The 70,150-nt window shown below is 50.3% G+C and overlaps 3 protein-coding genes across 5 annotated transcripts in view; all 3 read left to right on the top strand.

Annotated features, from left to right (window-relative positions):
- Window positions 1-223, top strand: part of GPR157 (G protein-coupled receptor 157) — a 19,860-nt gene extending 19,637 nt beyond the window's left edge. For all 3 annotated transcript variants that reach the window (XM_089901845.1, XM_089901844.1, XM_022598642.3), the window contains one exon: window positions 1-223. This exon is cut by the window's left edge. The gene's annotated coding sequence lies outside the window, so the exon portion shown is untranslated.
- A 24,857-nt stretch (window positions 224-25,080) lies between these two features.
- SLC2A5 (solute carrier family 2 member 5) lies at window positions 25,081-41,653 on the top strand. The gene is made up of 10 exons (XM_022598639.2): window positions 25,081-25,241; window positions 30,736-30,860; window positions 35,738-35,890; window positions 38,601-38,726; window positions 38,838-39,025; window positions 39,144-39,254; window positions 39,723-39,824; window positions 40,113-40,188; window positions 40,640-40,767; window positions 40,860-41,653. The coding sequence occupies exons 1-10, from the start codon at window positions 25,084-25,086 to the stop codon at window positions 41,061-41,063; spliced, it is 1,371 nt and encodes a 456-aa protein (XP_022454347.2). The 5' UTR covers window positions 25,081-25,083; the 3' UTR covers window positions 41,064-41,653.
- Window positions 41,654-49,537: 7,884 nt separating this feature from the next.
- SLC2A7 (solute carrier family 2 member 7) lies at window positions 49,538-68,775 on the top strand (the record flags this gene model as incomplete). The annotated part of the gene is given in 14 exon segments (XM_022598366.2): window positions 49,538-49,627; window positions 53,028-53,188; window positions 55,533-55,654; window positions 56,466-56,618; window positions 58,133-58,255; window positions 58,735-58,818; window positions 58,821-58,921; window positions 59,562-59,676; window positions 61,953-62,029; window positions 65,978-66,012; window positions 66,014-66,042; window positions 67,824-67,871; window positions 67,874-67,947; window positions 68,553-68,775. Coding segments are annotated over 14 exon segments (1,434 nt in total), but the record flags the coding sequence as incomplete, so codon positions are not given.
- Window positions 68,776-70,150: the final 1,375 nt, after the last annotated feature.

A 70,150-nucleotide genomic window follows, 5' to 3' on the forward strand; every position in this document is an offset into this window, starting at 1 on the left:
TTTTTTAATAAAGATTATGATTTGGCCCAGGGTTAAGGGTGCAGACAGAGCTCTGCCTGTGTCCACAGCAAGAAAAGAACATTTTTGCAGGCTTCCCGTCTCGGCATAATGGCATCGCGGGAGGTTTTGTGCACGTGCAAAATTGTAATGCAAACCCTGACCGTCTGGGTCAAGGCCAAAGTCTTGCTATTTTAAATTAAATAAACTATATTTCTTTTGTGTATTTGGTAAACCGACTGCCGTTGATGTGGGTGCGGGTCGGCAGTGCAGCTCAGACGGGCCTGTGCTGTGGGGCAGGTCCAGAGCTTTCCACACGGTTGGGCCCTGGAGACCACGTCTGTGTCCTTCTCTGTGGGCAAATGCAGTCGGGTAGGTGGCCACCTGGTTGGTATAGCCAGCTTCTCCTGAGTTTGCCTGATAGAATCCCTGGTCTGGGTTGGGGAGCAGGGGTGGTGGTGTTTAGAATACAGATTCCAAGACCCCGTCCCATATGAGAATCAACAGAGCCAAGTTCCAAGGACCCACAGCTTAGGGCTAAACTCTCACGAGTGAGACACTCCAGATACTGGGCCACCAACCATGTCCCCCTTCTTGCATGATTCTATCCCGACACCTGGTGACCCTCTGCAGTGGCAACTAAGGCTCCCAGGTGGCCGGGAACTGCTGGGGCACAAGGGCTCTTCTCTGAAGGAAGCAGCCTTCCAAAACCAGCCATCGGAGCCAGCTGCCTCGTTCGGTGCAGACCTTCGCAGCCCTGCAGCCCTGCCGTCAAGTCTTTTTTTTTTTTTTTTAACTGCTACATCTTGGGAACTTTGCTCCCAGAAGCATTCCTTGTTTATTTGTTCTACTTTCTGGATTTTGTAAAGCTAAAAATACATCAACTGTCAAGAGGATGAGAGGACAAGCCACAGACTGGAAGGAAATATTTGCAAAAGACACATCTGTGTATCTATACAAGATGATGGATGCTAACCTAGTGTCATCATTTCACAGTGTATGTGAATTGCCTTCACACTGTACACCTTGAACTTATACAGTGAGGTGTGTCAGTTATTTTTCAGTGAAACTGGGGATTGGGGAGGGAGTACACATCTGATAAAGGACTGTTACCAAAATATACAGCGGACTCTTTGTTTTTTTCAAATTTTTATTTATTTTTATTTATTTATTTTTGGCTGCGTTGGGTCTTCGTTGCTGCACGAGGGCTTTCTCTCGTTGTGGCGAGTGGGAGCCACTCTTTGTTGCAGGGCACAGGCTTCTCATTCCAGTGGCCTCTCTTGTTGCAGAGCACGGGCTCTAGGCATGCAGGCTTCAGTAGTTGTGGCACGTGGGCTCAGTAGTTGTGGCTCACGGGCTCCAGAGCGCAGGCTTAGTAGTTGTGGCGCACGGGCTTAGCTGCTCCGCGGCATGCGGGATCTTCCCGGACAGGGGCACGAACCCATGTCCCCTGCATCGTCAGGCAGACTCTCAACCACTGTGCCACCAGGGAAGCCCGGCAGGCGGATTCTTAACCACTGCGCCACCAGTGAAGCCCTACAGTGGACTTTTAACACTCAGCAATAAGAAAACAAACAACCCGATTAAGAAATGGACCAAAGACCTTAACAGCCGCCTCACCAAATAAGATACACAGATAGCAAATAAGCATGTGAAAAGATGCTCCACATCATGTGCCACCAGTTAACACAAGTTAAAACAGCGAGATACCACTACCCACCTATCAGAGTGGCCGCGATCCAGGACATCGACAACACCAAATGCTGGCGAGGATGTGGAGGAGCAGGAACTCTCACTCATTGCTGGTGGGAACGCAAAATGGTGCAGCCACTTTGGAAGACAGTTGCGCAGTTTCTCGCAAAACGAAACATACTCTTACCAGCAGTCACGCCCCTTGGTATTTACCGAAGTGAGTGGAAAACTTATGTCCACACCAAAACCTACACACAGATGTTCATAGCAGCTTTATCCATAAGTGCCCAAAACTTGGAAGTAGTTAAGATGTCCTTCAGCAGATGAATGGATAAACAAACTGTGCTGCCTCCAGACAATGGAATATTATTCAGCACTAAAGAGAAAGGAGCCTTGAAGCCATGAAAAGACATGGAGGAAACATAAATGCATTACTGAGTGAAAGGATTCGATCTGAAAAGGCTGCATGCTGTACGATTCCAACTATAGGACATTCTGGAAAAGGCAGAACTATGGAGACAGTAAAAAGATCAGTGGTTGCCAGGGGTTGGGGTGAGGGAGGTGGAGCACAGGGGATTTTTAAGGCAGTGAAACCATTCTGTATGACCCTATGATGATGGATACTTGTCAATACACATTTGTCCAAACACACCATGTCCAACACCAAGAGTGAGCCCTAATGTAAACTCTGGACTCTGGGTGATAATGACGTGTCTGTGCAGGTTCATCCCAGGTGACAAGGGTACCACCTGGGTGGGAGGTGTTGATGCTGGGGAGGGCTGTGCAGGTGTAGGAGCTGGGGGCATATGGGAAATCTGTATCTTCCCTTCAATTTTGCTATAAACCTAAAACTGCTCTACGAAAATAAAGTCTTAATATAATTAATTAATTTAAAAATACATTGACCAGCCCCTAGAAGTGCCTTGCATCTTTTTTATATTAATTTTGTTATTAAGATGCAACTTGGCGGGGAGGGATAGATTGGGAGTCTGGGATTGACATGCACACACTGCTGTATTTAAAACAGATAACCAACAAGCATCTACTATAGAGCAGGGAACTCTGCTCAATACTGTCTAATAACCTGAATGGGAAAGAATTTGAAAAAGAATAGATACATGTATATGTATAACTGAATCACTTTGCTGTACACCTGAAACTAACACAACATTGTTAATCAATTATGCTCCAGTATAAAATAAAAATTAAAAAGAAATTAAAAAAATAAAAACAATAAAATTATTACACTCAAAAAGATACAGCATGCACAAACTTAAACAATACAAAATTAGAAGTGTCCTGTCCTGTTTCTTCCGGACAACCACTTGGGAGGGTGTTTTAGCTACTCTCTCTTGCCTTGGTCTCCATACCTTGAACCAGATTCTACGTGCTTACCTGTGAGAAAATGGAAGAAGCCTTTCCCGGCCGGTGCTGAGAGACCTTCCTGAGACCCTCCACTCCTCATTAGGTGCTGTGTGCCTCTCCCCATCCACCCCATCTCCCCTCGGTGACCCTTCATCACCTCTTCCCCGGCCTTCCCACCAGCCCCCTCGTCCTGCGTAGGGAGGCTCTGAGCACCACCCAAGGCACAGTCTGGCCAGGCGACCTGGCCTGAGGGACTCCAGGGGATGCAGCGAACGGTCCAAGCTCTCAGGCCTCCTCTGACCTGTACCTGTCCCCCTCTCTGGAGTCGCCTCCGCCTTCCTCACCCCAGCAAACAGCACACCCTTCCATGCTGGTGATGCCTGTGGCTTTTCCCAACCCCAGCAAACAGCACACCCTTCCATGCTGGTGATGCCTGTGGCTTTTCCCAGCCCCAGCAAACAGCACACCCTTCCATGCTGGTGATGCCTGTGGCTTTTCCCAGCCCCAGCAAGCGATCATCTGACACCAGCTGTAGGACCAGCCGGGTGTCCTGCAGTTCAGTTCTGACACCGTCTACCTGGAGACAGCATCACACCCTCAGGCGAAGCTCTCAGTCCTAAAGACTGTCTCCCCACTTCAGATACCAGCTGAAAGGCCAGGTTGTCACCTGTGCTTCTGACCAACCACCTGTAGACTGGAGATTCCCACTGGAGGCCCCCTCTTTGGGTTCGATTAATTTGCTAGATTAACTCACGAAAGTCAGAGAAACATTTTATTTACTAGACCACTGGTTATTACCATGGACATAATTCAAGAACAGCCCGATGGCAGAGATGCACAGGACAAGGTATGGGGAAGGGACACGGAACTTCCATGTCCTCCAAGTCCTACTCTCGCCAAACCTCTGTGTTTTCCTGTCCTTTTGGGTTTTTATGGAGGCTTCATTATATGATTGATTAAATCATTGGCTACTGGCGGTTTCTTCAACCTCCAGCCCCTCTCTCCTCCCAGGAGGCTGGTGGCGTAGGACTGAAATTTCCAACTCCCTAATCACAGGGTTGGTTCCCCTGGCAACCAGCCCCATCCTTTGCTTACCTAGGGGCCTTTCCAAAAGTCGCCTCACTGACATAACAAAGACACTCTCAATGCTGAGGAGATTCCAAGATTTTAGGATCTATGTGCCAGGATGGGATGAAGACCAAATATATATTTCTGATGATAAATCACAATATCACGGTGCTGTTCCATACTGTCCCATGCTGTTCCCTCTCCCTGGAAAGCCCTTCTCTTCCCTTCTTGCTTGGCTCCCTGCTTCTGCCCTTAGCCAGCAGACACCCTGAAGACCACCTCCCTCTGCTCCATGGCCTTCTAAGCAGACCTCTGAGATGCCGCGGTGTCCATAAAGACCAGAAGTTCCAGGGACCACTCTACCTGGCCGGTTCCCCCAGAGCCTGCCCGGTTCTGGGCACAGAGTGAGACGCTAGGGCCAGCCCAGCATGCACGTGGGGCTTAAGTCTTTCACATCCAAAAAGTTAGAAGTTTGGGAGGAAGAGGTAAATGACTTCTTTTTTTTAAAATATATTTATTTGTTTGTTTGTTTGTTTGTTTTTGGCTGCGTTGGGTCTTGTTGCTGCGCACAGGCTTTTCTCCAGTTGTGGCGAGTGGGGGCTACTCTTCGTTGCTGTGCGCGGGCTTCTTATTGCGGTGGCTTCTCTTGTTGTGGAGCACAGGCTCTAGGCATGCAGGCTCAGTAGTTGTGGCTCACGGGGCTCAGTTGCTCCACGGCATGTGGGATCTTCCCAGACCAGGGCTTGAACCCATCTCCCCTGCATTGGCAGGAGGATTCTTAACCTCTGCGCCACCAGGGAAGTCCCTAAATGACTTTCTGAATGAAGCATGTGGGTTCCCCCACCAAAAAAAACCCCAAAACTCAGAATCACTTATTGGAGCAGAATCCAGGCTCCATGAAGGAAAGGTTTGCCTGGTGTTATGGGGTCAGGACATTGATAGTAGCTGACAGCTAATGTTTACTGAGCTCTTATTACATTTGGGGCCAAATGAGGTTACCCTTCTCAGCAGAGACCCTAGTGACCACACAGGTTGCAGGCCTCCCATAGAGTCGGCCCAGCCTGTTGATAAGGCAAAGCCGTGCATTGCTTGCAGGAGAAGGAAAAGCACTCCCAACAGGGCCTTAATAGGGTCTCAGAGTGGGGGGGACATTTAGTGGGATATTTAGTGAATTTTTTTTTTTTTTTTTTTTTACCGCACAGCACAGCTTGCAGGATCTTAGTTCCCCAGCCAGGGATCAAACCTGTACCCCCTGCGATGGAAGCATGGACCCCTAACCCCTGGACCACCAGGGAATTCCCTTTAGCGGCATTTTTGAAGTGTGGTTTAAGGTGGGCCTTTTAATGTGCTGGGGATTGGGCGAGGGTCATGACATCCCAGTTTTGCATCAGTGGGCATAGTGGGGTAAGCATCTGGAGGTGAAGAATTTAAAGAGTTTTGGGTGTAAACTGTCACGATCCTTTCTGTTAAAGAATGCATCGTTTCTTAAAAGTTCTTGGAGGGAAGTAGAAGTTACTTGTGGAAACAAAAAAATGTTGCCCACAATTCCAGTTCTACAAGGATGAAGTAATTAGCCCCTGACCTATAGCAAACCCTGAAAGGAATTCAGGATGAAGTACTCTGTGTTTGGGGCACATGGGGCCCAAGACAGTTAAGACACATGTCTAAGAAAGAATTTTGATGACCCCAGATTCTATGCACCTTCCCATGCATAGCAAAGCACTAAAATCATTAACTGGAGATATCTGTTTTCTGTGATTAGCATTAATCTTTTAACAAGATGTCGGCTTGGCTACATGTATTTCCCAGTCAAAAAATTTCATATATATGCTCCTCCAATACCTCTTTCGGAGCAGTTTCTCAGAGCTCTCTGAGAGGCTGTATGCTGGGCCATAGTCATCAGTAAGATACTGAATAAAACTCAACTCACAGCCCTTACGTTGAGCTTTTATTTTTTTCCAGATGACACTTGCGACTTATATCTTTCTGGGCCAGTCTCCTGGGAGTAGTAAAGTGATGCTATGAGGGCAGCCGCGTCTTTACCCAGCCATGTCTTGGCAGACAAACCATGGTCCAAGAAAGGGGGTCAGGAGAGACAGGTGTGTGAACAACGAGGCTCTGGAAGGAGAGAAACCGGGTCAACCAGGCCTCTGCCATTCCTAAGGGTGTCACTCTGGGCAAAGAATTGTGACCTCTCTGAGTCTCGATTTCATCTAAAAAGGAGATAATAATGAAACTAACATGAGACCCAGTGCTTAGTACAAGGACTGAGCCAGAGGAAAGCTCTACGAGACGCAGCTGTCATTATTCTCGGTTAGCTTTTCTTGTGTTACCTAAGAGCCCCTGAATGGTCTACTACTTCCTGCCCCTTCCCCACAGCTGAATCCTCCCCTCTGTTTCCAGTGCCCCAGGCCCAGTTCCAGACGGAACAATCTCACACCTGCTCTTGTTGGGCAGTACCTATTTAACAAGCATCTGGGGAATTTCCCATGACCATTATGTCAGAGATGGGAGCAGACTCTCCCTTTCGCTAACATTTTCTGTAGCTTCTCTTCTCCCTGACACCCAGCGAATCGCTGGATTTGCCTGGACCTGTTGCATCTGGGAGAGCTTCTCTCAAATACCAGCAGACAGCGTTTGTCTCTTCCCTGTCTCGGCACCACCACCCCAGGAGGAAAAGCAGACGGGGAGCGTCGGGCGTCGGAGGGCAGGTGCCGTCTGAAGTTACCCAACCAGCGCCATGATGAGTGACATGAGTGACGAGGAGAGCACTGCGGACACTGTGTCAGCCCTGGGGGTGAGTCCGCCCTGGCTGGGCACAGATCCGGGAGACCTCGGGGCTGGGTGTCCACGGAGAGTCGCCGATGCTACGTTCAGGAAAAGCATGGAGCAGTGCTTCTGACTTTCTTGAGAGCCGGGACCCCCGGGGTTCTGGTTAAAATGCAGATTCTGATTGAGCGGGTCTGGGGTGGAGTCTGTGAGTCTGTATTTTTCACAAGCTCCCGGGTAAGGCGGCTGCTGCAGACCTAAAGGAACTCTGGTTCCGGGGGCTTCAAAAGCGTGGGCGGATGCTTGCAGGGCTTGGCTTCAAGGAGAACTTGGGTGGCCCAGCAGTACCCACTGGGCTTCTAGATTCCGTAATATGCTCCTTAAGGCCTCAGGCTGGACACGTAAAATGTATTCTCTGGTCCTGGGGCGTCACGTAGCACTAGATTCTGTGGGACGCTGTAACCGTTCAACAACGGACCAGCTGGAGGCGGGGGTGGCGTTGATTTACAGCCTGTGCTGATATCTGTGATGCTCCTCCCACCGAGGTTCTTTTCAACTGACTGTAGGGAAGAGTGTGAGCTTCAGGGGAAAGTCGCGCATAGTTTACAGCATGCTTCCCGCTGGCACAGCCCTCTGCCCTTGTACTACCTTTGAGCTTACAATTCTGCAAGTTGTAGGTAACTGATGCTGGAACTCACACAACTCAACATCAAAAAGCCCCAAACAACCCAATTTTAAAATGGGCAGAGGATCCGAATAGACATTTTTCCAAAGACATACAGATGGACAACAGGCACATGAAAAGATGCTCAGTATCACTAATTATCAGGGCAATGCGATGAGATATCCCCTCACATCTTTCAGAGCGGCTGCTATCAAAGAGACAAAAAGTAAGTATTGATGAGGATGTGGGGAAAAGGGGACCCTCGCACTGCTGGTGGAAATGTAAACTGGCCCAGCCACTATGGAAAACAGTATGGAGGTTCCTTAAAAAATTAAAAATAGCACTACCATATGACCCAGCAATTCCACTCCTGGGTATTTATCCAAAGAAAATGAAAACACTAATTTGAAAAGATATATGAACCCCTACGTTCACTGCAGCATTATTTACAATAGCCAAGATATGGAAGCAACCCGTGTCCATTGAAATATGAATAAAGAAGAGGTGGTGGGAATTCCCTGGCGGTCCAGTGGTTAAGACTCTGCACTTTCACTGCCAAGGGCGGGGGTTCAATTCCTGGTCAGAGAACTATGATTCTGCAAGCTGGGAGACACAGCCAAGAAGAAGAGGTGGTACACACACACACACACACACACACACACACACACAGAGTGGAATACTACTCAGCCATAAAAAAGAATGAAATCTTGCCAGTGGAACTAGAGGGTATTATGCTAAGTGAAACAGGTCAGACAGAGAAAAACAAATACTCTACGATTTCACTTATATGTGGAATCTAAAAGACAAAACAAATGAACAAACATAACAAAAGAGATTCAGAGTCATAGTTACAGAGAACAAACAGGGAGTTGCCAGAGGGGAGGGAGGTGGGAGGAGGAGAGAAATAGATGAGGGAGAGTAAGAGTACAAACTTCTAGTTACAAAATAAATGAGTCACAGGCATGAAATGTACAGCGTGGGGAATATAGTCAATAACTACGGAGTATCTTTGTATGGTGACCTATTTCATGCAACTAGACTTATCGTGGTGATCACTTTGAAAAGGATAGAAATATAGAATAACTGTGTTGTGCACCAGGAACTAACATAGCCCTGTAGGCCAATTATACTCCAAAAACAACAAACAAACTCACAGAAAAAGAGGTCAGATTAGTGGCTGCCAGAGGCAGGGGGAAGGGAATTGGAGGCAGGTGGTCCAAAGGTACAAACTTCCAGTTATAAGATAAATAAGTGTTAGGGATGTAAAGTACCACATGATAAATATAATTAATATCGCTGTATGTTATATATCAGTGGTCCCCAACCTTTGTGGCACGAGGGACCGGTTTGGTGGAAGACAATTTTTCCACGGACGGGGCGGGGGGGCAGGTGGGGATGGTTCAGGTGGTAATGCCAGCGACGGGGAGTGACAGGTGCAGGTGAAGCTTCACTCTCTCGCCCGCCGCTCACCTCCTGCTGTGCGGCCCGGTTCCTAACAGGCCTGGACTGGTACCGGTACTGGGGGTTGGGGAACCCTGTTATATATGAAAGTTAAGAGAGTAAATCCTAAGCATTCTTATCACAAGGAAAATATTTTTTTTTCTTTTTCTTTTATTTTGTATCTATAGGAGATGATGGATGTTCACTAAATCATTTCGTGATGCACGAGAGTCAAACCATTATGCTGTACACCTTAAATTCAAACAGTGCTGTCAATTACATCTCAATAAAACTGGAAGGAAAAATGTCATAATTTTTACCTTTTTTCTTGAAAATTATCCTTTAACACGATTAATGTAAGGTCACTAACCCCAGAGTCAGAAAGACATGGGCAAAGTAGCATACTATTCTAGAGTATTCCAGCATTTATTCCCTTGCTTTTACTAAGGAGAAATTCACATAAAATTAACCTTTTTAAAGCGTACAGTTCGGTGGCATTTAGTACCTTCACAGTGTTATATAATCACCACTCTATCTAGTTCCAGAATATCCGCATCACCTGCAAAGGAAACCCCACAGCCATTAAGTAGTCACTCCCCATTCCCCTCTCCCCGCAGCCCCTGGCAACCACCAATTTGCTTTCTGTCTCTATGGATTTACCTTTTCTGGATTTCTCATATAAATAGAATCATACCATATGTGACCTTTTTGTGCCTGGCTTCTTTCACCTAGCATAATATTTTCGAGGTTCATGTAGCTTGTGTCAGGACCTCATTTCTTTTTATAGCTGCATGATCTCTTGTGTGTATATATCACAATTCGTTTATCCAATCATCCATTGGTGGACGTGTGGGCTGTTTCCCCTTTTTGGCTATTGTGAATAGCGTTGTTATGAATATGCATATACATATATTTGCTTGAGTGCCAGCTTCTGTTTTTACTCTTTTGGAATTAAAATATATCTAGGAGTAGAATTACCGAGTCATATGGTGATTCTGTTTAACTTAAGGAATCACCAAACTGCTTTCCACAGCAGTCGCACCATTTTACATTCCCACTGGCAACATACAATGGTTCCAGTTTCTCCACATCCTTGCTCATGACATGGATGGACCTTGATGACGTTATGCTAAGTGAAATAAGACAGTCAAAAGGACAAATACTCTACGATCCCACTTATATGAAACAACTAAAGTAGTCAGGTTCATAGAAACGAAAAGTAAAACAGAGGTTGCCAGAGCTGGGGGGAATTATTGTTTAATGGATACAGAGCCTTAGTTTAGCACGATGAGAAAGTTCTGGAGACTGGTTGTACAACAGTGAGTATACTTAGCACTACTGAACTGTACACCTAAAAAAGCAAATTTTTGTTATAAGTTTTTTACCACAGTTTGAAAAAAAGAGTTGTCTACCCAAGGTAATGTGTAACCAACAAAGCCACTTGGGTCCCTGAGAAGCTTCCTGAGCCCCTGGCTTTCATGCATTCTGTCCATGATTCCCAAAGGTCACTCTTTAGTGCATGCGCACTCTGATACGTGAGGTCAAATTCTATTCTTGGAAAGAAAACTTAGGAACCTTGTATCATCTCTGAAGTTTACTCACCGGGTGTGTCAGCATGATCCACAGCCTTTCTGCCTTGGGGGCATCTGATAAAATCTTGGCCTGTGGAGCAAGAAGGTTTGGACCAGGCATGTTTTCTCCCTCTTCCTTCCACCCACGTTGCAGAGTTGGGTTCCGATGGCCAGAATCCAGGCAGGCCTGGGTGAGGTGTAGCTGGCCCCACTGGGCACTGAGCTTGGGAAGTCTTGTGTCATCCTACCAGGCCCCCTGCAGCAGGAGCGCTGCCTGTGTAGATAGCTGGATGCATGCCGGTACCTGCTAATTACTTCTTCCTTATCTACACCTGGAATGGGGATGACCCAGAGCTGTTTCCTGCCTTCCCACCCCTCCCTCCAATCAAGCAATCCACACACACTCTGCACCTTGGTAGCAGCCTCTCATTTTGTGCCCTCCGAGGCACGTGCAGGCACTTCTGCTCTAATGCGATGCACATGTTCCTAAAGAATCCCACTTTCTATCATATGGCACATAAATAAATAACAGGATTTAAGGGGAAAATAGGGTTGGGGCAGACCACCATGCAATTTTTAAATCTGAACACAAACAAAAACAAATACAGTCATAATGAAAACAGCAGCCTGGGTAAATCTCCACTGACATTTGCACCCAGCAGCTAGGGGGTTCTCACTTCCTCCTTTAAAATGAGTGTTCTTAGGCCATTCGCTTCCAGTTGAGAGCCATGTCATCACATTTTAAAACCTGATTTAGGCTGTAGTCAAAACAAACAAATACATATATATATAGAGAGAGAGAGAGAGAGAGACATGTCTTCACAGCTTCTTCAAGGGTAAGAGTCCCATCTTCTGTCCTAACAGACTTTCAGGCAAATGTTTGATGGTTATATCAGTAAGAAATGGGTTTGGCTGCAAGTGACAGAAAATGAAAAAGAGGAGTGTTTTTCTTTCATGGAAAGTCCAGGCAGTGGTCTGGGCAGGAGCAGCACTTCGAAGGGGAAGGGACCCAAGCTCCTTCCATCTCCTTGCTCTGTCCTGTGTGGCCTCAACCTTGTGGCCCAAGGTGGTGGCACCCATATTCCAGGCAGCAGGATGGCAAAAGGAACAAAGAAGAGAGAAAGGTTCTTACAAGCCAGTACGTGACACCTTCACATATGTTGCTTTAGACAGAACTTGTCGTATGTCCCTGCCAACCGCAAGGGTGATGAGAAACCTAGTCTTTCCTTTGGGCAGCCTCAGGTCCTGCCCCAAATTCTATTACTAGAAGGACTGGGCAAATGGATTTGGGGATGGGTTGGGGGAGCTGCAGCAGTCTGTACAATAGAGGCCCACGACAAAACTTTAAAATTCCAGAACATTCCTAGTAGAGATGAGACCAAGAGTGACTTAAAGTCCTGGTATCATCTGGTCTCAGAATGATGCCGGAAACTCGGTATCTGTGTGCCAGTGCCAAATCTCGGAGAGTTTTGGATGAAGTAGAAAAGAATGGCTTTATTGCTTTGCCAGGCAAAGGGGGACACAGTGGGCTCGTGCCCCTCACAAACTATATGTCCCAACCCAGGAGGTTTTGGTGAGGAGTTTTATAGCTATAGTTCAAGGATGGGGCTGCTGATAAGATTAGGGTGTGCGCAGGGCCTGCACTCCTTTAATCTGGTCTCAGGTAATCTGATGAGTTTCTGTGGTTCCTTTAATCTGGCCTCACGTGGTCTTCTTGAAAAGCTTCTCTGGAATGAAGAATGCTGACATTTTCCTTTTGTTGGGGGTTTTAGTTCCATAAAGAGCTTAAAGATATTGTCATGTGCATCCCTTGAGGCAGAACCAGGACCTGCCCCAAGGCTGCACTATTGTTTCTTGGGTGTTCCTCCCTTGTCTCTGCATCCCCTCCCGTCCCTGATTGGCAGCTGTTCAAATCTGCCCTTTGGAACTGAGGGACGGTCATGGAGGCTGGAGTCTGTTCCCTACAAACAAGAAAGGGGGGGGGGGAACAGAAAGGCTTCCGTGCCCAAGAGCACCACAGGGTCCTGCTCGGTTTCAAGAACAGCCCAGGGATTTGCCGACCTGCTTTGTGATGCTAATTCAACAGCTTACATCCTGGTTAAATTTTCCTATACAAACTTTTTTTTTTTAATTCTGAAAAGCTTCATTTTCAGATAGACCATTTTTATTTTTTGTTTTATTTTAACAGTAATACAAAAATCCTCTTAATTCCCCTTGGTGTCAATCACCTAGTTTTGTCAATTTTACAACCTAAATATCTCTCAGATGCATTTGCTTCTCTAATCTCTGCCACCACGCGGGTCCAAGCCACTGGCATATTTCACTTGCTCTGCAGCAAAGCGCACCCCCCTCTCCTCTTCCCCAAATCCACTGGCCTCTTGTCCCCTCATCAGTTCTCCTCTAGGCAGCCACAGTAAACTTTTCAAAACACAAATCTGGTCACCCTCCACCCTCTAATGCCTTCTTTCTGCTCCTAGGACAAAAATGAAGCTCCTTCACATGGTCTATAAGTGCTAAATATAGTCTGGCCCTGCCTACCTCCCCAGCCTCCTTCTCCATCCAGCCTCCCTTTCTCCTTTGTGCTCTTCAGCTACACTGATTGCAATTTCTCTTGTACCACAGGACCTTGGCACATACTATTCCCTATCTGGAAGGCTCTCTCCACCACCCCGTCCCCACCCCACCCCCCTTTGCTTAGGTAAGCGCTATTCATCCTTCCTTCCCATCTCAGCTCAAGCTCACTTTTTTTTTGTTTTGTTTTGTTTTTTTTGTGGTACGCGGGCCTCTCACTGTTGTGGCCTCTCCCATTGCAGATCACAGGCTCCGGACGCGCAGGCTCAGTGGCCATGGCTCACGGTCCTAGCCGCTCCGCGGCATGTGGGATCTTCCCGGACTGGGGCACGAACCCGTGTCCCCTGCATCAGCAGGCGGACTCTCAACCACTGCGCCAGCAGGGAAGCCCCAAGCTCACTTTTTTAGGAAAGCCTTCCCTGACCAGCCCCCCAACCCCCTTCTTTAGAGTTCTCTTATAGTTATAAATTCATCAGTGTATTTATCTGACTGAATTCTGCTTTCTTAACTGGAGTCTAAGCTGCTTGAGGACAAGGCTTTTTTTTCTTTTTTGCACCCTGTTGTATCCCCCCTCTAGGACAGTAGTAGGCTCAGTACATATAAATGTAAACATAGGCTAGGATTGAAACCATTCCTAATCTCACATCCCAGAATAACCACTGTTTTCAGATTCTGATAAGTCTTCTAAAATCCTGTGCTAACATATTTACATTTTATGTTAATAATAACGTTTAATAGTAATAATATATGTTAATAATAATGATTTGGGAATTGAGATCTGGGACCCAAATCTTCACGTCAGAATCCTTGACAAGCAAGGATCTTAGCAAGCACTTTCCCCACTGTGACAGGTTAGGGTGGACCTAACACACAGCCCTCTAAGAAAGAGGAAAAGTAGCTTTGGGTCCTTTTCTCCCTCAACGATAAAATCCTAATATAATTTCCCTGTAATGAATCAAACTGTATGGAAGATGGGAAAGAGAAAGTCAGGAAGGCCCTGGCAGAACGCGGGTCTGGTCACTTTCCTTTGACTTTAAAAGTGATTCTTTGGCTCTCAACAGAGGTAGTTTCAAGCACAGGTTCGTTTCTTGGAAACATTGGTACGTGTTCCTGTGACACACCTTGGCCTGCTATGTGCAATTAACCAAAATATCCTTGGGTTAATCAGTGTTGTTTATTATTGTCATTTTAAACCCCAAGGCAAAAATAGGTTTCAACTGGCAGGTCCCCTTCCTAGTGCAGGCAGGATAGAGACAAGGGCAGGGTGGGGAGGGCGAGGGCCAGAGATGGGACACTCTCTTCCTCCCCGCCCCCGTTTTCAGCTCCCGCGGGTAAGAAGTAAACGTGGAAAGTTCACAAAACCAAAAAGACACTTGCGGTGGGCGAGCCCGGCCCACACACCTCAGGTCGCCCTGACGCTAGGGTCCTGCAAGACCCCAGCAGGGACAGTCCCCGCCTCGGACCAGTGGGCCACTCCCTATTCTGAGCCCCCAGATCCCTGGGCGCCCAAAGGACCCCCTTCCCCCAAGGGCCTAAAGGCGGCCTGAGACCCCGAGGCTGCTGTGCCCGGGTCCCGGGACCAGGAAGGACCGGGCAGGGGACACAGAGGACTTGGGTGGGGACAGTCCCCGAGCTCTGGGCCCACTCCCGACCGTTCCCGGCCCTCCGGGGCCCCCAGGTGCCCTCCCTCGGTGTCTACTGGCCGCCGCGGGGCTCGAGGGTCCCGGGCTGAGGAGGCCGCGGGCAGGGCTGAGGTGAACCCGGGGCAGGGGCGAGGGGACAGCGCCCCACGGCCCAGCATCCCGGCGGCCTCCCCGCCGCGTTTCTCTCCGCTCGCGCTGCGCTCCCGCCGCTGAGGCGTTGGTGACTCCGAGGCTGTACCTGCGCTGCCCCGGGGCCGCCGAGCCAGGTACTGCGGCTCCCCTCCCCTCCCTCCCCCTCCCCTCCCCCCCCCCTCCCCTCCCCCCTCCCCCTCCCCTCCCTCCCCCTCCCCTCCCCTCCCTCCCCCCTCCCCTCCCCTCCTCCCCCCTCCCCTCCCTCCCCTCCCCTCCCCTCCCTCCCCTCCCCTCCCCCTCCTCCCCTCCCCCCCCTCCCCTTCCCCCCCCCCCTCCCCGGGACAGGAGAGCCCCCTCCGGCCCAGGCCGGGCCACCGGCTCCTCCCACCACCTCCACTCCAGGTGGGAGGTCGAGGCCGGGGGAGGGGAGGTCTGCATCGGCCTACACCAACCCCATCTCTCAGCTTTCAGCTCCCCAGGGAGCGAAGTGGAAGCTCTGGGCCTAGAAGTGGTTCTCTTGATTTCCTCTGGACCTGGCAATGACCCATGGTGGCAAACTTCTGACAGCTCTTTTTGCTTTCCCAACCTGTCCCCTTCCCTTCACCCCCCCCACCCCTCTCCCGTCCGCCGCCCCGCAACTAAAGTGCATTTTCTTTGGAGAATTTTTCAAAACTCTTTGAAATAATTGGGAACCTCTGGTCTTGCCAAACCTCAGTGGGAAATCATGGTATTAGGGCTGTGACCCAGGAGAAAAAGGACAGGAGATGAAGTTAGAGAAAGGAAATGGTCAGTCCCGCCCCCCACTGCTCCCATCACCTCCCTATCCCCCCAAACCCCCCACGTGAATGGGGAAGCAGGGACCAACACACACACACACACACACACGCGCGCGCGCGTGCGTGCTGTCACCTTCCTCAGCCTCCCACACAGAGGGACCTGATGACAATTCCCGAGTTTGCCACTGATGCCAAGACCAGTGCCCGACACACAGTGGACCCCCAGTTAACAGTCATTTGAAGGTGAACAGGGGAAGATGTGACTACATTAACTGGATTTGCGCCACAGCAAATAAAACAGGGAACATGCCCTGTAAGGATGAAAGCCCATCGGCTTTGCAAGCCTGCTCTGGATTTGGGCCACTTGACCTGGTGTGGTGGCCGCATGGCAGCCAAACACGTGCTGAGCACAGGGGGCCGACAGGGGCCTGGCCATGCATGGAGGACCCAGACAAGCAGCTGTGACTCACTTTCCCTGCCCTGCAGATAAAGGGATTTGAAATATTTACTGCTTTTGCAATAGTGATGATTGCACAGAAAATCTCATCTCTAGGCGACTCTGAGTTCCTTAAAAAGGAAAATAAACTTTCTGAGGAAAGTGTTGCGTGGTAGTTGGGGCAAAAGCCGACTTCCTAGTGGAGAGATTTGGCTGCAGGCTTCCTGCCAGGGACCACTCCTGAGAAGCCTCTAATGACCCCATCTCCTGCCCCCATGTTACCTGCTGTGTTGTAGGGTCACTGGAACCTGCTGCTTTCCATGTGTTTGTGACGGAAATAACCCTTCCAGTCACTCACCACGAGCCTGACTTTCGCAGTAAGGAAATACCGCAGACTGTCCCAATCGGGAAGGCACTGCGCCTGCAGTCCCTGGGGGGTGCCCACTTGCTGAGTTAGACCCCAGACATCTCCCTTAAAAGAAGAAGCGAAAACGAGACAAACCTCTGGGTTCCCGAAAGGGTTATTCTGCCTTAGCCCGCCTATAAAAATGCTATTGGCTGTTACCTGGCTTGGCCAAAGTACAGACAGAATGTCTTCTCTCGCCATTCAGTGCATTTGTTATTTTGGCTGAAAGAAAATAAGCAGGACCCTGCGCTTCCAGAGCAAAGATGGAGCAACAGGACGCAGTCAGGAGGGAAGGGGTAAGTTTGCTGTCGAGACAGCAAGCAGCAGCCCCACGGCAGGGCCTGTTCGGCGTTGCTGGGGATGCTCTTCGGAGCTCTGTGCACGGCGAGGACCACTGGGGCACCTGCCCCTCAGAGCTCACCCAGCAGCTGGACTTTTACAGGGACTAGAGAGAGGAGACATTTAGACACATTGAGATTTAGAGGTTCTTTGGGCTGGGACCGAAATGATGAGACTCAAAGGATGAGTTTGTCACAACTTCCCTCACTGTAAGAACTTGAGGTGAAGGGCTTCGGAAACCGGCAACAAAATCCTTACACATGGCCTGTGAGAGTTTTTTGATTTGTTTTGATTTTCGCTTCAGGGCATTTTCACTAACCTTTTCAGCAGGTGAAGAGCTAAGCCAGCACGAAAAGAAGATAGAGAAGATGTTGCAAGATTTGAATTGAACTCAGATCTGTAGCAGAGGTTCCCTCCCTTTTAGATAATCAGAATCCTTTTCTTTTAGAGACGAAAGATTTTTCTGAACCTCTTCCCACCCACCCTTGGCCTCCATATAATTGTCGTTGTACTTTTAGAGCCTTTTTTTTAATAAATTTTTTTAATTTTTATTTTTTTGCTGCGTTGGATCTTCACTGCTGCACACGGGCTTTCTCTAGTTGCGGCGAGCGGGGGCTACTCTTCGTTGCGGTGCGCGGGCTTCTCATTGCGGTAGCTTCTCTTGTTGCAGAGCACGGGCTCTAGGCGCGCGGGCTTCAGTAGTTGCAGCATGCAGGCTCAGTAGTTGTGGCACACGGGCTTAGTTGCTCCGCGGCATGTGGGATCTTCCCGGACCAGGGCTCGAACCCGTGTCCCCTGCATTGGCAGGCGGATTCTTAACCACTGCGCCACCAGGGAAGTCCTAGAGTCTTTTGATTGAGGAAAATGCATAAGGACAGAAAGGTAACATAAATTTATTAACACTTTTAAGAAATTTGCATTTTATTCATCACAACAGCATCTGCTTATATTGATGGGGGAGGTACTTATATGTGCAAATTATTATTTATTCAGTCGTGGACAAGAGAGCCTTGCCATAGACAGGTTGGGTCCATGCTCTGTAGCTCACAGATTAAGGACAGGTCTGAGAGGTAGAAGTACCTGGGATTCATTCCTGCTCCATCCTATTCTAGCTGTGGGAACTTGGGCAAGTTATTTAACTGCTCTGTGCCTTGGTTTTCTCACCTGTAAAATGGGAATAATAACCATACCACCTCAGAGGGATGCTGGAACAAGTAAGTGAGATCACGTGTGTAAATTACCTAGCACAGAGTGGATCCCCCATAAGTGTTATTATTGTGTGACCATCCTTTAGAGCAGAGCACTACTGACTTTGGGGGCCGGATAGTTCTTTGCCATGGGGGGCTGGCCTGGGTGTTGTAGAATGTTGAGCAGCATCCCTGGTGTCTGCTCACTAGATGCCAGTAGCACTCTCGCCCACGAGATTGCCTGCTTTAGAGATTACTACGTCACTCCACAGGGATTGTCTTGTGGACTTCATGACAACAAGAACGTGTTAGGTCAAATGTTACCGCCTCTATTTTATAGAAAACGAGCTGTGAGGTAATAAGAACTCAGGAATTTGGGGGTCGGGGGGCCCTGGTCTGGTCTGTGCCGTCTCTTCAAAAGAAGTGCACCGCCCAGCTGTGTCCTCAGGTGGGGCTGCAAAAGAACAGAAACACCCTGCGTGGTGGTCCCTGAAAACGCACGATACATTTTGAAAGGAGATGATTAAACGGTCACATGCAAAAGATATGGGCTGATCACAGCCACCTGCTCCTGCAGTCCCCCAAGGAAGGGGGCCTCCTCCAGGGATCCATCCAGGGGGATGCAGGCTGCCCCTTCCCAGGTGACTGAGGGCAGACCTGGCCCTTTGGGTGAATATATGCCGGGTGTCCCAGGAGACGTCAAAACAGAACTATTCCAGTGGTGACTGTAAAAGAACCTTCAAATCACAAAGTGAAGCCAAGGAGGGATTTAGGAGCTGAGTGGAAGTGGGGGTGCCAGCTCAGGCCACAGAGGCTGGGCTGCCAGGGGCCGCTCAGGGCTGGTGGGGAGGGCCTGGCTGGCTGTCCCCTGGTGGCTGTGTGACCACGGCCTCACTGGACTTTGGGTTCCTCATATGTAAAGAGAAAAGACATGAATCTGGTGTGCATCAAGGACTTTCCGCCGGGAAAAAGGACTCTTGGCCTGAAAGAAACAAATAAGATGATTAGAAAAAAATGCCAAAATGCTTTGGAAAGTGAAAACAGAATTTTTTGTGGAGTGTCTCCACCACCAACTAGTTTAGTGTCGTTGAGCTACTAACTTCCCCTCTGGGTTCTCATTGTTAATAATTAATATTGATAGCAAACCGTGATATAATGTGTAATGCTTGGAGTGTGTACCACCACGAGCCAGCTGCGGGCCTGTTTCACATATATGAACTCACTTATTCCCCATATCAGTCCTGTGAGGAAGGCAGTATCATTGTCCCCATTGTACAGATGAAGGAGCCAAGACACAGAGAGGTTTAGTAGCTGGCCCTAGGCCACACAGTCAGCAGCAGGAGAGGCAGGATTCAACCCCTTGTTCTTGGGCTGCAGTGGCCACGCTGTAAACCCCCCGCAGCAACAACACTTGGCCCCTCCAGCTCTAAAATGTTATGACGTTTGTCTCTCCTCTCTCCCCTTGTCACTCGAACCTCAAGGAATGTTTGTGAAAATTTGGGTTCATTCCGTAGTGTGATACAGTGACTTATAGTGTTAATAATTCATAGGGACTCACTTTTCCAGGCATATTTGCATTCTGACTGGAGACGCCTGACAAGGAAAAGTCTGAGACTGAGAGTGTCTCTCTGGTGGTAGAAAGAGAAATTGGAGACAAATCCCTAAGAGAGAAATGGTTTGGGTGGGGCTTTCTCCCCAGAGCTTGAATCACACCCTGTCAGAGGGCTAGCCCTGAAGGTGGTTGCTTCACTGAGGCCTCAGAATGTTCTCAGCACTTTGAAAAACAGGAAGCCAGTTTACCTTGGGCATGAGGGATTTGGTTCCTAGTCTTTCTCAAAAGCACAGTTCATAGTCCCGGCTTCCCCTGGCCTCTGAGGAGGGTCCCCTCTCATGTCTTGAGGACACTGAGCCATTTGTCATTTTCAATAAGATGGTCGGAGACCTGGACATCCTCCCTCATGCCCTAATCCTGCCCAGTACCAAATTCTTTTTTTTCCCCTCTTGGAAAGGAAAGAAAAGGAAAAGAGAAAGGAAAAGAAAGCTTAAGCCCTGAATTTCTCTTACATGCCTTTTTTATATAGTAACTTTATTGAGAATATAACTCCCAGACCATACAATTCACCCCTTTAAAGTATATAATTCAATATATATTCACAGAGTCGTGTATCCATCACCACGATCAATTTTAGAACATTTTCATCACCCCTAAAAGAAACCCCCTACCCACTGACAGTCACTCCGCATTTCCCCCCATCTCCTTCTCTTCTCCCCCAGCCCTGGGCAATCACTGATTTATCTCTGTCTCTGTGGACCTGCCTATTCTGGACATTTCACATCGATGGAACCAGGTGGTCTTCTGTGACTGGCTTCTTTCACGTAGCTTGTGTTCAAGGTTCATCCACTTTGTAGCGAGTATCACTGCTTCATTCCTTTTCGTGGCCAAATAATATTCCATTGCATGAATATCCCACATTTTGCTTATCAGTTCATCAGCTCATAGACATTTGGGTTGTTTCCACTTCTTGGTTACGATGAAAATGCTGCTATGAACATTTGTGATCAAGTTTGCATGAATATGTGTTTTCATTCTCTTGGGTATATACCTAGGAGTGGAATTGCTGGGTCATATGTTTACTCTGTGTTTAACTTTTTGAGGAACTGCCGGACTCTTTTCCGAAGTGGCTGCACCATTTTACAATCCCATAAGCAATGTGAGAGGGTTCCAATTTTCTCAACATCCTCATAAACACATTTACCTGTCTTGTTGGTTTTAACCATCCTAACGAGTGAGAAGTGGTATCACGTTGTGGTTTTGATTTCCATTTTTCTCAAGGGGTACCGCATCCCTTGATTTTACTTCCTGAATAGTCCTCAAAGCGGTACCTCTTGCTCCCCTGCCTCAGCCACTCCCCTACCCGGGCCCCCATCCTCTCTCAGTCACTTTCCTGACTCCCCTCTTTAACCACTTCTGTGGATTTTCTTCATAAAACTTACTCCAGTTCTAGTTTCATTATTAAATTATTATGAAGTTTTAAAAAAATGTCTGTCTTTCCCATTGGACCACAGTCTTCCTGAGGACAGCTGTTTTGCTCACTGGACTACAGCATGGTACACAGATCATAGACAGCTGTCAATAAATATGCAATGCAATGTTTATTGCATCGTCCATGAAAAAAAATTAATCAACGGTCAATCTAAGAAAGAAATGAAATTTTTATTCGACCCAACCTGAGGATTATAACCTGGCAGCCAGTCTTTCAGAAAGCTCTGAGGGGGCTTCCCTGGTGGCACAGTGGTTGAGAGTCCGCCTGCCGATGCAGGGGACACGGGTTCGTGCCCCGGTCCGGGAAGATCCCACATGCCGTGGAGCGGCTGGGCCCGTGAGCCATGGCCGCTGAGCCTGCGCGTCCGAAGCCTCTGCTCCGCGGCGGGAGAGGCCCCAACAGTGAGAGGCCCCAACAGTGAGAGGCCCGCGTACCACACACACACAAAAAAGAAAGCTCTGAGGACTGTTCTTCCTGTGAGAAGTCAGAGCACAGTTATATAATTTTTGAGACGAAGTGTTATACATCAAAGTAACATATGACAGTTTACATAGTCTAACGAGGTGTGACCCCTTACAGGATTGGGAAAGGAATGTTATCTCCTAAGGATTTAGCTTGCTGGTGCCAGAGGGGCATTGTTTGTTGTCGTTGTTTTTCTTCCTTTCTGTGAGTAGGCAATCCTGTGTCCTCTAAGGGGATCTAGTTAATGTGTAACGCATATGCTTAATGCACACTAAAGGGGAGGGGATAGTAGCTCAAATGGCAGAGAAAATTTTATGTTAACTTTTTCTTTTCCTGCCTTAAAAATAATTTTGTTTCATAAGAATGAAGGCATTTGGACCAGCAAGGTCGGTGAGAACTTGAGAACTTACCCAGAATGTCTTTGCTATTTCCACAAAGGTGAACCCTGATTCCTACGGGTCCTTAGAATGTGCCTATGGCTTGAATTCAAGGAGGAAGCCAAGGAATAGAAGTTGAATTATGTGCTCTAGGCTTAGACACTCTACAGCGTGAGGTCTCTGATAATTTTTGCTAGAATCCCATAAAAGCAGTCAGAGAGCTGGCTATCCACGTACCTGGCAGGATCCCCCCAGTCTGGGGCATGAGCCCCGGGACACCAGCCAGCTCCCGCACTGAGCTTGGCTGAGGACTTCAAACCTTAGGACCCATCAAAGTGGAATGTTGGAGTTGCATCTGCAGTATGAATGAAACCTGGTGCATTTACAGTTTGTCATTTACTGGGAAGGGAATTAGAAGAGGAGAAATTTTAATCAACATTTTTTTTCCTTCCTCGCCTCCTTCCCTCCCCTCCTTCCTTCCTCCCTTCCGCCAAATCAAGCAATAGGACAGCTATAGGGCAGGGCTCTTTGTTTTCTTCTCCACTATATCCCTAGTAGCTAGAACCTAGAACCATGGCTGGCTCACAGTGGGTGCTCAATGTGTGAATGAATGAATGAGTGAATGAATGAATACCTAGAGCACTTCAGGAGGTGAAGTGTAACATGGTTGGCCCTATGCTACCTCCTGGGTGGGGTTTTGGGGGTGGGGTGGGTATGCCTACTTGCGTACCCCCTGCCTTTAGAAAACACGGTGTAGCAACAGCCCTGGAACCCGCCTCCCCTCCGGGGCACCATCCCCTGCTCCCCCCACTTCTGTCACCTGCTGCCCCCCTGGCCCGAGGGGGTGGTGGGGCCTGAGGAGAGACTGGAAACCAGAGCCCGCTGCTCCTTGATAGGCTGCCTTGTCTGTGGCTCTTATCATCTTTACCAGAAACTTCCTGTGAATTAAGCATTTGTTAATTATTTGGTAGAAGAGGTGAGACGGGCAAAGTTTCACTTGCGGTTCTGCTCTTGACCAGGACTCCTGTGGGTCCTGCACCTGCTCTGTGGGGTCAGGGAGGGGGTCGCTAGCTCAGCGGTCCACCCCGGGCATGAGGCGAGGCCCAGGTGCCCACTGTTTCTCTGCCTGTCCTGCTCCTACTTGCCTCTCTCAAGAGGTTCCCCCTTAGATTCGGAGGGATGCTGCCCAGGGGAGACATGAGGACCTCAGCTCACCACCAGAGGGGCTGAGTCTCATGTGATGGGGACCTCGGTTGTAGTACAGGATGAAGGGCGTCAATGGTGGGTCCAGAGAGCCCAGGCCCACCCCAGTCAGTGGATTCACCTCCACAGCTAGACGCTTCCATAATGAATCCTTGCAATAACTCCGAGAGGTGTTATTATCCTAACGCTAAAGATGAGGAAACTGAAGATCACAGAAATTAAGCCAGAAAGTGGCAGTGGGCAAATTCAAACTGAGATCCATAGATTCTAAGAGCAAAGCTCTTTCCACTTTTATTTTTCTCCCAATTTTCATTCTTTTATTAATGAATTCCCACGTGTCATTAAAGATTGTCTTAAATGAGTGTTCAGTTACCCAGGTGTCAAAGGGGATATCGTCACAGAATGTGTGTGTTTAAGAGTCCCCAGAAATCTTTAAATTTAAATATTTCTTTCACCATGCCTTCTGCCTCTTAGAGCAACAGTCCAGAGGCTAAAGGAAGTTAATCAGTGGCCCTAAAAAATTAAAAATTTTCACACTTTCTCTCTGAGTTTTGGGGGGGGGGGTGTGTTTGAGGCAGTGCCTGAGTGCATTTGCTGCAATCAGCAGAGGCAGTCCCCCGCAGGAACGTCACAGGAGCAGCTCAGACATTAGGTGGCGTGTTGGAGGGGGTGACCCTTCGGTTTTGTTGAGACCCAGTGGTTCTCAACCAGGGGCGATTCCCCACCTGCCCCCAGGGACATTTAGCAACGTCTGGAGACATTTAGGTTGTCCCAGATGGGGTGAGGGGTGTCTCTACAGTGCACACAGGACAGCCTCCCACAACAAAGGATTATCCAGGAGGATTATCCAGGCTTAAGTGCTACGGTTAAAGAAACCTGCTCCACCCAAGGTGCGTGGAGGGTAGGTTTCCAGGCATGGAGTGGTTGAAAGACCACGGGTCTTCGGATCCCATTACATCCATCTTTCTGCGAGACTCTGAGTAAATCAGGAGCTCCCCGGAGCCCCGGGTTGCTTCCTTACCTAAAGCCGTGATCTCTCCTCCTGCAGAAGCTGATACCAGTGCTTGCTCTGGCGACGCTGATAGCTGCCTTTGGGTCATCCTTCCAGTATGGGTACAACGTGGCTGCTATTAACTCCCCTGCCAAGGTAGGTCGCTATGGTGGGCGAGACGCAGCCCCCCGGGAACAGGGAGGTGGGTTTGGAGCAGCCGGTTCCCCAGGTGGCCACTAGGGTGGGACTGTACAGACACTGAGGGCACACAGTGGGACCTCAAGTGAAGGGTGGGGGAAACCCATGAAATAAACAGCGCAAGCCCAAGGGACTTGCAGGCACAGGGTCATGGGGACACACCAGGTTCTCGTGGAGAGCCAGGCCTGGCTGGACACATGGTGGGCTGGCCTCCAGGGGTGGGGGGTCGGTTTGGGGGCACTCTGATCTTCCACAGCCTCGTAATCCACAGCAGAGTCTGGAGGGGCCAGGCTCATCCAGCATTGATTCCGTGATTGGGAGCCTGGAGTCATTCCTTTCTGGGGTTAGAAACATCCTGGGCAGGGACCTCCCCGGCGGTCCAGTGGTTAAGACTCCAAGCGTCCACTGCAGGGGGCGCGGGTTCGATCCCTTGTCGGGGGACTAAGATCCCACACGCTGCGGGGCGTAGCCAAATAAATAAATAAATAATAAAGAGAACCAATCAAATTCTTTAAAGAAAAAAAAAAGAAACATCCCCGGCAGCTTGCCCATCAGAGGCCTCCCAGCCACCCGCCCCGCGTGGGTACCCCCTGCTAATTGCTGTTAATCTTCATTCCTCTCCTCCACTTAATCGTGTTGATGTTCCAACATGCCCAGCTCATCCCATCGGGTGGCCCAACAACTTAAACTGTTCTTTCTGCAAACCCAGCTCAGATTATTTTGGTGCTCTGTTTTGCTTTGCTCTCCAGCTCATGAAAGCATTTTATAACGAGACCTACTATGACAGAATCGGTGAATACATAAGCGAATTTTCCTTGACCCTGCTGTGGTCGGTTTCTGTGTCCATGTTTCCCTTTGGAGGCTTCCTCGGCTCCCTCATGGTCGGCCCCTTGGTGAATAAATTAGGCAGGTAAGGCAAGGTGAATGTTCAACTCCCTGAAACTCATAGACCCCATCAGAGTTTAAAACCTGGGCCTAAAGCAGAAATCAGTATCATAAAACCAGGTTATGATTGCTGCGATGATCTTTGTTTCCTGGGCTTCCCTGGTGGTTGTTTCCTAATGCGGTTAAGAAGATCAGACAGTGACCAAGTGTTTGGGGACTTAGGCAATGAAGGTCTCAGGGCTGGAGGTGGGTGGGGGCGATGGGTCTCAGGGCTGGAGTTGGGTGGGGGCGATGGGTCTCAGGGCTGGAGGTGGGTGGGGGCGATGGGTCTCAGGGCTGGAGGTGGGTGGGGGCGATGGGTCTCAGGGTCTGGAGGTGGGTGGGGGCGATGGGTCTCAGGGCTGGAGTTGGGTGGGGGCGATGGGTCTCAGGGCTGGAGGTGGGTGGGGGCGATGGGTCTCAGGGCTGGAGGTGGGTGGGGGCGATGGGTCTCAGGGCTGGAGGTGGGTGGGGGCGATGGGTCTCAGGGCTGGAGGTGGGTGGGGGCGATGGGTCTCAGGGCTGGAGTTGGGTGGGGGCGATGGGTCTGGGGTGGGTGGGGGCGATGGGTCTCAGGGCTGGAGGTGGGTGGGGGCGATGGGTCTCAGGGCTGGAGTTGGGTGGGGGCGATGGGTCTCAGGGCTGGAGGTGGGTGGGGGCGATGGGTCTCAGGGCTGGAGTTGGGTGGGGGCGATGGGTCTCAGGGCTGGAGGTGGGTGGGGGCGATGGGTCTCAGGGCTGGAGTTGGGTGGGGGCGATGGGTCTCAGGGCTGGAGGTGGGTGGGGGCGATGGGTCTCAGGGCTGGAGGTGGGTGGGGGCGATGGGTCTCAGGGCTGGAGGTGGGTGGGGGCGATGGGTCTCAGGGTCTGGGGTGGGTGGGGGCGATGGGTCTCAGGGTCTGGGGTGGGTGGGGGCGATGGGTCTCAGGGTCTGGGGTGGGTGGGGGCGATGGGTCTCAGGGCTGGAGGTGGGCATGGAAAGAGCAGAGAGTGCTTCAGAGATCAGGACCCACTCCCGCTCTTACCCTCTCTTGCCTTGAAATCGTCCTTTCCAAAACTTCCTTTTGGCCTTTAGAAGAGTCAAATGCCAGATGGCATGGCCAAGACATCAGGCCCAATGCAGACCATAGACTGATGCTCCTGAACTCTGCTTCCTAAATGAACACAAGCTAACTGCTCTGTTCTTTTACCTTCGAATCCAGTTACATGCAAAATGTAGCCCAAATTAAATTCCTGTAAAACTCTGAAGTGGCTGAGATTAATGTCAAGCCCTTCAGTGTGAGACCGTGTGGTCCCAGGGCGACCCTCACTGTGAGCGTCATCAGTGGCAAGAGCAGAGCTTAAATCTTTGCCCCTAATTCTAGAAGCATCAGAGATTCTGTATTTGACTCCAAGAAAGGTCCTTAAGCCCTCCCACCCCCCTGGTAAATTCCATGGGCGTGAGAGAGCAAGCAGCCTTGTTATGAACAGTATTTAAGAGTTCTTCCCCTCCAGGCCCCTCCCTTCGAGGATGGGCACACGGAGGCGGGTTGAGGTAAAGTGCCCGTTCTCAGCCACAGATCTAGTGAGCTCAAGGCCAGACCCCAGACCTTGGTTCCTTCTCCAGTCTTTTTCAAAAAGAATCTGAGAATAGAAACATACAAGCTGTGATTCAGGATCTAAGGTCCTGAAGTCTTGCTGGGAGGTTGGTGTTGAACGCACAGTTCTCCCTGTGGACCACCGGTGGGCAGAGCATCAGTCAAGTCACAGACCTGCAGGATGCTTCTCCTGAGTGAAGGACTAGCCGTCTGGTCTGAAGATGGAGCTGACAGTTGCTAGTCCAATTGAAAATGTGATAAATGCTATTCAGTTGTTTGTGGTTTTCTTAAAGATTTATCTGTGTTCTTTAACTATCAGTAGCAGCTAACAATTAATTGATGGGTTCCTACTTGCCGGCCTCTATCCTAAGTGCTTTTAGGGGATATTAATTGCACTAATCCTTACAAAAGCCCCATCCCCTTTTCACACATGGGAAAAGGAGGCACAGAGGGTGCTGGGAGGAAATTTCACTTCTGAGCACATCGTGCAAGTAACATCCACACTGTACTCTGTTGTATCCGGCACACGTCTTCTCAATCCGTTGCCTTATTTATTTATTTTATTTATTTATTTGGTTTTTTGGGTCTTCATTGCTGCACGCGGGCTTTCTCTAGTTGCGGCGAGTGGGGGCTACTCTTGTTGCGGTGCGCGGGCTTCTCATTGCTGTGACTTCTCTTGTTGTGGAGCATGGGCTCTAGTCACATGAGCTCAGTAGTTGTGGCACGCGGGCTCGGTAGTTGTGGCCTGCAGGCTCTAGAGTGCAGGCTCAGTAGTTGTGGCGCATGGGCTTAGTTGCTCCGCGGCATGTGGGATCTTCCCGGACTAGGGATTGAACCCGTGACCCCTGCATTGGCAGGCGGATTCTTAACCACTGCGCCACCAGGGAAGCCCTGTTGCTTTATTTTTAATTGTACATGTAGTATCTTTTTGATACAAAATCTTTAAATGTTCAAGTGGTCACATTTAACTCATCTATGATTTTTGCTTTTTGTGTCTTAAGACAGTCTTCCCTACCAGGCGTCATAAGGATAATCTTCTATAATTAAAAAAATGATTTTACAATTTTGTCTTTCCCAGATAGATCTGGGATAATTTTATTTTGTATGTAGTAGGTGAATGGAGAGGGAAGGCCAATTTTATTTTAATTTTTTTCCATGTAAAAAATCACTTACTCTCAAATTTATCTTAGTTATTCATGTTCCTTTAGTCTTCTGTGTTAATTTTAAAATCAGCTTATCGAGGGCTTCCCTGGTGGCGCAGTGGTTGAGAGTCCACCTGCCGATGCAGAGGACACTGGTTCATGCCCCTGTCCGGGAGGATCCCACATGCCACGGAGCGGCAGGTCCCGTGAGCCATGGCCGCTGAGCCTGCGCGTCCGGAGCCTGCGCTCCGCAACGGGAGAGGCCACAACAGTGAGAAGCCTGCGTACCGCAAAAAAAAAAAAAAAAAAATCAGCTTATCGAAATCCCTGAAAAAGAATTCTGCTTGGAATCGATTTGGATTTATCATTTAATTGAAGGAAAACTAAACATCCTTACACTGTTGAATCTTCCCTTTCATGAGTAAGCTATGGCTGATTTATTTATCCCAGAACTCATGGCAGTTCCTTGTTTGAGGTTTCATGTCTTTGTCATCAGTTCTGGAAAGTTTTCAGCCATCATTTCTACCGATCTTTTCTCTCCTCCATTTTCTATATTCTTCTGGAAGTTCCTCCGTGCTTTTGTCATTGTTGTTGTTGTCTGTAAAGAGACTTGTTTAAAAAACTATTTTTCAAAAATTGTGGTGGGAATTCCCTGGCAGTCCAGTGGTTAGGACTCCACGCTTTCACTGCCAGGGCCCGGGTTTGATCCCTGGTCAGGGAACTAAGATCCCACAAGTGGCACGGTGCAGCAAAAAGAAAAAAAGTGTGGTAAATATACATAACATAAAATTTACCATTTTAACCAACTTTTAAGTGTACACGTTGGTTTTTTTTTCTAATTTTAATTAATTAGTTTGGCTGTATTGGGTCTTCGTTGCTGCGTGCAGGCTTTTCTCTAGTTGTGGTGAGCGGGGGCTATTCTTGGCTGTGGTGCGCGGGCTTCTCATTGCAGTGGCTTCTCTTGCTGCAGAGCGCAGGCTCTAGGCACATGGGCTTCAGTAGTTGTGGCATGTGGGCTCAGTAGTTGTGGCTCGCAGGCTCTAGAGTGCAGGCTCAGAAGTTGTGACGCAGGGGCTTAGCTGCTCCGCGGCATGTGGGATCTTCCCTGACCAGGGCTCGAACCCGTGTCCCCTGCATTGGCAGGTGGCTTCTTAACCACTGCGCCACCAGGGAAGTCCAGTGTACAGGTTTTTGGCATTAAGTACACTCACACTGTTCTGCAACCATCACCACCACCCACATCTCTATAACTTTTCATCTTACAAAAACGGACACCATGTACCCATTAAACAATAACTCCCCTTTCTTGTCTTCCCCTAAGTCACCAATCAACTTTCTGTCTCTGTGCATTTGACTACTCTAAGGACCTTATATGAATGAATCCTACAAGATTTGTCCTTTTGTGACTGGGTTATTTCACTTAGCCTAATGCCCTCAAGGTGCATTCATATTGTAGCACGTGTCAGAATTTCTTTCCTTTTTAAGGCTGAATAATACTCTGTTGTATGAATATACTACATTTAGTTTATCCATTCATCTGTCGATGGACATCTGGGTTGCTTCCACCTTCTGGCTACTGTGACTAGTGATATTATAATCCTCCCTATCTTAATATGTCATACTTCCCATCTTCTCTCTCTCTCTGTTGCTTTCTATGTAACTTCCTCAGGTCTGCCTTCCTATTCATTAATTCTTCCCTCAGCTGCAATTCACCTACTACGTTTTTATTTCAATGACTATATTTTTCATTTCTAAGTTTTATTCATTTGCTTTTAAGATCTATCTTTTTTGCTATTGTTTTGGGTAGTTCTGTTTTATGTATGTTCTTGTTCTTCCTATAGTACGCTTTTGATTCCTTATTTTATGCCACTACTCATTTAAAACATATTTTATGGCTTCTATCTAATCCTGTTGTCTGAAGCTGTGCTGTTTGTATGTGCGGCCTCTTGCAGGTGGTGGATTGTCTTGTGTGTCCTGTAATGGTGATGCTTCATCTCAGGGGGTGGGGGTCCTTGGCTGGGGGACTCCTGGGGAGCCCAATGGGAGGGGCTTCTCCAGAGAAGCTTTCCCTTTGCCTTTGTCTGGTTCTCCAGGGCCCAAGTCCAACTCCAGTCTTGACTTAAATTGGACTGTTTTGTAAGTTTTATTAAGTTTGATTTTTTATAGGTTTTCAGGAGATACCCTTTATCAGCTTACATAAGTTCCCTCATTTTTATAGTTTGTTAAGGTTTTCTTTTAAATCATGATAGATATCAAATTTTATTGACTTGTTTTGCTACTTCAATTGTTGATCCTATATTTTTCCCCAGTACAATCTTTAATATGGTGTTTTTAACCTTGAAAGAGTCTTACATATGCTGTTGAATTCAACTGGCTAATATTTCATTTAGGATTTTCACATCTACGTTGATAGGTGAGATTGGCCTAAACCTTTCCCTTAATGTCCTCATCCAGTCTGGGTTTCAAGATTACACTAAAATCATGTTAGTTTATGGTTGCAGAACCCTTTACTGTATTGTAATATGCGAGCCTTTCCCTCTGTTCCCCACTACTGATGCCCTCTGCAGTGAGGTCATTTACATCTGCTCCCACACAGAATATTCCCACACCAGGCCATGCACTGGACCTGTATCCATCTTAGGTCAACAGCAAATCGAACAACACAACAGCAACTGCTGTAACTGAGTAGATGCTCGGCAAACATTTGTTAAAGGAGTGGCAGATCCTTAAACCAAACCAACTGGTATTTTGTCCTCTGCAGAAAAGGAACCTTGCTGTTCAACAACATCTTTTCCATCGTGCCTGCGATCTTAATGGGATGCAGTGAAGTTGCCAAGTCATTTGAGATGATAATTGTGGCCAGACTTTTGGTGGGAATATGTGCAGGTAAACCATTCTGTGATTCGGGATGGTCAGAGGGAGGGAGAACAGGCACCTGGGGTCTGAACCAATCTGGGGTCTCTGAAGCATATAGGGTCAAGCTGTTCCTACCCCTCTGCTGTGGGTAGACGCTTAAGCCCCTGCGTTATAGGGATGTGTGTGGACCGCGGGCAGATCTTCACTGTGGAGTTTCCTGTGAAGAAAGCTGTTCTTTGAAAGACTGAGATACAGAATCTTAGGATAGGACTGGTCCTTCCAACCACTCCTTTATCTCAATGTTTTCTAAACTGCAGGTCGGGAATGATACTGACCAGGGTTCTTGGCCTTCCCCAATCAACAGAAATTGGCTAGAGGCCAGACAAGAAATACAGGCAAGGCTTTGTTGGGGCCCCTGCAGCCGCAGGAGGGAGCAAAAACAAGTAACAGCTTCCCTTGCTCACTCCCCGAGGTGGGGGGCGAGCTCGTTCCTTATATGGCGTGAGGGAAGAGGTGTGTCCAGGCATCAGGCCAGAGGGGTGGCTTGGGTGTTTTGCCCACCCCTTTGTGCTGAGTGCAGGGGGCATGCGCAGTACTCTGCTTTTGCTCAAGACACCCAGTGTTTTCTCCTGGCTCTTCAGAGGTGACAGTTGGGTTTTCTTTGGTCTTTTTGTATCTTTTTGTCCATAATTTGCCCCAACTACACATGCACACAGTTATTTTTAGTCCCTTATAGTTTCTCTGCCGCTTGTTGCTCAAGGAGATGTTTGTCCAGCTGCAAACACTGCAGCAAAGGGTCCCAGATCCCAGCCTGTCTCAGGATCAGTTGGTGGGTGGTGACATCTGTTTAGCAAACAGTATTTTCTTTTTTTTTTGCTTTTAACTAGGGTAGACTGTGTCACATGTAGTAAAGATAAGGATTGTCTTTTTTTGTGTGTGGTACGCGGGCCTCTCGGCCCAGCCGCTCCACAGCATGTGGGATCTTCCCGGACCGGGGCATGAACCCATGCCGCCTGCATTGGCAGGCGGACTCCCAACCACTGCGCCACCAGGGAGGCCCAAGGATTGTCTTTTGAAACGTTGTTTCAGTTCTTTATCTTTATACATATGTGAGAACCAAGTTGGATGTAAAATGTATTTCTGTATTTTGCACCGTGAGTTGTGGTCAAAAAAGCTTGAGAAATTATCAAATGCATGAATCCCTCTACCAGAAAAGAGTTAATGGTAGTAACCTCTCCAAAGCCATTCTGCCCAGGCCGGGTTTCCCTGGTTATAGAAAATTCCCCCATGATGGCTTCAGACTGAAGAGACATGGTTCAGCCATGCCGTGGCCTTCCTTCAGGTTGGCTTCCTCTGTAGGCAGAAGGGCCAGGGCCGTCGAGGAAAGCGAGGTGCCCACTCTCGGGGCCGTGCACTGCAGGGTGGGCCCCCAAGGGTAAGCGCCCCTGGAAATGCTGCACCCTGGGCACTTCACTCGCCCCCCACCAGGCTGTGGCATTTTCAAGTGACTCGTTCTCCTTCCAAACACAGGGATGGGGATGAAGAAGGGATAATTTGGCTGGATGTCAGCAAACCCCTTCCCTGGAGTTTACTGACAATAGAGGAGACAGCAAGGAGCCTGGTATTGGGGGAAGTGGCGAGGGATTGCAGGGTTGGGGAGATGAAGAGGAAAACAAGATTCCCGAAGACAGAAGAGGTCACCTCAAGGAGGGACTGATGGGCCCCCTGGCAAACTTCATTCATTCTAGCTTTCCCTGAGAGCACCCGGACATTCATCTACCATCTGGCCAGGAGTCCCGAGGTGCCTGGCCCTGCTCCTGCACTTTTTCCCTGCAGCCGGGCTCAGCTTTATGAAAAATGGACGATTCCTGGAAGTTGTCAGCAGCGGGCAGGTGCTGTGACGTTTCTATTGACAGCCAACAATTCAGAGTTGGTTCCAAAAAAGAAATGTTAGGCTCCAATAGAAAAATCACAGTTTAACATCCCAACCTTTGCTTTTTTTTTTTTGGCCATGCCACACAGCTTTCCGGATCTTAATTCCCCAACCAGGGATTGAACCCAGGCCCTCGGCAGTGAAAGCACGGACCACTGGACCGCCAGAGAATTCCCAACCAACCTTTGCTTTTAAATAAGCATGACTTCTGGTCAACAGTTCTCAAACTTTTTGGCCTCAGGACCCCCTTACACTCTTAAAATTATTGAGGGTTCTAAGGAGCTCGTATGTGTTATACTGATCAATATTTACCATGTTAGAAATTGCAACCAAGAAATGTATTAATTCATTTTAAGATAGCAATAAGAAGCCCATTACATGTCTTTATGAAAATAATTCTATTTTCTAAAACAAAAAAATTTAGTGGTATTGCTTTACATGTTTGCAAATCTCTTGAATGTCTGGCTTAACAGAAGACAGCCAGATTCTCAAACCTGCTTCTGTGTTCTGTTGGTGTGACGTCAGAGAGCATGTGATCTCTGGAAAACTGGTCAGGGAACGAGATTGAAAAGGACAAGTAACATCTCAGGACGGTTCTGAAAACAGTTTTGATCTTACAGACCCCCTGAAAGGTGACACCTGAAAGGTGTCAGGAACCCCCTGTGTCTTCAGGTCATACTTGAAGAACTCCAGCAGAAGCCTAATCTATTTGCTGTTCATTCCTTCACATATTTCCTGAAAAGTCAGGAAAGGGTGTCATCAAGCCCCGTGGTACTTAGACACCCTAAAAACGAAGTAAACGGCCACTCTGACCAAGCGGGTTCAGGGTCAATGCAGCTTGGACCCCCAGATGCTCAGTTTGCTGGTTTGCTGTTACTCAACATCTTTGGTAAGAACGCTTCAGACTTTCACTAATGGAATTTAAACTTTAAAAGCTGCTTCTCTGGCTTTGGTGTCAGAACAGGCTGGCCGGGGGTTGCCCCATGGAGTTGTTTTTTAAGACAGAATGAGACTGTTTTCCACCGACATGAAGGGAATCCCATCTCTTCACAAACCCCCTGGTGTTGGTCTCTCCAGTGTTGCTATTAACAAAGTTCAGAAGCACTTGGCCTTGAGAAGCGGCCACCAGGGCCTGAATGGTGACCGGGCAACACGAGGGCGTCGCTTTCTCCATAGCCCTTTGGGCACTGGGCCTGCAGGGCCACCCCCGCCCCTCCACCACACAAGACACCTAAGAGCTGCTCTAAAGACTGTCCGTCTTTGTCTGAAAATCAGAAAGAATTGGTATTAATTAATGAACTGTGATGCCCCTTTTAAAATATTAAGCAGAATCCCACTACTGGGCATATACCCTGAGAAAACCATAATTCAAAAAGAGTCAGGTACCACAATGTTCATTGCAGCACTATTTACAATAGCCAGGACACGGAAGCAACCTAAGTGTCCATCGACAGATGAATGGATAAAGAAGATGTGGCACATATATACAATGGAATATTACTCAGCCATAAAAAGAAACGAAATTGAGTTATTTGTAGTGAGGGGGATGGACCTAGATAGAGTCTGTCATACAGAGTGAAATAAGTCAGAAAGAGAAAAACAAATACCATATGCTAACACATATATATAGAATCTAAAAAAAAAAAGGTTCTGAAGAACCTAGGGGCAGAACAGGAATAAAGACGCAGACGTAGAGAATGGACTTGAGGACATGGGGGAGGGGGAAGGGTAAGCTGGGACGAAGTGAGAAAGTGGCATGGGCATATATACACTACCAAATGTAAAATAGCTAGTGGGAAGCAGTCACATAGCACAGGGAGATCAGCTCAGTGCTTTTCGGCCACCTAGTGGGGTGGGATAGGGAGGGTGGGAGGGAGACGCAAGAAGGAGGAGATATAGGGATATATGTATATGTACAGCTGATTCACTTTGTTATACAGCAGAAACTGACACACCATTGTAAAGCAATCAGACTCCAATAAAGATGTTTAAAAAAAAAAAAGCCAAAAAAATAATAATAATAAAATACTAAGCAGAGATGTCCTTGGGCAGAATTGCAGAGCTGAAAACTTGGCCGTCAGTTTCCTCTTACCTCAGTGCTATAAAATACCCTCCCATCACCAGCAGCTCCAGGCTCCCCTCACCCCACACCGTCTCCCTTGGTCTGCCCTTGGCCACAGCCTCCCCCTCAGACCCCACGTCTTTCTGAGCACCAGCTTGCCTCTGGCTCCACGTGCGATACTTGGACCGGTAACAACCCATCTGACCTTCCTCCCAGACCCCCAACCTTTCACTGGACTTTGAGGAGAACTAAATGGGATAATATCTATGAAAATACTTTAGAGCCTATTAAATTGTTTCACCTATTCATAAGGGGGTCAGATATCAGTAAGACGGGAAAACCAACAAGTTCAAATACTGAGGAGTCAGAAGTAGTTCAGTCATTACACAAATCCCAGAATGCAGTTAGTCTACAGTATATATTTAAGTTTTCAATGCTTACTGACAAATAAAGCTTGTGCTTCGATGTCTATCCATCAGCTTATTATGTAATATACAGTCTCAGAAGGTAAGGCTGGTGGGCAGGGGTCCTTGGCCTTTTAGTAACAGGATCCCCCCCCGCCGCCCCGAGGAGCAAGAGAGGAGAGAGAGTCTAATCACACCTGGGCTTTTCCTCTCCGAGACCAAGCCAATCAGGAGGGAAGACCTGAGGTCCGGGTGGCCTGTGTCCCCAGGTGACACCAGTCTTGAAGCAAACGCACTGTCCATGAACTTCTTTGGTCAGACTATTTTCTCTTAAAGTTAAAAGGCCTAAGAATTGCAAGAGGGGTGGTTTGCTTAGTCCTGCAGTTTTGAGACAGTTTCAGCCCAACTAATGCGATTGCTGAGGAAGGATAAATGTATTTGAAGACAGAGCTCATCCCTGCCAGATTAATGTTTCCTGATGGTGTCTTTATTTCACCCTCCCTCCCAGGTCTGTCTTCCAATGTCGTCCCTATGTACTTAGGGGAGCTGGCCCCTAAGAACCTGCGGGGGGCCCTGGGGGTGGTGCCCCAGCTCTTCATCACCGTCGGCATCCTTGCGGCCCAGATCTTGGGTCTTCGGAGTCTCCTCGCAAACGAAGAAGGTGAGCTCAGGACACCTCAGACCCCCAGCCCGTTCCTATGAGCTGGTCTTTTCTCTTAAATGACGGGGCCCCTGCACAGCCCTGACCCCACGGTGCTGAGCCGGAGGTTGCCCAGAGCGGGCCTGAACAAGTTGGTGGGGACAGACAGACTGACGTTCTCTAGTCCCTCTTGGGACACGGATGAGGGAGTTGTGAGGGCGCAGGAGGTGCTGCTATCTTTCTCTTGGTTGCTTGGTGGCTGTCACACAGGGACCCGGGGCGTGGTAATGACGGCCACCAGGGTGCCAGGCTCTGTGCTTAAGGCCTCCGGCACCATTGCACTGGAGCCTCCCAGCAATGCAGCTGCCCAGGGGCCCGTGATCATCCCATCGCAGACCAGGAAAGAGGGTCACAAGACCCAGCCTCCGTGGGTGAGGTGGTGAGTCTCAGGGCTGGTATCCACACCAGACCCAGACTTCGGAACCGCACACCCCCCCACCCCAAGAGCCTGGGGCCTGGCACATAGTAGGTGCACAGCAACTCATAACTGTCGTTGTTCTTGCATGACCTCCCTTTTTTTCATCTTCGGTCTCGAACCTCTGAAAGGGAAATCACCACTAACAAAGCACCAGTCAAAACGTATGGGCCAGACACAAAGTCTTTTATATAATCCATTTAATCCTCCAAACAACCTATGAAGCATGTACTATTACTATACCCATTTTACAGGTGCAGAACCTGAGGCATAGAGAAGTTGGATCACATGTCCAATGTCTCCTTAGGACACAAATGCAGGCAGTGCAGGCCTGAGTCTGAGTTTAGCTACCAGCTCTCCCACCTTTCAATCGCCCTTGTAAAGAGCTGGGCCCAGGAGTGGAGGAGCTAGGTTCCTGTCTCCCGCTGATGGCATGTAACCAACCAGCTGCACCCAGAAACAGCCACGGATCCCTGGCACCTGCGAATTGCTCTGTGGTGTGTGGGAGGGAGCCATGGTTCCACCCAGGGAGGGGGTCTCAGAGAGGGCCTGGGCTTGGGGGGTGGCGAGTAGGACCAGCATTCCAGATGTGGGCAGAGGGGATGGAAGCATAAAGTTCTTTGTGCATGCAGGGAGCTGCAGGTGTGGTGGTGGACTCTCACTTTGTCCCTCCATCCTTTATGGTGACTATTCAGCCCTCGGTACCCTCCTCTAGACAAGAGTGTGGAGGGCAGGGCTTGGCCTTCCTCATCTTTGAATCTCCGGCGCAATTCATGGCACATACTAGGTGCTCAGTGAAGAAGGAAGGAAGGCCAGAGAGAATAGTGTCAGAGTTCTTGGAAGCGAGTGGGCAGTCACAGCACAAAGGCTGCATAGAAGTCACGGGGGTCAAGATTGGAACAGGGTGTCTGGGTTTGGCAGTTAGGGGTCACTGAGATCTCATGAGAAGAGTTTCAGTGTAGGGGGCGGGGTCGGGGCCAGAGGGCAGATGGCAACGGCCCGAATGGCAGGCACGTCTATACTCGCTGTAGTCTGTGCAAGGGTGATAGAAGCGGGACCCGGATCAGCTAGGCCCTGGATTCGGAGCCAAGAGGTGGGAGAAGGTTGGGAGGATGGGGATTCAGGGTTCAATGTGCCTGAGTTCGAATCTCAGCTTTGCTCCGAAATAACTGATCTCGGGCAAGGGGGCTACATGCCCTCCATGCCTCAGTGTTTGCAGGTGTAACATGGGGTTGATCCTGGTGCCTGCCTCCTGACATTGCTATGATGGGGAAGTGGGCTACATGTGAAAAGCCATTAGACTCTAGTGCCCGGCACGCAGATGTCTGCAGTTATCACCTCCTCATAGGAGAAAAGGGGGTGAGTCGGGCATTCACAGCTCCTAGATGGAGCCTGAACCACTCATTCACTTATTTAACTGTTTTTATTGAGTGATGTAACATATATAAGGATCCAGAACTAGAACCACGCCGGCCCCCTGTGCACCCCTCAATCACAGCCTTCCCGCCCCCAAAGGGAGCCACTGTGCCAACATTTATGATCATCGCATCCTTACTCTTCCCTAGAAGAGTTTCACCACTTTTCTAGAAGATAGAGTTAATTTTCCCTGTTTCCGGACTTAATACAATGGAACCACATTGTGTGGAGCCACATTGCACCCAACATCGCATTGGTAGGATTGGCTCCCGTCCTGACTTGCTTCATTTTCACCACAGTATAAAATTCCATCTTATGAATGAACCATGATGTATGCATCCATTCTACTGTGTGGACATTCGCCTTGTTTCTGGGTTTTGTTTCTATAATCAGTGGGGCTCTGCCCTTGTCCTTCCGGTGTCCTGGTGGCCCAGGCATGCGTTCCCGAGCGGGACTGCTGGGTTAGAGCACGTGGGTGTCCAGCATCACTAGCTCCTGCCAGACTGTCCCCTAAAGATGCCACGTGTCCACACAGCGGTGTGGACACTTCCCATCTGCCCACATTCCCGTCAGTGCTTGGTGTTGTCAGAGTTTTCACTTTGTCCACCTGATAGGTGGGTAGTGGCTATTCATCAGTGTCCATCCTCTAAGTATTCAGAGTGTCCGCTCTTGGTTAGGCACCATCCTAGGTGCTGGGGACAGAAGAGAAGAAAGAAGCTCCAGCTCCAAAGAAAACCAATCAGGACAATGGGCCAGAGCGGCTCCGTGGGGCTGGAGGCGGAGAGAAACAGGAGAGGAGGCTGGGGCGCCAGCTCTCACGTAGGACTGGTTCCCTTGCAGGCTGGCCCATCCTCCTCGGCGTGACCGGGATCCCCGCGGCACTGCAGCTCCTTCTGTTGCCCTTCTTCCCCGAGAGCCCCAGGTACCTGCTCATTCAGAAGAAAGATGAAGCGGCTGCCAAAAACGGTAAGGCTTTCCCAGGAGACCGGAAGAAACGACGCAGGTTGCGGCATCTTTGCTGGGGGTCGGGGGGTTGCGTGCTTCAGCCCCCAGCGCCCTCTCTGCTCCCTCACCCAGCGCTGAGGGAACTGCGCGGCTGGGACGACGTGGACGCCGAGACACAGGAGATCTGGGAGGAGGACAGGGCCGAGAAGGCCGCCGGCTTCATCTCCGTGCTGAAGCTGCTCAGAATGAGGTCCCTGCGGTGGCAGGTCATCTCCATCGTCGTCCTCATGGGCGGCCAGCAGCTGTCGGGAGTGAACGCGGTACCAGGGCAGCCGGGGCCGGGGCAGCGGGCAGGCACGGGGGCGGGGGCGGGGAGGGATCCGCTGAGGGGTCCAGGCTGCCCGGCTGGCCTCACCAGCCTCGGGGGTGGCCTTCCAGATCTACTACTACGCAGACCAGATCTACCTGAGCGCTGGGGTGAGGGCACAGGATGTCCAGTATGTGACGGCGGGCACAGGCGCGGTCAACATGCTGATGACCATCTGCGCCGTGAGTGCCCCCGGGAGCAGAGTCCCTGTCTGCCACCAAGGATGGAGGGCACCTTGAGAATGGGGAGTCTTGGCCCAGGAAGGAGCCCGGAGCTCAGTGGCGACATGCCCCTCGGTCCCTCCTCTCTAGCCTCTGGGCTGTCCTCAGATGCCAGCCTGTCTCTTGGGGGGGTGGGCGGTAGCCTGTGGCCCCAAAGATGGAGACCCGTCCCCACCGTCCACTCCGGAAGCTACCGCCGTGAGAGGTGGCTCTTCTCCAACGTCTCACACTGGGGACCACTACCTGTGCCAGGGCCACCGCGTGACAAATGGGGCCCCTGGACTGCGCAGTGCGGAGGCCCGCTGGCCATTCAAGGACACACACACACACACACACACACACACACACACACACACGGGCGGGCGGGTGGGCGCACAGGGGGAGGTGGGCCTGCTGAGCCTCCCACGTTTCCTCGCCCTTTCGCTCCAGGTTTTCGTGGTGGAGCTCCTGGGGAGGAGAGTCCTGCTCCTCCTAGGCTTCTCCATCTGCTTCACCGCCTGCTGCGTGCTGACTGCCGCCCTGGCTCTGCAGGTGAGGAAGGGGGCGCCTGGGGGGGCCTTGCGCCCTCGTGCGCATGCGCGAGTCCGCTGCTTGGGGATCCCGTGCAGCCCCGATCCCCGCCCCAGCAGCGCACTTCCCACTTCCATCCGGTATTCCAGGGGCATCCAGGTGGCGCTGCTTGTAGAAGGAGGTGCCTGGCGCCCGCCTTCCCAACCCAGGCAGAGCTACTGGCCCTCCGGGAACCGAGAGTCCTGACGCTCCCGTCCCAGGTTGTCTCCGCTTTGCCAGGTGTGATCCAACTCTGTTTTCTCCCCACAGGACACAATATCCTGGATGCCCTACGTCAGCATCGCCTGCGTCATCTCCTATGTCATAGGACATGCCCTTGGGCCCAGTATGTACCCCAGAGCTGGTTCTGTGGTTTCACTGCCCCCTCCTGTACCACCAGCCCTAGAAACTGCTGGCCTGAGCTCCTTAGAGAGGCTCCAGGGAGGGGCGAATTCGGCCCAAACGGCTTCTCTGCCTGTGTTCTTGTGGCAGAGGGCTTTGAGCGAGGACAGTAAAGCAGCCTGTGTAGGCTGGAGCACGGTGCCCATGTGGTCGGCACAGAGAGTCTTACAGGTGGTCATGGGCCCCCTTTAGGGATACCACAGGATGTCGCCTGTTGTGCCCGACTCTTGCTAGGTGCCTTCCCACACTGCTTCTCCACGAGACCAGGAGTCCTGGAGACACACTGCTCCACCTTGGGCCGGATGCCTCTGGAACCTTGCATGGGCAGGGGCTCCAGGACCCTCTGTGGGCTTGCTCGGCCGGCAGGGAAGACAGCTCTTCCTCTTCTTCCCCAGGTCCTATCCCCGCACTGCTCATCACCGAGATCTTCCTGCAGTCCTCCCGGCCGGCCGCCTACATGGTGGGGGGCAGTGTCCACTGGCTCTCCAACTTCACTGTGGGCTTGATCTTCCCATTCATTCAAGTAAGTGCCACCCAGGGGCCCCAGAGGCCCAAAATACTCAAGCAGTAAATCGAGAACCTTTTCAAGAATGTGAACCCTCTCCCCGCCCACAGGTGGGCCTCGGAGCTTACAGCTTTATCATTTTTGCCATGATATGTGTTTTCACCACCATCTACACCTTCCTGGTTGTCCCCGAGACCAAGTCCAAGACCTTCATAGAAATCAATGAGATCTTCACCAAGATGAACGAAGTGTCAGAGGTGCACCCAGAAAAGGAGGAGCTAAAGGACTTTCCACCCTCTACTGCGGGGCAGTAACTCGAGAGGAGGAGCCTGTGAATCAGGTCTGCGTGGAGCTTCCCTCCTGGGCTATGAATCCAGAACTAGGACAAGTCCGGTGTGGAAGGCAGGCCCTGATGAGACTGTCGTAAGGGCTTCTGTGCAGTTCTTAAAGCCAGGCTGTCTCTTTCCATGTTGACCCATCACCAACCCCAAGGCACGCCGGGCAGCTGTCCCTCAGCCATGCTGGGTCAGCCATTGTGTGGCTCCTGGCAACACCGGCTCTTATAATGAAAGCCATTACCGTGGTGTTGAGATGGAAGGAATCAAACGTGGCCAAAGAAACTAGTTCTTCTCCAATCCCGTAGTCTTCCGGGGGCCACGGGCCCACGTTCAGGGTGGAATCCATCCTCTTGTCAGATCCATCTCCAGAAACACTAGTTTTGAAAAGTATGATGTCGTGAGTAATGAAGTCTAGGAATCTGGGAAGCAGGTCCCTGTGGAGACTTTAACCAAGTCAGAGATTATTGTTCCCAAATTATATTATTAGAGGACAATAGAATTGCCTCTGTATATACTCAATAAAACAAATATGATCACTTTTCACCAAGACGTGCTGCTTTTCTGTGAGCCGGTGGAAGGCGAGGGGCATTCCCTGCTCCTTCAAACAGCTTGGCTGCACTGGAGTGTCAGCCCCTTAAGGGCAGGGGTTTGGCCAGTTTTGTTTATCCCGGAATCCCCACTGCCTAAAAGAACCTGGCATGGAGGAGGCCGCTCAGACGATATTTGCTGAAAGAAGGGGAGGAGTGAGAGATGAGGTGGTCGCAAAGTTGAGATTTTTAAGATTTAAGGTTGGGGAAGCCTCTGCATGTGTTCAGGTGCATAGCGAACACCGAGGGGCCCTGAAGGTGGACAGGAAAGGGTGTCGGGAGAAAGAGGCAGTGCCCCCTACACACACACAGCAGAGCTAGAGGCTTTCGTAGAGGGGTGTGTGTGTGTGTGTATGTGAAGAGGGTGTGTACAAAAAGGTGGAGAAAACTGAGGTGTAGGAAGGGAAGTGGAAGGACCACCTGCCGAAAGGCTTCTGACAGGGTGTGAAATCTTCTCCTGGGAGTTAGGGAGGCAGAGGCCAGAGGCCGGGTGGGACAGAGGTGGGGTTGGGAGCAGCTTTCTTGGGGGTGGAATGGGGATTCCCCAGGTGGTGAATTCCATGACTTACGAATATAGTGAAGGCCTAGACAACCCTGTGGTTGGACCATCCTTACCTTCTGCCACAGGGACCTACAGTGTGAGGGGGCAAAGAAAACCACCATAGATGGCAGCTCGCAGTGCTGAGAAACAGTAAGGCCAGGATGTCAGAATTAAGGGACTGTGGCATTATCAATTCCGCTCATGTTACCTGCAGCACCTCTAACCCAGGGGAGGCTCTGGAGCACATGATTCTGTGGGTCTATTCTCTGGGGTCAACCATGGTTCTGCCACTTAGTAATTGAGCGACTTGGGCAACTTATTTGGTTTTTCTGTACCTCAGTTTCCTTTTTGGTTGAGCTAATAGTAAATGCCTCACATGGTTGGTTATGAGAATTAAATTCTATGCTTGTAGCTTTTAGATCAGTGCCTGGTGTGTATCAAGCACTTAGTTATTTTTAAGCGCTTGGGATGTTGATCTTGTAGACAAACAAGCACACAGGTAAAATACAGTGAGAGACCCCACTCTACATGAATACTGGGATTAAACAAATAAGTGGATGGCAGAGACTGGGAACCATCTCACTCTTGCAGTGGGAAATTACAGATAAGCCAAGAGAGAGAGTCTAGAATGATCCATGTGGTAATAGACTAGAGTTGGAGATATTGTTCAGCTGAATATAGACACAGGTGGCTACACATAGAAATATTTATAGATATGTGGATTTACATGGGTTGGTAAAATACAACAGGAGGAGAAAAAGATGGGCTTGGTGCTATGGTTGCACAGAAGGAAGATGGGGAATTAGGAAAGACAAAAAGGATTTCTCCAGGAGAAAATGCAGTAGGAAAGAGAAGAATGGTCACTCCAGGCGAGGAACAGCACAGAGAGATGAGAGGGTTTGAGGGGAACGCCAGGTAGCTTTGTGTGAACGTGAAGCCAGAAAGCCCGAACTAGATTCTGTAGGTCTCTGTGAGCCACACTGAGCCTGAACCTTGTCCTCAAGATAAAGGTGGCGGGACTTCCCTGGTGTCGCAGTGGTTAAGAATCCGCCTGCCAATGCAGGTGACACAGGTTCGATCCCAGGTCCGGGAAGATCCCACATGGTGGAGCAACTAAGCCCGTGCGCCACAACTACTGAGCCCACGTGCCACAACTACTGAAGCCCACCCGCCTAGAGCCCGTGCTCTGCAACAAGAGAAGCCACCGCAATGAGAAGCCCGCGCACCATAACAAAGAGTAGCCCCTGCTCGCTCGCCGCAACTAGAGAAATCCCGAGCGCAGCAATGAAGACCAAACGCAGCGAAAAAAAAAGATAAACCTGGTGGTACGTGACAGTTGAGTTTCAGAGAGTGTGGCTGCAGTAACAAGACCAGGCAGGACTTGGGGAGGGAGACCGATTGGTGAGAAATAATAAGGGCCCTGCAAAGCCAGCAGTGGTGAGGCCGAGAAGTGAGGGAGAATTCAGAGAGACTTGGTGGGATTTAGGGGCCCTCAGCCACTGTAGGTGAGGCATCTGGCATACGTGCCAGGTTTCTAACAGGGGCCAATGGCGAATGGTTTGGGGAGCTGAGCGGCAGGTTTTGGGAGAAGACTAACAGTTTTGGACCTGTTGAGATGGGGGAGCTCACGGAACACACGGCAGACATCTAGAAGGAAGTTGACCGTATGGCTCTGAAGCCGGAAGAGCAAGGATGTAGATTTGGGGGAAACATACATACTTATCAAGCATCTACCGTGTTCCAGGCACTGGGGCTGCAACAGTGAAGAAAACCATGTCACTGAGTGAGAGGTGCGATCAAGAAAGATGGGGTAGCGTGAGGGTGACAGGTGGAGAACGGCTGTTCTCCAGGGAGGGGGAGGAAGGCCTCCCTGAGGGAGGCAGGGGGCAGCCACAAGAGAATCTGCGCAGGCACCGGCCTGGTGCAAACGTCCTGAAGTGAGAGAGGGCTGGCCGCGGCTCGGGAGTGACGAGAGGTCGGGGGAAGGGCTGCAGCAGAAAGGGTAAGGAAGGAGGTAGCTGGCAGAGACTCAGCAGGTCACCGGGAGGATCGGGGATTTTATTCTGAACGTGAGGGGAAGTCACTGGCTGACTTGAGTCAGACAATTCTGATCTGATTTGCAATTTAAAGAGCCACTCCATTAGAAAATGTCGGGAGACGGGAGGTCCGTGGACCCTGATTAAGGTCAGTCAAGGTCAGGGCAGTTAGCAAGTGAGAGAGATGGTGGGGAGGGGCTACAGACCCTGTTTGCTCGCTGCTGTGTATCCACAGTGCCAAGAGCACGCAGCAGGGCTCACTGGGTGTTGTTTTGAATCGATGAGTCTTGGCCGGGAGGATTTTAAGAGCGAGAGCAGAGCAGCGTGAGGCTGAGCTGATGTAGGGAGAGCATAATTGGAGGAGTTGCCAGCCGCAAGGCAACACGTTCATAACCCCATGAGGCAGGTAGCTTTCACCAGTGGTTTCCACACTTCTGGATTTCCCAGACCAAAACTGGGTGAACTAGCGTTGGGCTGCCTACGTTTTATTTTGTAAGTAAAAACCTAAAATAGGGAATTCCCTGGTGGTCCAGTGGTTAGGACTCCGTGCTTTCACTGCTGAGGGCATGGGTTCAATCCCTGGTCAGGGAACTAAGATCCCACACTGTGTGGTGTGGCCAAAAAAAAAACACGAAACCTAAAATAATAATAATAACTCTCAACTACTATCATAATGAGAAAAAGAAAGGGCATTTTACTATATAGGCAGGATGTGACCACAGAATAAATTTCAGTCCTTTAAACCGAATAGATTTTTCTTCATGGAAACCTCACTACATTGCCCTCTGTCCTGATGTCACTTAACCAGCAGCAGACAGACTTCAGGAATGGGAGGGCTGCAACGCTGGCGATGTTCGTTATGGAAGAGCTTGGAGGGCAGAGTCTGAAGTCCCACTTTGGAATGAAAGTGACACAGAGTCTTGCCATCTTCAATCAGCTTCCTCGAGGGCTGGTTCCTCAGTTCCCAGAGGAAGAATGAGGAGGCAGGTGGCTGCCATTCTGACCCTCACTTGCATGGGCTTCATCGTAAAAGTGCGTGGTGATTTGGTTCTCTTACCCGTGGATGGTTCCTCTTCCTCCCCTCCCCTGTTATTCCTTAACCAGCTGATCAAGTGCTGCTGAGGGCTCTCCAGTCACCCAGCATTCAGCTCAGCACTGGGACACGGCAGAGTTGCCTATATGGCATCTGCTGTCTTCAAGGAATTTACAGTCTAGGCAGGAAGATGCAAACCACATGCAAATGGGAATTATGGGGCAATGAGAATTGACAGAAGACTGTTGTATCTAGTTTTGAGTCTGCTCTGAGCATTGTCTTAACCATCCGAGCAGCTCCGATGCCTGATTGGGAGCTTGACACTTGTTGGCACTTAGTAAACGTTGACTGAATGGACGTGACCTGGAGTGGTCTTCAAGGAAAATGTGGTGAGCTGAGCCTCTAAGAATGGGTGAGATTTGTATAGCAAGGGAGGATAAGGTGATTGGAGGGTAGTGGGGGAGGGAGCATCGTGAATCAAGGACATTCATTCATTCAACAAATATTTGTTGAGCACCTACTATGTGCCAGCCAGTGGATGTAATGGATCCAATGGCCAAAAATACAAGTAAGCAAATACTGGAGGTCATTTCAGATAGTGCTCAGGGCAAAGCGGTGGACAGCGCCGGGTGAGGGGTGTGGATTACTTTCAAAAGGGTGGTGCTAGTGAGGACCTCCCCAAGGAGGTGACATTTGACCTGAGACCTGGGGGAGGAATGTTTCAAGCAGAAGGAACAGCAGGAAGGAGCTCGGTTTTGCCATCAGCTTGACTTTGTTGCTGCAGTTGACTCAGAGAAAGGAGGGGAGGCAAACAGTGTTGAATCAATGTTATTAGACTGTAAGCATTGTGACTAGGTATTGTGATTTCTGCCAAAAGGATACAGAATTCGGCTGATAAAGTGGAAAGATGGAGTGGGCTAGCATTCGAGAGTCTTTAGGAACAAACTGAGAGATAACTGTGGTCTGCTAACCCTGAGATGGGAGACTGCTGTGGATTATTCAAGTGGGACTAATGTAATCACAGGGGGCAGGAAGAACCAGAAAGACAGCAGCAAGAGAAAGACTCAGTCTGATATTGTTGGCCTTGAAGATGGAGGAAGGCTTCTAGCAGCTGGAAAAGGCAGAGAAATGGCCTTTCCTTACAGCCTCCAGAAAGGCGACACCTTGATTTAAGCCCACCGAGACCCCTGTCAGACTTATGACCTCCAGAACTGTCAGGTAATACATTCGTGAGGCTTTAATCCACTAAATGTGTAGTAATTTGTTACAGTGGCCACAGGAAACTCATACAGATCTTGGTGCTGAGAAGCAGGGGAAGCTGTAACAAATACCTAAAAATATGGAAGTGGCTTTGGCGTGGGGCAATGGGAAGAGGCTGGAAGAACTTTCAGGGACGTGATAGAAAAAGCCTAGATGGCCTTGGACAGACGTGGTAGAAATAGAAATGTTAAGATTTCACTGCTCACTGGGGACCAGGCTGTGCAGCCAAGGTTAAAAGGCAGGGAGGTGCCCCCCAGGGGAGAGATGAGTGCATGATTCAAGGTTGCTGAGGACAGACCACTCACACACCATGCTCAAGTGGTACAGCGTCTACTTAATGCAAAAGAGGAGAGAGAGCACGTGCCAGATCCAGCTCCCGGCCAAGCATCCGCCACCCCACAGCCAGTGGATGCGCAGCCCTGGAGGCTGCACACGCCCCACTTTGTGCTGCGTGGGAGGACCCCACCTTCTCCCCACCCCACCCCGTGAGGGCTGAAATACAGAAGCTGGGGGCCTGCCTTTGGCCACTGCTGAACGTGCTTTAAGAAGAACCCTCGAGCACACACTGAGCCTGAAACGGAAAGATAGTCTCTCCCCGGGTGAAAAGCCCAGCACAGGCCGTGAGGGCTCTTCATGTCTTGGTAGGGAAGTGTCCCGGGTCCAGGACTTTCCCAAGAGTTAACACTCTGCTAGCAAGGCCTCAGAAGGGATGAGGGGCGCAGCAGACAAAACATGTAGCACTTGGGAGAATACCTAAATTGTCATGAGCAGGCCGTTAGGAGAAATAAGGCCCCCATGTTCTCTTATCCCGGTGGCCGTCACGCTGCTGTCCATGTGCCAACACATTTTTACCCAGGCACACAAGTGTATTTTGCTTTAGTCACCTAACATGACGTTCATAACATGTCTCCATGTCCCTACGTAATTTTCATAATTATCCCTTGAAATGGCAGCCTGGCATTCCAGTTGATTTGTCATAATTTATCCAGTTATTCCCTACGTTTTTGTTTTGCTAATATAGATAATTCCTTTTTTTTTTTTTTACTTTATTTTAACTTTTTATTCTATCTTGGAGTATAGCCGATTAACACTGTTGTGATAGTTTCGGGTGCATAGCAGAGGGACTCAGCCATACTTGGACATGTATCCATTTCCCCCCACACTCCCCTCCCATCCAGTCTGCCACGTATCATTGAGCAGAGTTCCCTGTGCTATACAGTAGGTCCTTGTTGGTTATCCATTTTATTTTATTTTTATTATTGGAGTATAATTGCTTTACAATGCTGTGTTTGTTTCTGCCATACAGAGAAGTGAATCAGCCATATGCATACACACATCCCCTCCCTCTTGGACCTCCCTCCCCACCGTCCCATCCAACTAGGCCATCACAGAGCACCGAGCTAAGCTCCCTGTGCTATACTGCAGGTTCCCACTAGCTAACTGTTTTTCACATGGTAGTGGGTTTATGTCAAACCTAATCTCCCAATCCATCCCACCGCCCCCTTCCCCCATGTCCACACGTCCGTTCTCTACGTCTGCCTTTCTATTCCTGCCCTGCAAATAACTTCATCTGTACCATTTTTCTAGATTCCACATATATGTGTTAATACATGAAATTTGTTATTCTCTTTCTGACTTACTTCACTGTATATGACAGAAGAAAGTCAGCAGGGTCCAGAGACCAAAAGGGTAATAAAGTCTCACAGGCCCCAGGCTGTCAACAGAGCAGGACCCAGGTGTCACTTGGGAGGCAGAGCACACCTGTTTCTCAGCTGAACAAGGACGGAGAAAAAAAGGGGCAGGGACTTCTCCACCCACCCCACCCCAGGGAAGGGGTAAGTGCCAAGTCTGGGAAACTGTCACTGCTACTGTTCCTTTGCCACCAGGTGAGGGGACTGTGGAGGGAGAGGAAGACCCCTGAAATGCTTCTAGCAAGGAGAGGACAACACTGCCCCTGCCTTTCCTGGGGAGCCACCAGCCCTGGGAGAGCAGTGGGGGGGAAGAAGCTTCCCCAAACACCCCAGCTCAGACACAAGAGAGGAGGGGTTGAGTCCAGCTCTAGGGAAGTGTGGGAGACCCCTGTCCCCGGCCCGTTCCCCCAGCCTCGGAAGTTGCCCAAATCCTGCTTTCGTCTGCCTGGCTGGTTTGCTGGCTGCACAGGGCTGAGGGCTGTCGGCAGTCAGGCAGACAGTGGGGGTGGGGTCAGAGGTACAGGTAACAGGCAAGCAGAGGGGTGGGGGGATGGTCTGATCTGGGGCCATGGCTCTGCACCAGCTGGCTTCTTGGAGCCCTGGGTGGCACCGACTCAGGCAGCCACAGACCCTGCCCCAGTTCTGCCGGCCCCTCCTCAGACTTTGGCCCCGGGGGTCAGTTCCCGGGAACTACGTTGGGTGCTGCGGTAGCCATGGAAACGTGATTGCCTTGGTTTTCCCCAGGGCCTGTCCAGGAGTGAAAGGCAAGCCATGCCTCTGTTTGCTGCTTCCTCTGTCTGAAAACTCCTCCCGCAGCAGCTCACAGGCCCACTTCATCCTTTCAGGTTTCAGCTTAAAGGCACCTGCTCAGAGAGCCCCCTTCTCTGTCCCCCATTGGCTTCTACCCCATTACCTGTTGTATTGTCCTCATAGCATTGTCGTTATTTGGAGGTCTCATACTTGTCTGTGTTTTTGTTTTGTTTTGTTGGCCTCCCCTCACTAGAACATAAGCTCCTCAAGGGCACAGTATGCTGGACCTTTTTCCTGAAGCTTCCCCTACTTCATCCAGGGCCAGGCCCAGAGGAGACGCATAGCTGTATCTTTAAGGAGGGGGATTCGTTCAAGGAACAGGAAATGATGCCATCCACTCCCCCCAACCTCCGGCACCTCCCCCACTCCCCTGGGCATGGCCTGGGGTCCTCCACCCCCACTTCCAGCCCAGCCTCGGCCCCACTTCCGGAAGTTCCCAGGACTAACCTCCCAGTCCCTGACCGTAAACCTCCTCTCCCGCAGCGCCTCTAATCCACGCTGGTGCTGGCCACGCTGAGCACAGCCTTTGGCGAGGCCTTCCAATACGGCTGCAACATCGCTGTGGTTATCACACCGCACAAGGTGGGTGGACAAGAGGTGGGCAGGAGAAGGTGGCCATCTTGCTCTATGGAGGCCGCCATCTTTCTTCTGGAAGCCACCAGCTTTCTTCCAGAAGCAGCTGCCTTCCTCTAGTAGTCCTGGGAGGCGGCCTCTGCAGACCAGGGAATGACTAGAGTTGTGGGCTATTCCCCTCCCCCCCACACCCCCCGCCCCACAATGTCGTCCTTTCGAGGCACGTTGGGAAGCGGGTGGGAGGAGATGGGCTTGGATTCCCTGCCCAGTCGCTTTGGGCCTTAGTCTCACTGCCTTTCCCCTGGGAAGACCACTTGCAGATGACAAAGAGGATGGAGTCAAGGACTAAACCCTTAGGGGTTAGGATTGGGGTGAGGGGAAACAAAGGAAAAAGAGTCTCCCAAAGGCCTAGTAAAGCATGTGAGTCAGGAGGGAGGGACAGGCCCTGATGACGAGTAAAGATGAAGCGTGAGAGTTGACCACTGGCTTTGACCTCATGGAGGGCATGTGTGACCTTGACAAGAGCAGCTGAGTTGAGACAAAAGCTTGACTGGAGTGGGTTCGGGGAGAATGGGCAGAGTGGAGGAGAGACAGCTCTTTAAGGAGTTTTGCTGTACAGGGGAACAAAAAATGAAGCTTAGTGAAGGGAGAAGGGGGGTTGTGTTAGGGTTTTATAGGGCAAGAGTCATGTTTGTATTGTGATGAGAAGGATGCAATAAAGAAAGGTGTATTGGGAATTCTCTGGTGGTCCAGTGGTTAGGATTTGGTGCTTTCACTGTGAAGGGCCCAGGTCAGGGATTGAACCTGGGTCCACAAGCTTCAATCCCACAAGCCATGCCGCGTGGCTGAAAAAATAAAGGAACCAGTGATGCAGGACACACAGGGAATAGTTACAGGAAGAAGGTCCCTGAAAGGGCAAGGACAGGACCCAGTGTCTGTTCCCATGCATTTGGGTGTATGAGTCCTGCTCTACTTTTAAAAATCACTGTCATTGGGCTTCCCTGGTGGCGCAGTGGTTGAGAGTCCGCCTGCCGATGCAGGCGACACGGGTTCGTGCCCCAGTACGGGAAGATCCCACATGCCGCGGAGCGGTTGGGCCCGTGAGCCATGGCCGCTGAGCCTGCGCGTCCGGAGCCTGTGCTCAGCAACGGGAGTGGCCACAACAGTGAGAGGCCCGAGTACCGCAAAAAAAAAAAAAAAAAAAAAAAAATCACTCTCATTACTTTATAGCTACACTTAATTCTGCTTTATAGGAAGTACTGCAGTAGTTGCTCATGGCTTATATTAATATACTTATCATTATTACCATTGAAGGAACATTTTTTTCTCAGTCAAGCAATGTACCATCACTGTAGCACAGTGAAGCTCTTAAATTCTCTATTGGATATATATTATTTCTATAACCAAGGAGGAAACTAAGACTTACAGAGGTAGAACTTGCCCAAAGTCATACAATTAGTAACAATATTTCTTTTTTGTTTTTTTAGCATCTTTATTGGAGTAAAATTGCTTTACAATGGTGTGTTAGTTTCTGCTGTATAACAAAGTGAATCAGCTATACATATACATATATCCCCATATCTCCTCCCTCTTGCGTCTCCCTCCCACCTCCCTATCCCACCCCTCTAGGTGGTCACAAAGCACCGAGGTGATCTCCCTGTGCTATGTGGCTGCTTGCCACTAGCTATCTATTTTACACTTGGTAGTGTATATATGTCAGTGCCACTCTCTCACTTTGTCCCAGCTTACCCTTCCCCCTCCCCGTGTCCTCAAGTCCATTCTCTACATCTGCGTCTTTATTCCTGTCCTGCCCCAAGGTTCTTCAGAACTTTTTTTTTTTAGATTCTATATATATGTGTTAGCATACAGTATTTGTTTTTCTCTTTCTGACTTACTTCAGTCTGTATGACAGACTCTAGGTCCATCCACCTCACTACAAATAACTCAATTTTGTTTTGTTTTTATAACTGAGTAATATTCCATTGTATATATGTGCCATATCTTCTTTATCCATTCATCTGTCGATGGACATTTAGGTTGATTCCATGTCCTGGCTATTGTAAATGGAGCTGCAATGAACATTGTGGTACATGACTCTTTCTGAATTATGGTTTTCTCAGGATATATGCCCAGTAGTGGGATTGCTGGGTCATATGGTTGTTCTGTTTTTAGTTTTTTTAAGGAACCTCCATACTGTTCTCCATAGTGGCTGTATCAATTTACATTCCCACCAACAGTGTAAGAGGGTTCCCTTTTCTCCACACCCTCTCCAGCATTTATTGTTTGTAGACTTTTTGATGCTGGCCATTATGACCGGTGTGAGGTGATACCGCATTGTAGTTTTGATTTGCATTTCTCTAATGATTAGTGATGTTGAGCATCCTTTCATGGGTTTCCTGGCAATCTGTATATTTTCTTTGGTGAAATGTCTATTTAGGTCTTCTGCCCATTTTTGGATTGGGTTGTTTGCTTTTTTGATATTGAGCTGCAAGAGGGGCTTGTATATTTTGGAGATTAATCCTTTGTCAGTTGCTTTGTTTGCAAATATTTTCTCCCACTCTGAGGGTTGTCTTTTCATCTTGTTTATGGTTTCCTTTGCTGTGCAAAAGCTTTTAAGTTTCATTAGCTCCCACTTGTTTATTTTTGTTTTTATTTCCATTTCTCTAGGAGGTGGGTCAAAAAGAATCTTGCTGTGATTTATGTCATGGGGTGTCCTGCCTATGTTTTCCTCTAAAAGTTGTATAGTGTCTGACCTTACATTTAGGTCTTTAATCCATTGTGAGTTTATTTTTGTGTATGGTGTTAGGGAGTGTTCTAATTTCATTCTTTTATGTGTAGCTGTCCAGTTTTCCCAGCACCACTTAATGAAGAGGCTGTCTTTTCTCCATTGTATATTCTTGCCTCCTTTATCAAAAATAAGGTGACCATATGTGTGTGGGATTATCTCTGGGCTTTCTATCCTGTTCCACTGATCTATGTTTCTGTTTTTGTGCCAGTACCATACTGTCTTGAAGTAACAATATTTCTTATGTTGCCTCTTGCACAGCAAGGTTCTGCAAAGTGAATTTGTTTTTTGTTGCCATGTCGCTCGGCATGTGGGTTCTTAGTTCCCCAACCAGGAATCAAACCTGCACCCCCTGGCGTAGAAACTTGGAGTCCTAACTGCTGGACCACCAGGGAATTCCCAACAGTGAATTTTTAACATTTTGAGCAGCCTGGTTCCTCATCTCACCCCATCATACTGTAGGCTTTTTTTTTTTAAGCTCCAGGTAACAACAGAGAATCAATTGTGTCCTGAGCGTATTGATAGACACATCCTTCAGGACAATGACCAGGGGCAACTGAGAACATTACTTCTTGGTCTCTCATGAGTTGCCTAATTGTCTATGGATGGGGCAATGTCTTCCAGGTCTTGAAGTCCTTTTATAATGAAACCTACTTTGAGCGACACGGAGGCTTCATGGACGAGAAAGTCATGCTGCTGCTGTGGTCCTGCACCATGTCCATGTCTCCTCTGGGCGTCTTGGTGGGGTCCCTGCTTATTGGCCTGCTGGTTGACAAATGTGGCAGGTAAAGAAGAAGGGTGCTGCTGTCACTCAAAATTCATATTAGTAAAGCATGTTGTCTCTTGGCACTTGTGCACGTGGTGGGGAGTTGTGCGACCTTGAAAATCAGGAGGCCTGAAGTCCAGCCCCCACTTTGCCATAGACATCCTGACCCTAAAGCAAGTCCTTGAATTCCTTGGGATTTCTTCCCCTTGTCAGCTGCACGGGAACAGCAGCCCCTCTGTTGTCCACCCCGTGGAGTTGGATCGGCCTTTGAGAGCAAAGTCTTGACCATACTCAGCACTTCTAGCAGGTGTTCAATAAATGCTTGTTGACTGGGTTTAATTCGAGGTCAGGTGACCCATGGCTCCAAGTTGTAACAGCTGCAGCCTCTCCCCGTGCAGCCTCATCCGTGTTGTTCTGAGCTTTGGGGTTCAGACCGAGTCAGTCCATGTGCCCCTGACTCGTGTCTTGTTTGAGAATGAAGAATGGTTCTTGTACTTTGCTTGGTTTACACAGACTCGCTAATCTTTACACGTAAGCCCAGTTGCTGCCAAGACGTGACTCTGCAGATAAGGAGGGACGTCCAGATCAAGGTTCCCAGGAAGGAAGGGAGTGAGCCAAGTTCTCAGGGCGAGGCCCCACGGAATCCCGTATGGCCAGATCTCACTCTTTGGAATTCAGTTACACTTGGACTTGATGTGCCATGGTCGGCAGTTTGTAGGGAGGAGTGGGAAGTCCTCTAAAGAAAACTAGCTCTTAAAGAACCATACCAGTTCCGTTTTCATGCATAAAAGAAAATACTGGGGAATTCTCTGGTGATCCAGTGGTTAGGACCCCGAGCTCTCATTGCCGAGAGCCGGGGTTCAATCCCTGGTCAGGGAACTAAGATCCCACAAAATGGCAAGGCTCAGCCAAACAAACAAACAAAAACAAACAAAAAAACAATGAAAATATTGGCAATTGAAAATTAATTATGTATTAAAGCAGGACTCATAGGACCTCTTCTCATAGATACTTGATTAACAATTAATTTGCCGTTCGTTGTATACTTGAATGAAGGAAACATTCACTATTTTGCAATTACGCCGTAATCCAGGCTTTTTTGTAATTCACACTGTGGTGCTCTCAGCTACACCAAGAGCGCCTGGACTGTTCTAGAAGCTTGGCCCCCACCTCCTTGTCTGAACCCGGAATCACAGAACTTCGGTGGTAGAGGAACCTGAGATGGGTCCCACCACCTCCATCATTTTGCAGGTGAGGACCCTGAGACCAGCTGGTGTGGTGGAGCTGGCCGTGCCCTAGTGGCGTCGGGACCAGCCCGGAGCTAAGCTAAGGCTTCCTGGTCATCAGGAAGGGGTTCGTGTGGGCTGTTTGTTCTCTCCTGACCTGCAGCCTCTGGGCTGGCTGATCCTCTGCTCTGAGTTTGGGCTCGGATGGCAGTTCTCTCGGAGGTATGGCCACCCCAGGAAGAGAAGAGTGGCCTGAGAAAACCAGTCTGTGTATCTGATGAGTCCTCAGTGTTGCCTAGAAGGGGACTTTTGTAGAACTCTTAGGACTATCCCCCCAGGAGGGGTGTCTGGGTTTCTGTTTAGAGATCCCCCTCCTCCACTCCTGGCCTCAGAGATGATGCACCTGTGTCGGTCAGGGCCCTGATGGTCCTCGAATGTGGGCAGCGTGTGGGGAGATCACCAAGGGTGGTGCAGCCAGCAGCCACCCTATAGCTGGGCCACCATCTTCCTTCCTGATCCACTGCTGTTTTCTCCTTTGGCAAAATCCAAGCCACATGTGGGGATGAGGGGAGCAAGGGAGCCACCGATGCCAGTCAGCATGGGGCACAGAACACAGTCTGGAAGGTAGCTATGGATCCTGGGAGACAGGCAGGGGCATCCAGCGTAGTTCTATTCTTCAGACACTCCCTCCCCCCACTTCATAGACTCATGGTTTTTCAGCCTTGGGAGGAATCTTAGCGATCATCTAATCCAGCTCTGTCTCCCACCTGTTGTGGGGTTCCCCTGTTCACCATTCTTGACAGTCTTCATCCGGCCTACTCTCTGCTTGAATACCACCAGTGACAGGAAGCTCCCTCCTTGCAGAGGCAGGCCCATTCCTTCCTCCTTCCTCACTGTCTTCATTCAGCTCCAATGGTTAGCATGCTCCCACTCCTCCCGCCACCCCTGCTGACCCCAAACCTCCCTTCCTGGGGCCTCTGGCCACTGGTCCTTGCTTTCTGCGCTTCCCAGCCATCAGCCTTTCTCAGGCACGTTCCCGGCACTTCTATAACGGCTGCCCTGGAGAATAGGAGTTGGTGTCAGGAGAGCTTCTGCTGCCTCAGCCCCCATGCCCTCTGGCCTCTGCTGTCCTTGCAGAAAGGGAACACTGCTGATCGACAATGACTTCGCCATCCCTGCCATCCCGAAGGGAGTCAGCAAAGTGACCAAACCTTCCGAGCTGATCATCTTTCCTCGAGTGGCACTGGGATTCTGTGCAGGTACCTACAGTGATGGCTGAAGCCCCAAGCCCATGCTCAGGGTCAGCTGTGGGGAGAAGGGTCTGAGTCAGACACACTGGCCAAGGCGGGAAGCAGGGGCAGCAAGGGTCTTCCTGGTTCTGAATGGCTCTTTTCCCTTTGGGGGCATCCTCTTGTCTCCATCCCCAGACTCTCGAAAACCTCATGTTCTCTCTCCCCTTCCCCTTATTTAACAAAATCTATCAGGGGAAGATCTTTAAAAACACACTTTTACCTTGAAGTACAAACTGATAAGGCTTTACAAGGTATCTTCCAAGGAAGGTGTCTAGTTCACACTGAGGGTGAGAGGCTTCAAGCAAAAGAGTACAGAATTTGGGGACTCTGTCAGCAGGGGACTGAGGTTTCTTAACTACAGTGGTTTCTTCTATTAAAAAAAAAAACAAAAGTGATACAAGTAACCTGTGCTTCAGAAAAATCAGAAAATAATCCCAAGCCAAAGACCTATCTTTCAGTCCCACATCCCAGGAACACAGTCCTCGCCTGTAACAAGTGGCCCCAGCTCCGCAGCTAGGAAGGAGAGGATATCCTGCCGTGTCCCCTGGGAGTCTGAGGATTCTGGAAAGGTTTCCTTCTTAGTGCGAACTAAGTCCACGTGGCCAATTTCCATCTCCGTGGAGGGGAGGTAGGGGGCGTACAGGCTGCCTGTCAGTGGTGCTGACGCCACAGAGAAACTCAGGGACTATGAGATTAATTAAATCTCAGGTTTCCGGGGCCCCAGGAGGCTGGGACTGTTTCTTTTCTCCTCCCCTGGTTTTTGTTTTGCTAGATCCAGGCACCTCCTACAGTGCCCTTCCCATGTAGCTGGGAGAGTTAGCTCCCAAGAACCTTAGGGGTGCTCTGGGAACAATGACAGAGGTGTTTGTCGTCGTGGGAATCTTCCTAGCACAGATCTTCGGCCTGCAAGCCATCCTGGGCAACCCTACAGGTACCTGTGGCTCACCAAGGTCCGGGGGTGGTGGTGAGAGGGAGCGTGGGAGCTATGGGGGGGCCGAGGGGGCGGGGTCTGGACACATGGGGCTCGGCTGTGCCCATGTGTCTGGCGGATCAAGTGAGGTGAGGCCAAGAGGTGCCCTTTGGGTTGGGCAATGTGTGGCTTGTTTGGAGGCGGGTGACCTTGATGAGAGCAGTTTGGGTGAGCAATGGGGACAAATTGTGCGTGGGGCTGGGAGGAGATCGGAGACAAGGGGCACACACGACTCTTGGGGGTTTTGCTGTAAAGGAAGGAGAGAAGTTGGGGGGTAGCTGGAAGGGGAAGCAGGCTGGAGAGAAGGGTTTTTTGTTTTGCTTTGTTTTTTCAGCTGGGACGCTGTGCGAATGGTCCTGCAGTGAGGGCAATCGATGCAGGAGGGGCAGGCACACAGCCACGGTCACTGTCACGTGGCTGGATGGGTGCTTCTCCTCTCCAAGTGAAAGGTGGCCAGGCCATTGCCTGAGAGGGTGGGTTGGGGAAGCGGGAGGGAAGCTTTAGGACAGAGGAGAAAGGGGGAAATGGCCCTCTGGGGGAGCGGGTGAGAGAATGGCCCCGAGAGTGTGGCGTGAATGCAGGCCAGCATTAAAGGCCCACAAGAAGACAGTGGGGTTTCTTTCTTTCTTTTTTTTTTCCTCGTAAACATTTTCAAGTTACCTAAGTTCCACAGGAATTCCTTAATGGGTGGATTTATGACTTTGTATTCCCCAGAGTACCTTGAAGAGACTCGGGACCCAGTCATGCTCAGTGAAAGGTCATTAGTCTTAACGAGTCCCAAACTACCCCAGTGCAGCTGAAGGGGAAGCCAGGCTGGGCCCGTTGCTGCCGACAGCTGCCGTGTGGCGATGCCTGTCACCCCTCGCCACTCTTCGGGGGGCGCTTTATCACCATCACCATCATCATCTTTATTTTACTGATGAGAAAACTGAGGCTTAGAGAAGTAAAATGCCTCTTCCAGTTCCCATCATAGCTGGTAAGGCTTAGATGAGTCTCAGTGCTGCCTCCTTAACCCAGACCTTCCAGAAGGAGCTCACACAGCCACAGTGCTGGTTCCAGCACCCTCCTCGACCCCAGCCTCCAGCAAGGCAGAGATTATGCCATGTCCAGCCATAAAGTTAGGAAACAAGACATGGGTTCACTTTTTTCAAGGCTCACACTTTTAAATCATATGCTGTTCCTAAGAAAAGCAATACTCTTCCTGCAGAATGAGTTAACAGCAGCTCTTTTGAAAATTGTAATTATTTTCTCCATTTTAAAATGTGGAACCCTGCTGTGGGTGGGTTCTGGGCAGCCACATCTTGGCAAGGACTAGGTCCCTGCTGTCCTTGGCTCTCACGGAGGGCTGGAACAATGTGGGTGAGTGAGTTTGTAAGAGGAGAGTCAGGACAGAGTCAGGACATGCGGAAGGTCAGCTGAAGGGCAGGGATTCCCCAGTGTTGGGTGTTCATGTTCTCAGTGTTGGGTCCTTCCAGGCTGGCCCGTGCTCTTGGCACTCACGGGGGTCCCCGCACTGTTTTGGCTCCCCTCTCTGCCATTCTTCCCCGAGAGCCCGAGGTCCACCCTGATTCAGAAAAGAGATGAAGAAGTTCGACAAGGTACTGGAGATGCAGGCTGCTCCGTCAAGACCCTCCCACCATGTTCACTTCCCAGCCGCCTCCCCGTGCCCGCCAAACATCCCTCCCTAGTGCCCGAAGCAGAGAACGGGCAGGGGGCAGGGTGGGGAAATGCACTCCACAACGCAGGCACCAGTGGGACGGGACAGAGGTGCCGTTGGCACTGGGGAGTCCAGGGCAACTCTGAGGTGTGGTCCAGCGGAGAACATGGTCAGAGCCGGCATCATGGCTGGTGGGCCTTGACTTCTGCAAGCTTGCCCAGGTGGGGGTGTGGTTGTGACTGGGGACACGGTCACGGTGTTGGGGACCTAGCTGGGGTCCAGTAAGCATCCTGCCCTGGGAAAACGGGGAGCCTGTAGCCAGGGCTGGGCCGAGCTCCTGGGGAGCTGTCCCCCTGTGTTTCCCTAAGCCTTGGGTCAGCTGCTGTCAGCGACAGGAGGGGACCGCTCTGCTCCCCACAGCTCTGCGGAAGCTGAGAGGCCGGGCAGATGTGGAGGACGAGATGGAAGAAATGCGCGTGGAGGATCAGGCCGAGAGGGCCGAGGGCCGCTGTCTGTGCTCAGCCTCTTCACGTTTCCGCCTGTCTGCTGGCAGCTGGTCGCCATCGTCTTGCCCATGGCCGGCCAGCAGCTCTCCAGGGTCAACGCGGTATGCGCGGTTCTTTTGCTATAATTGTATCTATTGATGATGTAGGCGAAGGGTGAAGATCTGCAAAAACAGGGCTGGGAGGCTGCTTCCAGAAACGTTGGAGACTGGATGCATAACCCATATGGTGCTTAAGGAAAGTGTCAGGAAGTGGTGGCATCAGGCCCTCGGGGACGCACGGTTGCTCAGCGGGAGACGTCGAGTGGTACACAGCTCAGGCAGGAGCCAGGGCACGTGGTGGCTTTCAGAAGTGCTGCATTGCCCACATCCTTGGGGCTGGGCCAGGAGAGAAGCTTGAGCTTGGGGCTGCCTAGGCCTGGAATGAGAGGCGAGGGGTCATTCTGTGGGGCCTGAGATCATAGACTAACAAAGCGACAGAGGGAAAATTCTCGGGGTCCCATTTTACAGATGCAGAACTCAAGGCCCCGAGAGGGCAAGAGCTATAACCCGGGCTCCGGCAGAGCCAGCCTCCATCCCAGGTCTCAAGTCTTCAGGTCACGGCTCTTTTCTCCCACCTACTGCCTCCTTCCTGTCCAAGGGGTCCCCTAGGCTTTCAGGACTGTGTGTCCCGACTGAGTCAGGAAAGTTGTCAGCGGCTTGGGCCTTCAGGTCTCTCCTCACAACCCTTGTGCTTTTGTTTTAGGCCAACTACTACGCGGACATGATCTACGCCTCCCTCGGCTGGCATGGAGGCAGCTCATTCCCCGTAACAGTGGGTGCCAGCGTGGTCAACACAGTGATGAGCTTCATCTCGGGAAGCCACCCACAAGTGTCCCTCCCATTGGGCATCTCTGAGTCAGTGCCCCACAGACAGAGAAGAGCCCCCCAGGGTCCACTGCTGGTGGCACTGGTCCTGGGGTGACTGGAGTGACACAGACTTTCGGACGTGCCCATACTTACCACTGTGTGACCTTAACCAGGCCACTTAAACACCTTAAAATTCAAGTTTCTTCCTTTGTACAATGGTTACGGTGAGTGTAATACCCTGTATACTGATGCACGTGTTGTTACTGTTGGCATAAAACTATTATTTCAGAGTTTTATATTTAAAATCTGAACCACTTATGCCTGTGTTTAAAAAGTGAATAGACAGGGGCTTCCCTGGTGGCGCAGTGGTTGAGAGTCCGCCTGCCGATGCAGGGGACACGGGTTTGTGCCCCGGTCCGGGAAGATCCCACGCAGAGCGGCTGGGCCTGTGAGCCATGGCCGCTGAGCCTGCGCGTCCGGAGCCTGTGCTCCGCAATGGGAGAGGCCACAACAGTGAGAGGCCCGCGTACCGAAATGAAAAAAATGTGAATAGACAGAGGTGTGCTCATTTACAAGGTCAAGTGACCACGATGGTCCTTTCTCTAGAACTTTTCCAAGTTATCTCACTATTATTTTGGTTCCTGTTTCTTGAGTTACCTTGGAGTTTAAAGGTGTTTTAAAAAATTATTTATTACTTATCTGTATTTTCCCCAGAGCCAGTTTAAGCCCCAATGAAACTTCAGAGGATTCAGCATGGTGGGGAGGGCCGAGTGAAGGAAAAGAGCCGGAAATGGGAGGAGCTGGGAGGCCCCCAGGCCCAATTCTCCACCCTCCTGGGAGTCTGTGCACCCCTTCCTCCAGCGGATTCCCGTAGCCCCTCGCCTTCCTCTAGGGCAGGGTCCACCCTCTGTCCTCAGAGCCCTCCTCCTCTAGGGTACATTGTCATAACTAGGACCCTCTTCCCCATCATCCTACCTGGAGAAACCCAAGACAGGGGCGCCTCCCTCTCTCTCCCTGAGGAGCGGTGTCTGGGTACTAAGCACAGAAGGAGACGTTGGTCTTACCTCTACCTTGTTTATACAATCCTGGGATTGCCGTTTTGCTCCTGTTGGGCCCTCACTGAATGGCAGTGATAATCCCCGTCTGTAGGGTTGTTGGGAGGACGGAGGGGACGTGTAAAGTGACCGTACAGGGCCTGGCGTGGAGTGACGGTGGTGCCTTTGCTGACGGCACTGCTGTGGGTGCTGCACGTGAGGCTGGAGTAGAATGAAAAGGGCATTAGAACAAGAAGGAAGGCAGGCATGCTGGTCGGACGAAGCATTGTCCAAGCTTGGAATATTCGAGAAGGTACAGGCTGATCAGGAGGTGTGTGTCCTGGCAGTGGAAAAGAAAGTACCTGGGGGTGAGAGGGACCCTCATGAAGTGAGGCCAGATTCTGGGCGGCCTCGACGTGAATTGAAGTAGCAGGTAATGGGAGGGGGCTATGTGAAAATGTAGGTATTATTATTATCTCGGGGGTGTGAGATGATTGCCACTGAAAAGACAGCGTTGCTCACGGTTCCCAAGGGAGAGAGGTGCACACAAGGCCACATGGAGAAGCATCTGGCAGGGGGGGGCGGACAGCAGTGCGTGGGCAAGAGCCTTTCTTATGGTTTCCGTGGGAAGGAACAGGCAAGGCAGGGTAAGCAGGTTTAGGACTGCCTAGTTTGAAAGATTTCAGGCGGTTCCCGGGCACCGATGCCGGGCTGTTCCTGGTTGTCTGGTGCCTGCCCTGGGCGATAAGGCAGAGGGACGCTGGCTGGGAGCGGCGGGGGCAGGTGAGAGCCTGATGGAGCAGGGGGTGGGGTGGGGGCGGCTCCGGGAGGGTTCCATGTGAAAGGTGCATGCACAGCCGAGCTGTCTGCTATCTCTAGAAACCGGCTAACGGTGTGTGTGGGGCAGTCCCTCCAGCGTCAGGAAGGCCCCCAGATGTCAAAGCATCAGACGCAGAAACTAGAAAACGTAGTTATTACAGTGCGGGGGGGGCGGGGGGGGGAGGTGGTCAAGGAGCCTAAACCCGGGGTCTGTAGATGCCTGAGACAGGGAGGAGTAGTGGTGCGGAGTCTGTGGCACGAACGTCAAGTTCCCGTCGGGATAAGGGCCTAAGTTCCACGGAGCAGGCAACAGGGGCGAGCGGGCACTTAAGGAGGGGCTGAGGAGGTAGTGGGGGCCCAGGCCCAAGAATTCCGGGCGCCCCCCGCCTGGTGCTGTCGAGACTCCTCACCGCCCGCCCTTCCCCTCCAGGCAGGCCCCGTCGAGCGGCTGGGTAGGCGGCGCCTCCTGCTGGTCGGCTACGGCATCCGCGTCTCGGCGCTGCCCTTCCAGGTCGGACCTTGCTCTCCTGCCCGGAAGGGACGGGGCGGGGCACGCAGAAGGGTGGGGCGGAGGGCGGGGCACGCAGAGGGGTGGGACGGGGGCGGGGCACGCAGGGGAGGATGAGCAGGGGGCTGGGAGGTCCCTGTAACAGAACCCACACCTCTAGAGCCAGTGATCTCAAACTCCGCGTGTCAAACTCCACGCCCCGTTCGTGTGCAATGTAACGCCCCGTCCTGAAGTAGAGTTCGTGGGTGACTTCAATTACCTACCCATGTACATGCAAATAAATAATTAAATCGAATGCCCTAACCATGAAGTAAAGGAGAAACAAGGAGTTCCATAAAGCATGTAGTTCAATATGCAAATGCTTAAGCGCACTGCACTAGAAGATGTCCACCAATAATGATCTAGAGTAGAATAAAGAGACGGAAGATCGGACGTCGTTCCATTCAACAAGCAGAAGAAACTATGAACGGAGGTCGGCGTGGACGGCAGACTCTACACTAGTGTGAGGATAAGTGATGTCCAGGGACCAAACGTATTCGTATGCGGGAAGACGAAGAGAAAGATACCTTAACTGCAGTAGGAACACCACTCACAGGCCACTCGGAAGGTTAGGATGGGGGACGTGAAGAAGGAAGGTGAGGTGCTGGCAGGTGAGCTTGGTCTGATTGATGTGTGCCGCAAGTACAAAATGGGGTAGAGCTCTCATCTTGAAATCCTAACACGTGTCAACAAGCGTGTCGGTCTCTACCATTAAAAATATCTTGGAGCCCAGATCAGAAAGAAGTAGGAAAAGAAGCAATGAGAGGCTACGGAGCAACTGGGAACAGTGTCAGAGCGAGATTAAGACACAGAAGGCCGCCCAACAAGAAATACGTCACTCTAATTTGTCATTTTCTTAGCATATTTTTGTTATACGTGTTATACAAAAATTTTGAAAATACATAGGATGGCCATAGTATGAAATATTCTGAAAGCAGACAGCATTTTGTATATCCTCAGCTGTTTCTGCCCTGTTGTTGCTTTTGCAGTAACTGTGCCTTTACAATTAAAACTATACGCAGGCGGGACTTCCCTGGCGGTCCAGTGGTTAGGACTCTGTGCTTCCACTGCAGGAGGCCCAGTTTCGATCCCTGGTCAGGAAACTAAGATCCCACATGTCGCATGGCACGGCCCAAAAAAAAAAACCAAAAAAACTATACACAGATAGAGAGTTAGTTTTCCTGGGTCTCTGCCTTATATTCGTGTTATTAAACTTTGATTTTCTCCTGTTAAAAAAAAAAACAAAAAACTATATACAGATCTTCCTTGACTTACAATGGGGTTACATCCCCAATAAACCCATCGTAAGTTGGAATATTGTAAATCAAAAATGCATTTAAGGGCTTCCCTGGAGGTGCAGTGGTTGAGAGTCCGCCTGCCGGTGCAGGGGACATGGGTTCATGCCCCGGTCCAGGAGGATCCCACATGCCACGGAGCAGCTGGGCCCGTGAGCCATGGCCGCTGAGCCTGCGCGTCCGGAGCCTGTGCTCCGCAACGGGAGAGGCCACGACAGTGAGAGGCCCGCGTACCGCAAAAAACAAAACAAAACAAAAAAAAAGCATTTAATACCCTAACCTACTAAACATCGCTTAGCCCAGCCGACCTTTAATTGTGGTTAGAAAACGTGCATTCGTCTACAGTTGGGCAAAATCATTTAACACAAAGCCTATTCTATAATGCAGTGTTGAATGTCTCATGTAAGTTATTGAATACTGTACAGAAAGTGAAAAACAGCGTGATTGTCACTGACCTTCATGATCACGTGGCTGACGGGGAGCTGCCTGGCATCACGAGAGAGGATCGTACTGCCTATTGATAGCCCGGGGAAAAGATCAAAATTCAAAGTACAGTTTCTTATTTTTTTTTATAAATTTATTTGTTTTTGGCTGCGTTGGGTGTTCGTTGCTACACTCAGGTACGGGCTCTAGGCACGCAGACTCAGTAGTTGTGGCGATTCGTGGCATGTGGGATCTTCCTGGATCAGGGATCAAACCTGCATCCCCTACGTTAGCAGGCAGATTCATAACTACTGTGCCACCAGGAAAGTCCCTGAAGTATAGTTTCTAGTGACTGTGTATCACTTTCCCACCATGGTAAAGTTGAAAATTTTGGACCTAAGTCAGGGGACCGTCTGTAGTTGAAAACGCAATCGTATGTGAGGATGAGAATGTGCGAAGAGATTACTCTTGTAATTCAGAGACGATGTCTTCATTCATCGCCTTTTTTGCCAAGCTGTCCTCTCCATCATGACTTCCTTTTTAATTCCTGGGTGAGCACAAGGACCTTCAGGGGGACAAAGCTGGCTGTGTTCAGGGAACAGCAGGGCAGGGGAGCCTGTGGAGGAACAGGCGAGGTGAAGGGTGATGATGCAGCTATCGAGGAAAATACTAGTTACAGGGACTTCCCTGGTGGTCCATTGGTAAAGAATCTGCCTTACAATGCAGGGGATGCAGGTTCGATCCCTGGTCAGGGAACTAAGATCCCACATGCTGTGGGGCTACTGAGTCCGCACACCTCGACTAGAGCCAGCGTGCCGCAAACTACAGAGCCCACACACTCTGGAACCCGTGTGCCACAGATAGAGGGAAGCTCGTGCACCACAACGAATATCCCGTGTGCTACAACTAAGACCCGACGGAGTCAAAAATAAATAAATAGATAAATAATAAATAAATCTTTACCAAAAAAATGGAAGTGATTTTTTTAAAAAAGCTAGTTACAGTCCTGTTTTGGTTTAATCACAGTTTCCTTTTTAAAGACCTTGTTTTCTCATTTGAAAATAATCTAAGTTCTTAGAACATTTAGGGACTTAGGTGAAAAGAAGTAAATAAAACTGGACATTATCTATAGAGATAGTTACCAGTTGCCTTTTGGAGACCTTGGTGGCATCCCCGGCAACTTTTTTTCTCTCACTCTCTCCTTCCAACCCATTGGCCAGTCCTGTTGGCTCTGCCTGAAAACGTAACCAGCAGCTGCCCAGGTGGCACCAGACCCAGGATATCCCTTCCAGCTGCAGCCAACTCCTCTCTTGCTTCAAATATTGAAATGGACCCCACCCTGCCTGCCTGCGTGAATCAGAGCTTGTCACGCCTCTGCTCAGCGGCCGGGCTGGCTCTTCATCCCCAAGTCATCCATTCTAGGAGGCTGCCCCTCCCCCAGCTCATCTCTCCCCTTGCCCCTTGGAGACAACTTCACTGAAGGAGTCGTTCTTGGTTCACCTCCACCGCCAGCCCTGCAGGAACCCCACCTTCGCAGCGTTTTTCATAACTGTAGTGAAATAGTTACCTGCATACTTAGTTTGGTTGAGGTCTGTTCACCCTGAGTATGTGTCATCTGTTGCCCTGGCAGTGGGGAGCAGAGATAGGGGTCTGCCAGCTCTCCTGGTCTGATGCCTTCTAGAAAGATTCTAGCAGAGAGTGCAGAATCCGGGTCCCAGCTCCATCTGCTGCTGATCATTTGACTTGGGCCATTGCTTGACCCCTGAGGGACCCAGTGTCCTCTTTGTCTGTGTTCAGGCTCTCTGTGCTCTGATTCCACATTTGTAGGATTGAAACAATATTATCCTCCCTCAGAGGGGTGTCAAGAAGATTCAGTGGGTTAGCATCTGTGAAGGGCAGAAAATAAATAAGTGGTCGGCATTCCTCCTGTTACGTTTCTCTCAATCAGGTACAGCTCCCGGAGGCCCCTGTTGACTAGAATGCTAGGTTCACTCCTGGTCTCATCTTCCCTCTCTTGCCCTCAGAGCCCTGGAGGCCCACGCAGGTGCTCAGAAATCCAGGTGTGGCTCCTTCCTGTGGCAGGAAGGTGAGGCCCGCATGTGGGCTTGTCCGCATGTGGGGCTCTTGGCCTCGGGCTCTTAGAAGTCCCAGGCCTGGGCCTCTCAGGCACGGACAGCCCTGCCTCTCCCCACAGAGCACGGTCCCTGAGCTGTCTTACCTTGGCATCATCCTACATCACAGGACATTCCATCGGGCCCAGTGAGTACCTGCATGCCCCACCTCCTTCCAGGGCCCAGCACAGAGGAGGTGCCCGGTATTTGTTGAATGAATGGATGCCCTTGATTGGTAATTCTCATGATCACCTTTTCCCCTGTTCCTACACAAGCCCCACCCACACTGGAATTCTCAGTTCAGTTTACCTTTTTCTTGAAAGGCCATTCCAGCTCACATTCATTCATTCATTCATTCAACAAACATTTACTAAGTTCCAACCAGTGCCACGGCCAGGCTGGGGCCCCCCAATCTCCTGTGGCTCCCAGAGTTGCCCAGCTTCAGTTCCAGTGCCCAAGAAGGGGATGAGCCTCTGCAAAGAGGGAGCTCTTGCCAGCCAGACCCCACTGGGAGCCCCTCAGTTTACATCCAAACCCTCTACATGCTCACTTTAGCCTCCAAGCCCACAGCCCACCCGGGGCTCAGTTGTCTTTGGTCCCCTGGCCTACAGCTACAGTCCTGTGTTGCTTTATCCCCGTGTCCATGTGCTGGCAGCCTTGGGCCTTCACTTCCACCTTCCTTGGGGACAGCCTCCAGACTCCAGGCTTCCCCTCCCCTGTGTGTCCTCCTGAGAATCTAACGCAGTTCCCACTGCTTGCGGAAAGACCCCTCTTACTCCTAAGACTAGAATATTCCCTGCAGAATCTTGGTTTTGAAAGAGCTGTCCATAAGCCAAAATAAAGGTATTGATCCATTGAACACACGCTGATGGAACACCTGCTGTGCCAGGCACTGGGGATGCAGCTGTGAATCAGACCGACACGGTCGTGTTGAAGGATATTTAAGTGGGATTTTCGACGGGAAGCCTTCCCGGCACACCTCCAATATGGAGGCAGGAGGGCCTGGTGGGAGCAGTGCTGGTGTTTGTGTCGGGAGGCCTGGGTTCTGGGCCATTCTGCCCCTTACTGCCTGTGCGTTTCCCAAAGCAAGCCACTGTGCTTCTCTGGGCCTCGGGCTCCTCCTGGAAGACCAGGAGTAATCAGCTGTGCCGGCAGATGTGGGATCAGATGGTGGACTGATTTGACATGTGAGCCACCTCCTAAAGGGCTGCTTGGCTGCCCGGCCCCAGGGGGCAGGAGGCAGGAGGCCAGGGAGGGCAGCGTGGATAACTTCCCTCACTGCTACCCCTTTAGGGCACAAAGCCCTGAGGAAGGGGCCCCCTCCTCGCCAGTTGTAGGAGTTTCCCATTTGACGTCCCAAGGGCAGCTCATTCCGGGGCTCTGAATTCCTCTCCATCTTCAAGGGTCGGAAATTAACTGGGGGGAGAGAGACAGAATCTTATTCTTGTAATAAAGAATATAGATAATATGTTAATATATAAAGAATATATAAAGTCATAGATAGACCTACTGTATATAAACGGATATAAAGTATATCTGTTGTATTATAATTTCATGAGGGATGGTGATTAAGGGGGAAAAATGGCCGTAGACATTTTAGACAAGACTCCTGAATGAAAAAAGGTTGAGAAACTGCCCCAAGGCAAGGTGCCTGCCATTCCCCAGATCTACCACAGGGGGCAGCACGTCCCAGGCTCAAGCGCTCATTCAGCTCTGCTCCCCCTCCCCTTGTCTGCGAATTTCAAAATGACACCACCACGGGGTAGAGCGGCCTTGGTGTGACCTTGAGGCCCTCAGAGGCTCAGCTCGAAGCTCAGCTATGGGCGCACCCAGGAGGAGAGGTGTGAACTTCCTCCGGAACAGACTGTGCCCCTAAAGGGCCCTCCGCGCCCCTCTCCGCTCCCCTGGTCCTGCGCTCTCTGCCCCCAGGTCCCGTGCCCTCTGTGGTGAGGACCGAGATCTTCCTGCAGCCCTCGCGGCCGCCTTCGCAGTGGACGGGGCCGTGCCCGGGCTCACCAGCGTCATCGTGGGCTTCGTGTTCCCGTCCATCCAGGTGAGTGGGGACATCCAGGTGGGTGGGGAGCACGGCGCGGGGTGGGGGGGGGCGTGCGGCCCCTTGCCCCCAATTCCTGCTCCACCTTGCCTCCCCCGCCCCAGGCAGAAGGGGCTCCGGGAAATAGGCAGGGGTGCCTCGTCTGCTAAGAACATCTGCGAATTCGACAAGGGGGGGCGACTCTCCAAGGTCCATAAAACACACATGGCGCCACTTCAGCCAAACTAACTACGCCAGTTTCCCACCACTGAAGGCAGGTCCCACACTCAGGCGGTGACGCGTTCATTATGTAGGGGCTCTGGTCGGCCAAGTGCAAAGCAAGCTAGAGCCAGGGTGAGGGAACAATTCCCCCACGTCCACCTCCTTCCTCTGTTTCTGAAGGTGTGCAGTCAGGTCTAGAGGACATTCTGTCCCTGTTGTTAAAAGGCCGAGTCGTTTTTGATGTGAGGGCAGGACCCAGTTGTCTAGCTCTTCCACTCCTCTGGGTGTAAAGTAGAACTGGCCACTGAGAAACTCCTGTGTGACTCACAAAGGCCTCACGCAGAGCTGCCCCTGGCATTCCTTTCTTCCTCCGTCCCCTCCTGTTTTCTTGTCTCTTGGCCTAGGAGGTCAGTGGTGCCTACAGCTTCATTATCTTTGCCAGAATCTGCCTCCTCACTGCTGTTTACATCTACATGGTCATTCCTGAGACCAAGGGCCGAACATTTGTGGAGATAAAGCGAATTTTTGCCCAGAGAAACAGAGTGGAGTTTCTGGAGAAGAAAGAAGAAATCACAGATGCTGGGCCTCACATACCGTCTCTGCCTGCCAGGGAGACTTCCTTTTAGTGGCTCAACACATCCCCCAGGTGGCACATTTAAGGCTTCCTTCTCTGAGGAAGGGTCTCCCTGCCCCAGGCCTCGAGGGAGGGTGACTGCTGTGAGATTTCCGTGCCCCCAGTGGCAAATGGAAGACTTTGGTCTTCCAGTTTGGTCCCTGATTTAGTTAAGAAGCAGTTAGCTTCCAACGCTAACCCTGGGAGGAATGACCTAGGAGGACGGGCAGGTACGTGAGTATTGATTGGCAAGAATAGATTCTCCGATTCTACATCAGCATCAAAACTCAAATGGTGGATGCACACACTTTCTTAAAGTAAAAATTTTCAAGTTCAGCATTTGATATGGAGGCTGAATCCTGATCAAAGTGTCAGAGAATCGAAGAACTAGAAACCAAGGCTCTGGATTCCATCGCCTTCCTGGGGCGGCTTCCTCTCTCTCTGTGGCTGTAGGTTGCAGGGCTAATCCTGGTCAGCGTTTACAGATTGCAGGAGTTGTTCACTCGCATTTGTGATGGTTGATGCTGGCTGAAACTGACGCATGATCTGGGCTTCCTCATACCTTGGTAGCTGGATTCCTGCGTGTGGGGGAAGGAGAGAGAGAAACAAAATGGTATACACACTCACACCCCTAGCTTTGAACATCACATAGATAGCATCAGTTCTGCCACATTCTGTTCTTTAGAAACTAGTCACTAATTCCAGCCCACACTGAGGGTGGGTGGAATCAGACTGCAACTTTTGAACAGAGGCATGTCAAAAAATTTACAGAAATTGTTTAAAACCATCTTAAGATCTTTTTTGGGGCCCCAACATTTTTGCCTATTCTGGTCCTTTGTCAAGTAAGTTAATCTTGTTTAGCTTCAGTTTCTGCATCCCTGAGTTAAGGCTGATCATTCTTGCCTCATATAAACCAGGTGGAAACGCTTGGTAAGTTAAGAAGCATTTTACAAATGTCAGGGGTTATTTTTATGATTACTATTATAACCTATCTGTTAGCCGAGCCCCCCAGCACACTCATCCCAGAACGCAACCCCCCGCAGGCCTCTTTCTCTTTACAAGGATGTGTCCAATGCCCTGTGGCAGTGACTGAATCTTCAGGAGGTTCAAAGATGTGGCCCCAGCAGGTCCTGTGGCTCATCCAGCCTGGATATTTCATACAGGAATTCCAGGAGCTCACCAGGATTCTCCCCCAGAATGATGATTCCTCCCTCCTAGATCACATACCCCATCTAGAGGTCTTCTCCACCAGCCTTTCCCATGAGCCACAGATAAGCCTGTCCTGAAATGGAAGCCCAGGTCTCATGGTGCTGGGCCCAGTTGGTGGTGCAAGAGCAAAACAATAAAGGAGACACCCACCACAATGTTGGCCGAGTGAGCCCAGGGTCA

This window comes from Delphinapterus leucas, chromosome 1 (assembly GCF_059928025.1).
Source record: "Delphinapterus leucas isolate spDelLeu-1000000601 "Yukka" chromosome 1, BTC_Dleu_Yukka2, whole genome shotgun sequence".
Lineage (NCBI taxonomy): Eukaryota > Metazoa > Chordata > Mammalia > Artiodactyla > Monodontidae > Delphinapterus > Delphinapterus leucas.

What these genes read in the sequence shown, in the direction of transcription:
- SLC2A5 (XM_022598639.2), top strand. Translation starts at nt 25,084, where the DNA reads ATGAAAGCATTTTATAACGAGACCTACTATGACAGAATCGGTGAATAC. An exon ending in TTTGGTGGGAATATGTGCAG is followed by an intron (nt 30,861 to 35,737) that starts GTAAACCATTCT and finishes CCTCCCTCCCAG; the next exon opens with GTCTGTCTTCCAATGTCGTC. An exon ending in CTGCCGCCCTGGCTCTGCAG is followed by an intron (nt 39,825 to 40,112) that starts GTGAGGAAGGGG and finishes TTCTCCCCACAG; the next exon opens with GACACAATATCCTGGATGCC.